General features: G+C 33.5%; 2 protein-coding genes across 2 annotated transcripts; one reads left to right on the top strand and one right to left on the bottom strand.

Moving 5' to 3' along the window:
- Positions 1-32,729: 32,729 nt before the first annotated feature.
- Positions 32,730-33,272, top strand: LOC124366818 (putative gustatory receptor 28b). The gene has a single exon (XM_046823419.1). The coding sequence runs from the start codon at positions 32,730-32,732 to the stop codon at positions 33,270-33,272; it is 543 nt and encodes a 180-aa protein (XP_046679375.1).
- Positions 33,273-41,302: 8,030 nt separating this feature from the next.
- On the bottom strand, positions 41,303-46,143 carry LOC124366816. The gene is made up of 3 exons (XM_046823418.1): positions 45,808-46,143; positions 42,475-45,412; positions 41,303-41,439 (listed from the first exon to the last, which is right to left on the bottom strand). Exons 1-3 carry the CDS (start codon positions 46,141-46,143, stop codon positions 41,303-41,305), a joined length of 3,411 nt encoding a protein of 1,136 aa, XP_046679374.1.
- Between the last annotated feature and the right edge of the window lie 25,946 nt (positions 46,144-72,089).

Raw genomic sequence — 72,089 nt, 5'->3', positions numbered from 1 at the left:
GGGTTTTGGGCGGACAGATACACAGGTAAATATACGTACAACATACGCAAATACGTTTTTCCAGGCCTTCAGTTGATATTCTTTTACATTGTGTTCCAAGACTCTTTCCATGAGAAAACCATACTTCAGTGCGCATAAGGATATTGAAATGTAAAAAGATATATTATAATGGACTACGGACTTTTGCCATAATTTTGTGTTACAAAATCAAAACCACCATTCTTTAAAACTTATATTCACTGTTTTCCTCAGGTATAAGATCCTTTCATGTCTGATTAAATCCTTATAATTTAAGGTTAATCTCCTGAAAAAAGAGTAAATCATAGATTTAAAAACATCACGTTTGTGTTGCTATAGTTTTGAACTATAGAACATATTTGACGGTTATATTATACTTACGAACTATAAATCGCTCCTATTAAACTTTAAATTACTATCCGTATATGACACAACACAAAGGGCTACTAGATTATTGATACTTTGCATTCACTTGACAGGAATAAAGATAAATATGAAGTCATATATGTTACAATACGTGGGTGTTTCCTCTTGGGAAGAATGTGCAAGTTTTTGTGCACACCAGCGTTGACTTTAGTCTGCGTTTCTGCATAATAATGTTCTCCCGTCTGGACAAACGGCGTTTACATGAGGGAAATATATACTTAAATAGTTCCATATAACTTCCATAAACGTTCTTTTATTCATTTTTGAACGTTACAAAAATGTTACTAGTGAATTCTGTTCATATTTACCAAAACTTACTTATTGAAGTTATTGACCTGTATATCTAATTTTATTGGCAGAGCTGTAGTATTATCTTTACAGTTGCACTCTTGGAAATTATTTTTTTTACCAATATCAAGACTGGTGCAAATAACTATTGAACCCTCTATATATTGCAAATTTCACGATGATATACATTGCCTTTTTCAGTATCGTATCATCACTAGTACCATGTGCTATCACGTATATAGTGAGTTTGTCAACCTTAAATTTCCAGGCTAATTGTTTATCTCATATGCTTTGTGTTGGTGTTAGGAATATCCTTCGAAGAGAATACTTTATCAATATCATCAACCATTTTCAGTTGCACATCACAAGTAACCCTATGTTATTAAATGTAACCGTCATTATCCTAAATTGTTTTTATACTTTTCGGTATTAAAAATTTGTTTTGTACGGTTTTAAGCTTTAATATGTATTATATTTTTAAATAGTTTTTATACCTATATAAAATTATCATGTAGCTATAAAAACTCTTTGCTAGGTTTTCTTGATTGACCATGTTTTTAATCATTGGGGTACAGATATGTTTTACTTTTTGATGTAAAATCATATTTCAAAATTATTTTGAGATTTACAAAAGGCCAAGTTCTCGTTAGATGTTTTTATTTCATATTGCAATTATATACTTGTAATTTTCCAAAGTACGATTAAAATAATACATTTTTTTAATTAAAAAATGGCTTCAGTAATGTAATTTAAATTATTTGGTAAAATTATTTAACAAGTTACGTATATTCACAAAACATTTCTTCTTCTGTTGTTTTAGCTAAGTCTTCATTTGTAAAACTTATTAGAATTGTGGACCTTTAAAGGCTGACTCTTACAATTATTTTGCTGTGCAGAATTCATATGTTTACGATTTACAGGCATAACATTTTGGACCAGGATTTAAACTAGATTGTTGACTGAGTGTATTAAAACCTTTTCCAAAGTTCATAAAAAGGACTTTTAATACTCTTACCCAAACGATAACTGCAAACACATTGGGACACAGGTGTGAAGTTATAGAGACATTTACAAACAGGATAGGTTATATTACTGAATTTTATTTCTATCGCTAAACATATAATCAGATAATTATAATTATAAAATAAACATTTCAAATATTTCAACTATAAAAAAACACAGTAAAGCGGTAATCCAACCAACTCAATTCAAAGTTTTTTTATTCGTTTATTTGCTCTTCTGTTACTAGTTTTTAAATTATTAACTATTGAATATTGTTGAATTTAAACAGGGGAATACTTTCTTAAATAACCTTTACAGTAGTTTATTAAACACAATAATTTCAAGTACAAAGATCAAAATTTAAAATCTTTCCAAAAGCTTTATCAAAAAAATGTCTTAAAATAACCTAAATTATGTTCAAAACTTAATAACTCAAAATTAAAAGTGGATTTTTTTTGCGTTGGGGTATTGGGGTGGATTCACAGATCCTCACACGTCAACCTGAGCTTATCGTGTGCCCCTTTGATGCTAGAGGGGTAAGCCTATCTTTGTGCCCTTAATTAGGCTAAGAAGCTTTTCCCCGATACTAGCATCTGGTTCGTCGCCTGGTTGTTTATCACCGAAAAGAGCCCTACTCCTTGCTCCCAGTCTCTCACAATCCAGTATTATGTGTTTTGCAGTCTCTTCAGACTTATTGCAGAGTCTACACTCCGAGTCCTCATTTCGTAAACCTAGAGTGTTTAGGTGTTTCCTGAAGTGGCCGTGTCCAGTGATCAAGGCAATCACTTGCTTAACCTGATCCCTGCCCAGCCCCATCAGCCATCTGGTGAACACGGAGCTAGAATCAGCAAGCAGTCTTTTGCCGAGTGCTTGTCCTTGGTGACTCTGCCACCGCAAGCGGTGTGTCTTCCTGGACCATTTGTTTATACCTTGATAAGCAGCTGACTTGCTTATACCACAACTCGGTTCTGGACCGGTGTATGACATGCTTGCTCCGCTTTTGGCAAGCCTATCGGCGCATTCGTCGCCACCTATGCCTGTATGGCCCGGTACCCAACCAAGACGTACAAAGTTGCGTGATCCAAGCTTGCAGAGAGTGTTGAAGCACTCCCACACAATCAGGCTATCCTCAATCCTACTGACTAGTTGGTGCAGTGCTGATTCACAGGATTTGCCTTGCTGGTATGCGTGTTGGTTGCGATGAAGGGGAGTGTCTGAGAGAACTCCCTTTCTCAGGTGCCTCTCCACCAGTCTTTCTAATGTTTTCAGTAGAAACGAAGATAAACTGATGGGCCGAAAAGATTTAGGGACAGAATAGTCCGCTCTCCCTTTTTTAGGGATAAAGACCACTCTGTTGAGACGCCAGACTTGTGGAATGTACCCATAAGCTAGGCTCGCCCTGAATAGTTCACATAGAAGGGTGAGGAGATTCTCCGGCCCTTGTTGAAGCAGGGCCGGAAATATTCCATCCCCTCCTGCAGATTTGAAAGGGGCAAATTTGGAAATTGCCCATTTGGCTTTAGAGAGAGTGACAATCCAAAGTGGAATTAAAATCAAAGTTTCATAAGCAATTTAAAAACAATAATACATTTCGAAAATTAATTCAAATTAAATAATTTTATTCTCTTTTACACGTAAAACTAAATCGAATTAAATTAAAACTGCTTTAAAATTTCTTTTTTGCCATATGTAAGACAATTCCTGTTCTTCTTGTTGCAGTTGGCTCAAATACAAAGTTTAAATTGAACCTTAATTGTGTTTCAACAAAAATATTATGGTAAACCTTGAAATCTTGATGTATTACTTTTTATGACTGAAGTATTAAAATATGCTGTCTATTGCAAACAGCATAAAAATATGAATTAAACTTTTAAACTGTACTTCAAAATCTTGCTTTATCTTGTAATGTCTTGCAATCTTCCACTAAGAAATTCAGTTAGCTTTTGAATTATTTTTAGCAGAAATCTATTAAGATAATAAAAATTTCCATTTAACAAGTAAACCTAATAAGTTGGTAATAATATCCCCTACTAAAACCGTAATCCGAATATACAATTTCTACACACCGTTTTCTTGAACATGTTTGTTTTAATGCATCCGTTCTAACGGACACAATAAAATAAAACACAATCAAATAATACGCTAAAGGCTAAAAGATGTCACAAACTTCGAGCGCCGGGGTCTTATATAGCTAAAATACTGCACCTTCCCAAATCTACATGAGATCACCGACGCCCCTGAATGGCTTTCACCAATCCAATCTACTGGTTGAAAAAATTAATTGTCCCTCGTCCTACACTGTTGAAGTCAGTCCTAGTATCCTACGTTCCGAGAATGAATTAGACTGTCTGTATTTTTAACTACCTTCTTAAATGCTTCCTTGAGAAAGGACATTTGTATATACCTATTTTAACAATTATACTTATATTCTAAATTATTTGTTGAATCTATCTTCGTATAATTATTTAGTAATTAACTTCAAACAGAATTCTCGGTAAACTACTGACTTTATAAATGTTTTCAAATGGAATAAAACCTTTATAAATTTAATTCGGAACAAATCTACTTATTCTTTCTAATATCATGAGAACCTAAATTAAATAATAGTAATATATCTTCGAAGAATTATATATAAATTACAAATTCCATTATATCCCAAAGTATATTTTATATAAAGTTTCTTCAATAGTAACTTATTAATTGTTATATTTACAAAATTATATTAATACATTTTGATCAAATTATCTTATTTAACAAACGTGAATTTCTCTTATTCGATTTTCGTGATCGCAGCTCCAACCAAAGTAAACAAAAAGTACATTAAAGAAAATATTGCCTGTCTAAGTCTATCTTAGTAATAATTATGAAGATCAAGTTTAAAAAACTGAAAGCTCTTGTACACATTAATGTCATTTTATAGGTTTTAAATTAATTTATTCACTCATTCTTCACAGTATTTTAATGCTGAAGTGTACGCTTAATTTTACTTACTTTAATTTATTGATACATTCAAATTTTTATTTCCATCATGAGCCTAAACAAGAATATTAAACCATATAGACGAGGACCTGCTTTGTAAATGTTTCAATTTTACTTTTAACCAGTGTAATTTTTAATCAGTGACCCGTTTAGGACTGATTAGCGGCATTGTACAATATTAATATAAAATTTTAATTTGATGTACTAATAGAACTATGCTTTAATTTAAGATTTTCCACTGATTCCATTCAGACCATCACCCTGACATTACAAAAACAAGGTAGTTACTTCAAAAAAGCAGATATATAGGTGCACTAATGGAGTACCAAGCTTTATTGCTTGGTATATAGGCTCTATATATATATAGGCTCTGTAGTGTAATGGTAGCACACTTACCCGGCAAGTGAGAGATCCGGGTTCGAGTCCCGGCGGAGCAAGTACTTTTTGTAATTCAATATTTATTGAAATTAAATAAGGCTATTGCCATTTATACAAATTTAATATAAATAAAAATTCGTTTGACAGATATTTGGTATTCCGATCATATGTTAGTTTGCTTATTTAAACGCATATGTGACAGATACGGCGAAATACAAAATAATGTAATCGTAAAAAGTAAGGTAATTTTCTCGTTTATACAGTTATACGAGAAAATTTAAAATCTATAGAAAAAAAAAAATATATATATATATAGAATTTGTTACAACAGGGCACAAATTAGATACCTTTGACAACACTCCATGTCGAAATTTTATTGGTTTGCTGCAGAGGAATCTAATTCCATGTGAGATGTCACTTGAATTTCTTCTCTCCCTTTGTTTTGTTTCTCCGTAATATAATTTATAACCCAAACAAGATGACATCTTCGTTTTGTTAAAACTACTTATATAAAAATTTGTATGGAAATGCTTAAAATTTATATAAGATTTTCTCTTGAAATTTATGATATAATTTTTAATAGTATACGTTCTTTTTATGTTAAGAGCTTATAACCTACCTATGGGTTAGTGTTAAATGCCACGTATTATAATAATTGTAAGTTTATATTACTGAATATTTATTCTAACGGGGAGTATAAACATTTGTTATTATTTGGCCAACAAGAAAGTCTTATGACACCATATATCTTATGCCAGGAATAGAAGACCCATGATCCCCATAAAAGATCTCTATCAATGATGAAGCGAATAGTAAAAAGATCACAGAGCCATTGGGCGGAACTCCACTTCTAGTCTTGAGAAACTTCCTCAATGTAGAAATCATCTGAAAAAAATTACCGGCTTCTTTCGTTCTTTCACTCAAGTTCGTTATTGTGAAGCTAATGTATAGAGTATGATCCAATTTTATTCGATTTTTTAATTATTTTTAGTTTTCATATTGTGTTTTAGAATGTGAAATTTTCCATGCAGCATAAGAATAATATAAAACTATTGTATTAGTAACAAGTATAGTAATTAAAGAATTTTCTGAGTGTAAAAAAAGACTGTTTGGTTTGTAGTCAGAAAATAACAGTGAAAGTCTTGAGATACAAGCTTGAAATTTCGCACTAACGTCTCTCTTGGAAAAACAAAAACAAAAATAATTTCATGCAATTCAATGACTAGCTTTAAAAAAATATTTTTTACCACTAATTTATATGAAAATATAAAATTATATTAGTTATTTGTATAAATTAGCAATATATAAGTTAATAAATATATATTTATGATTCTACAAAGCAAATCGTTAAAAAGCGTTAAACAAAGGCCTTGGTGCAAAATTTCAACCTTGTAGCTCACACCGTTCCATTGCTATTGTCTGATCACAAGACAAACAACTTTTTTGATTTTACTAACAGGCTTTCATAAAGTTCTGTTTATTTTTTTGTTACCATAATTACTATTACTTGTAGTTTTATGCACGTAGAGAATCTCACATTCTAAATCAAAACATGGAAATTAAATTAGAATTCTAAGAACCTGCTTTAACCGGATCATATTTCAATTATAAGTTTAACAATAGAGGACTTAAGCGAAACAACTAAAGAAGGCGGTGGCTTTGTTAAATTAATTTTACGCTGACAAAACTTGACGATGTGTATGTTCACACTTATCTGCTATAATAATAAACGTGACGTTAATATTCTGAAGCACAGCAATATCAAATTACCTACTTTAAAAAGTGTACATAATGAACATAGGCCTATACAGTCTTTTTATATATTTATAGATTGAGCCAATGTTTAGTATGCATTTACGAGACATGAAGTACATATGAACAATCCACAAACGAGGATAAGAGGAAGTTTTGAAGTTTGGTTAATCTCCGCCAGGTGGCGATAATTCCGTAAACAGGCATATTACTGAATTAAAGTCAGGCATATTGTGATCGATTCGGTATTTAACCATAAACAAATAGAAAATTATGAGTTAATAACTATTGGAGTTAAAAAATAATATAATATCTCTGCAAGGGAAAAATATCAGGAAATTTACGTTTGTACGTAGAATAACGTACCTACTCGTATACATGAAAAAAGAATCTTTCTACGAATTATTGAAGATTACCAAGACTAGATGTGATATTCCGGATGAAGGGCGCTCTACTCTTCATATTAACCTCTTTAAAAGTGATGGAGAGGTTGTATAAGAAGGTAAAATACGGTTATTTACTTCCTTCTACAAGAGATATAACCTTGTAAAACCCTTTCTTGAACAGCTACGTCAAGGAAGTTATTTGTCTTTATTAACGCTAGCTGATCGAGAAAATATGTCACTGCTATAGTAAATTCTGTAAAACACAAGGCATACTTATCGCGTTTGGCTATCACTTAAATATTTGCCTTATAGAAGAAGGGAGACTTTAACACATTAGATCGTAGATTTAAGTTTTTAAATGTATTTGAAATTATATTTTTTTTTATATAGGTATAACTAGTGGTAAGAATATATAAGTGTAAAATATCATAAGAGAACTAAAAATAAATTGATAATTAACAGTATTATATTATTTTGTAAATTTTTTTCATATACTAAAGTCGTATACATGATAGACTACCTTTACGTCTCTTAGTGCAAGTATCAAAAGGCCCTTGCTCTTTGTAAAAAGTCCACTCACTTAAATCGTGTATCAGACTCTGTAATGTCAGCTATAGAGGCTATTCTTTGAGACGTTAGTGAAAAATAACCTTTAAGAAAATATACACGTGGTGCGACCATTATTATTTTGTTGTTTGTAATTGAATCTTGTAAAAATATTCAATTTAACATGCCCAACTCACAATTACAAGGATAAACCAAATATAGACATTTACGTTATTTGCAGTATATTTTAACTAAATTGCATACATAGTATACCACCCATGTCGTGTTACGTAATGTTTCTGATTATTTACAATAATAGAGTATTACTTTCTTAACGTATTAATCAATCATAATTAATTTAGGAAACAATTCAATTGTTACATTTTGTTTTTAAATTAATTGAGGACTAAATACAAAGAGCAGTTAACGTACACAATATATTCAGCACATTTATTACAATATCCCTTAATATAATATATTCCAGGCTACTGAGTTCACCAAGTATGGTTTTGAATCATGAAATTAAAAATAAAACATTTTAATCTAACAAATATATGAACTTGGAAAGAAATATCTATGATATGATAAAAATTTATAGTCTGTAACACAACAGTAAATGTATTATGAAATTACCAGCGATAAAACCTTAAATTTATTCCATTAACCACTGCAATTAATTATCAAATATTCTAAAAATGTATGGTCAAGTTAAGTATAGGGTCACGTTGCGTTATATCACTGTTAAGTTTAATACAATAGTAAAATAAATTTGACAGCAAGACTTTGAATGAAGTTTTGTGTGCAAATTAAATCACAAAAAAACGACTTAATAAACGAACCACAGTAGAAAGACTTATTAAAAATGGAAATATATAAAAAGTTGTATTTTTTATTATTACGACCATATTATTTATTTTCGTGTATATTTCTTTTTGAAAGATCTTATAAAGTGAATGGTAATACATACTGTATACGATGAATAATTTGAAAAATGTTTGTAAAACGGTGACCTTAAAGTCAATTCATAGTCCCTTTAAAGTATCAAATAAAAATTTTTTATTAAAAAACATGTTTACACTTCGAAGAACAATTATCTGGTAATATTCAAAAATATTTATTTTTTCATGACAGTATTATGCAATACCACGTATCGCTTAACACGGTTCGTGAAGTTGCATGAAAATTTAAAGTCCATACATCATGACATTCTCGAGACAGGCGCACAGGGAAGGATCGTACAGAAAAAAATGTACACAAAAAATACAAAACAGAAATGGTCTCATCCTATTGAATACCTGACAGACAAACAGATATAAAATTTTCCAGGTCCACGAGTGGTTAGACTTTAATGTATCTCAGGCAATAAAATATTATTAAATCTTCCCTTTTCGTTAACTTAAAATAATTTGTAACAAAGATTTCTAATATTTTTAGAACTAAAGTTATATGTCTGCATTTTATGAAAGGTATTGTATTTTATTTTGAGGATAAATTGTATTACAGAGAGAACACACAAAGAGAATTCCATAACAAATAAGTAACATATAATATTGATATTATTTTCACTCCAGCTAACAAATAATACTTGAACCATGTCAAAGTCTTTCGTTAAATTATATTGCCAAGTCCTATATAGGTATAAGTACTACGTTATTTTGGTAAAATTGATAATGACGTATTAATAACCACACTGCATTTGTTGTTATGCATACCTTGTAATCTAATATGGCTAAAAACGGAATGTTGTTACATTATTCGTCGAACTCAATTCGACAACTCCATGAATTCAGTACCTATACTAGTTCTAGACCTGACAATATTTAATTTTCAATAAATTCAAAGGGCCTGTTGAAATTATATTGTCCTTATGCAGTTGAAATGTATACATAAACAAATGATCATATGAATATCTTCCCGGCGAAGTAAAAAATAAAATTATTTACGCAAATTAATAATTTGAAATGGGTACTATAACTGTTAATTAACAATAAGACCTAAAATAAAATATACATCTTTAGAAATACAGAGGAAATATTAACAATGTCATTATCTGTTTCCCTGTGTTAAGTAAAAAAAATTATATGAATCTTACGTTTTGTGCTGTTAAACTCTATCTTTGCTCTCATATTTGTAACAATGCTGAAAAGTAAAAATGGGTTATGTTACGATTTAGATTTCAGATTAAATTATAAGTGTGTGTACGGACTATCACAGAAGAGGGCTTACAACCCTAATTTTGAATGGTGAAATAAGGTATAATGTCGGGTCTGGCAATATATAGAGGGTTCAGTAGTAAAATTAAATTAAATATGTCGATTTTTTGACACGTTTTTAAGGCTGTTTGAGTCCTATCTTCCACTCAACCTCGAGTTTTTCAACCTAAACCAAATTTTAGTGTTGAGATTGATGGGGAAGTTAATGCAGTGGTAATGATAATGCTTACGTTTTAAAACAACTAAAAGAATCTATACAGTTCAGAGGGTATAGTGGATAGCGGCTTCGAGGTGTGGTACTTTTTGGAATGGAACGCAAGCTAAATGAATGAGAGTGTCTTGTAATAGTACTGTGAATATGTACATGGTAAAATTTTTTAATGCTTGGTTTTGAAGCTAAGATTCATTATATATATATATATATATATATATATATATATATATATATATATATATATATATATATATATATATATATATATATAGGGTGTATATTATGTCTGGAAACACCCAAATATATCCTTTAATAATTTAAATATAAATTTGAAACCTCTTACAATCGTGATAGAGATTGGGCATCTACTTTTTGGAACAATGTTTTGTTATGTCACACCAACGGGGGACGTCCTGCCGAGGGTATCGTGAATATTCTTAATGGAAGCCTATACCTTGTGATACATAATTTTAAAGGTAATAGCTTACTGAATTGAATGCCACAAACCGCATCTCAAGGGAATTATTCTATCAGAAAATAGAGCATTTTTAGTATTGAAAATTTACTGATGTTCAACAATGTAATTTTAACATGGTTCTTGCCACAAAATGTGTTACACTAATTTTTTAGCATTTTTTTTAAATGTTCAATTAAATAAAACAAAAATTTCATTTTAAGCTGGTTCTATTAGCACAAATTTGCCAGTTTTTATTACAGTACAATTATGGAAATACTTATGTTATTGATTTCTTATTACAAATAAAAAATAATGTATGCTGTTAGAAAAGTCTTACAACAAACGTTTTACCTGCATTTGGTGTCAAAGCAATTGTTCGAACTGTGTTCCTTCTACGGTTTGACAATGAGCCAATCTTGTGTAAAATGATTCGACAGAGTTGCCTAACATTTCTTCAGTTATCAAAGCAATCTCCTCTATAATCCTGTTTCTTAGGTCTTCCAAATTATGAGGCTTTCTTCTATAAACATTGGATTTTAAATGACCCCATAGGAAATAATCGATTGGTGACAAATCCGGAGATCTTGGAGGCCATTCGATTTCTCCTCTTCGGCCAATCCATTTATGAGGAAACCTTAAATCCAAATACTCTCTTACCTGTCTCCCATAATGGGGTGGAGCACCATCCTGTTGAAACCATACATTATCAAAGTATTCTCCTGATGCAATTTGAATAGCTGGGATTATTTCATTTTGGAGCATATTGTAGTAAAGTTCGGCATTTAAATTTCCATTGATGAAAAAGGGTCCAACAATTTTGTTACCTAAAATTCCACACCATACGTTCAGTTTTTGTGGTTGCTGTGAATGGGACTCAGTAATCCAATGTGGGTTTTCACTATCCCAGTAACGGCAATTGTGCCTGTTAACATTGCCATTTAGGAAAAAAGTTGCCTCATCAGAAAATAGTATGTTGGTCAGAAAATCTCTATTGTCATCACATTTGCGCATCACAAGTTCACAAAACTCAACTCTTCTGTCGTAATCATCCTCACTTATCTGTTGGACTAAATGAACTTTAAATGGTTTGTATTTATTAATTTTCAAAATCTTACTCACAGACATAGGGTGCATATCATGTTGCTGTGCAGCTTTTCTGAGCGATGTATGTGGGTCTTCAATAAATGTTTGCAAAACATCTAGTGCATGTTCTTCATCTGTTGCAGATTGTATCCTACCCGACTTTGCCCGATTACGTACACTCCCTGTCATTTCAAAACGCTCAATAGTTTTTGATATTGTTGAAACACTTATGGGATTCCTTTCTGGGAAAGTGTCATTAAACAAATTACAAACTTCCCGATAAGATCTTTGACGATCGCCATATCCTCGCATCATCAACAGAGTAATTCGTTCTCTTTCAGACAATTCCATTAAAATGCCAAATAAAAACTGAACTACTGTAATTAGATAACTTGTTGACAGCAATGCTTCAGAGACACTGATTAACTCGACAGGAATGATATGACCTTTGTCCATTTGTAATTCCCAAGCTTAGACCTGTCTAGTGAAAGCTCCATGCTCAACAAACTGAAACCTGTAGACCAGATGATTAATAACACAATAATGTTTCTCATAGGCTAGTGACCTTTGTCTCTTTAAACCTTCCTGCTGACTGGAAAAACACCAAGTACAGATTCATAAGTAATCAGAGAAAGTGACTCATAAGTTTTATTCATTGTAATAAAAACTGGTAAATTTGTACTAATGAAACCAGCTTAAAAATAAATTGTTTATTTTATTTTAATTGAACATTTAAAAAATGCTAAAAAATTAGTGTAACACATTTTGTGGCAAGAACCATGTTAAAATTACATTGTTGAACATCAGTAAATTTTCAATACTAAAAATGCTCTATTTTCTGATAGAATAATTCCTTTGAGATGCGGTTTGTGGCATTCAATTCAGTAAGCTATTACCTTTAAAATTATGTATCACAAGGTATAGGCTTCCAATAAGAATATTCACGATACCCTCGGCAGGACGTCCCCCGTTGGTGTGACATAACAAAACATTGTTCCAAAAAGTAGATGCCCAATCTCTATCACGATTGTAAGAGGTTTCAAATTTATATTTAAATTATTAAAGGATATATTTGGGTGTTTCCAGACATAATATACACCCTGTATATATATATATATGAAATGAAATGAAATATAAATTTATTTCAACAATCTTCATATAGGTACAGAGATTACAAATGGCTTTGCAAATAAATTTTTGTTAACAATGAAATTGTAAAACATTGTAATTTCTAAATATATATTTGTTGGAAATTAGCCTACATGGGCAAGCAGCCTGTGCGTAGGCTAGAGACGCTATCCAAATTATTATAATTTTATATACATGTATTTATGCCAATGGATTTAGTTATAAATTTATACATGATTGTGTAAATTTTATTAGGAAAAAGTATAGGGGACTCTACAGGCATCACTTCGTTCAATTTATTATATTATAAATTTTGTTCCAAAGATTTTCTTAGTGAGAATCGAAAACAATATATAATCTCTTGAGTATATAGACATGTTCTAAGTATATTATATGTGTATGAACTCGTTTGGTTGTTGATGTATGGGCTGAGGCTGCATGTAAAATTTAAAAACTATAGTCTTAGTACAAAAACATGCCACTTGTTAATATCTTATTTTGTTGTGTTCAGTTTGATTACAATATTATTTATTCTTAAATTTTTTTGCCGCATTTGTTATCGATTAGACTATTATAAAAGTATTCACAAATGCTTAGTCAAATTACATGGAGTGACATATCATTTTCGAGAAATTTGGCAGACTGATGGAGAGAAAGGCATACAGCCATACTTACAGACAGAATAATAGAAAATTTGAAAGCTTTTCAAGTAATTAGATTTACTGACACAGAGCCGAATACTGTGTGTGTTTATTTAAGGTTGGATTGAGTCGCTAGACAATATATACAATGATAGTTCTTATGAAATACAACAGTGCTGCAATCCTGTAGTATTATTTATGAATATATACATCATAGTATTTGTGTACATGCCTATTACAAGTAAATTTATTTTTTGGCTTATGTCCAAACTTTCTAACAGAAACAAACATAAAACAACAATGTTTTCTAACATAATTCTTTACTTAATTCCCCGTAGAAACATTCGCGAACAAAAACATATGAGGATGGTATCAGTTGGTTATACTTCGTTCGGTACAATAATGATAATTTCCCGACCTATCTAATGGTCCCAAAATAGTCTAGGAGTGATTAGGAAAAATCAACCTGATGGTAAGTAAAGCGTATAGTAGTTAACACAAATTGAGTTATAATATTCAAAAGTAGGTATTTAACACTATTTAATCCTCATTAATTATGAAATATTGAGTTTGGTACTTAAAAAACAATGTTTTTACTTGTGTTTTGATTTCTACCTTTACATAATTCAATGAACGTTTAGATTTTTTATTCATATTACTGATTACAATTAATCAAGATTCAAGCCTAAGTTCAATGTATCAACATCAAATAACTTATCAAAATTAAAAAAATGCAATCAGTAGATTGCAGACAGTGTTGCCATGCATTATCATATTGCACTGCACTCTAATGGGTCTAACTAATTAAATTTCTTTGAGTACGGTATGTCACATCGGTATACTTTTCTGATCTTACAGTTAACATAGTAATGATTTATTTCATCATATTAAAAAAACATTTTTATTTAGAACACTTTAGTGGATGTTGTGATAGTATTAATAATAAGATTTCGTTTAGTGTTTAGTGTAACTCCAAATCAATTAGTTAGTAGTGGATGGAATCTTTAGGTGTCATGGTTTGAAAATACATTACTCTGTGAGCCAAACAGTTAACTAGCTAAATTAATATCAATGGATATTCTCAGGTTTAACAATAATTTATATATATATATATATATATATATATATATATATATATATATATATATATATTATAAATTATTCTTCTTGATAACTCAGTGTCATTATAATACATTTACGGTTAGGAAAAAAGACGAGGTCATGTAATAAAGTAGATTGAGAGGCTGGGAAAACATATTAAAATAAATAAGGATCGAGGTTAAAAGTTACAAAGAAAAACTAACTCGACATCACAAGTTCGACCCAACATCACAAAATTTATTAAATATGTCTTTTATTATGAATGTTAGGAGATTTTCTTTAGACAAAACATATATTCTCATATCATTTAATAATAGTTTTCAGAGTTAATCGGGGACAATTTATGCCATGTTTCGTTTTAAAATAATGATTGTGAGAGAATATGACATTTCTTTAAGATATGATTTTCCCAATATTAATTCTACTAACTAGTCTTATTTAGATCACGCTGTACTCTTGTATAGTACACAGTATTCAGAAATTATTAAAAAAATTCCACCACTTTATTCTTCGAATCAGTGTAAAGATATTAAAGTTATTCGCAAAATAGTATCTGTTTCTATCCTTACCTTGCTTAGTATGCCGAAAGTCTGTTTCCAAAAGAGTATTATATATATGAATTAAAGAAACCTACGAAATCAAATTTTACACAATTCAATAATGTTATTTTAAATAAAAAATATTGTAGTGACCGAGTACTGCAGCAATGAAAGATTTAACTGCTGTTTTATAGAAAAACTATGCAGAACTACATAAAATTATAAATTACTCAATTTCAACTCCTTATCATTTTATGAATTCCGTTAACTTAGAGCCTTGGTGTCAAAAGTGGAATAAGGATAGTTGTGTGATAAAGGCAATGGGTACTATGATTGTAAGGCTTGTAGAACTCAACGTAATGGATCTTAGACGAGAACATAAAGAGCATGACGTGGACAACTATTTCAGTTATACAGAGAGGCAAAATTATAGCGAGATGGTTAACCGTTTAGAGATTCGATTCAACCGTCATCAATTGGAACAGCTCTACCACAGGTAGTTAAAGAATCGTCTTCAGAAAAATTACGAATTCCTACAGGAATTTGAAGCGGATACAGCCTGCTTGGGAAGGAGGGCTTATGGGTCCATTATGTTCAATGACTACGAAAGTGTCGTTATTGAAAACTTTACCTTGAGCCTTAGGCACAACAGGCGCTGAAGTTCGGACGCCAAACAATCTCAATGAGACATTTATCCAGGCAATGGAATTGCAAGCTGTTACGCAACCTACAAGAAGCCACGATCTATTTCACTCAGTTGAAGTTAAGTCAGCAACTAATGGCAATACTGAGTTTGTTCTAAAGGTAATATAAGAGCTAAAGATGATAAGGAATGAATTTCGCTATTGAGGAAATTGAGAACTGGGATAACACGATCTAAGCCGTAAATGACGATCTAAGCCGTTTCTTAAAGACCCCTGAAAATTAAAGAGGCATGATGGGAAGGGGCAACTGCCTACTCCTTCTCAGGACAACTCTCTCTCTAGCATTGTTATTGAATCTCTCGCTGGGCAGACGAATAGCCTGTACTTAGACGGAGTGGTCAGTGGACGCTCCGAGAAGTGATCACCTTCCAGATCGGTAGCAGCGGCTTTAGACCATAAGTTTAGGTATCCACTATTGACGATGATGTCATCCTGGGAACCGACCATGAGTGAGCGTGGTTTAAAAATGGACCTTTAGAAGGGAGTGATGGCCGTCGGAAATATTATGTCATACTTCGGCGCGGAAAGAAACAATCGCGTACTTTGATTATAGACACAACTCCAGAGCAAAGTCAGTTGATAGCACAAGCCAAGGATCATTCTATGGGCTAGTACTCACAGTTTCTAATTATGTATATCTATTTTAAAAATTCAGGTAGTGAAATCAAATCAGTTTATGATTTATGTTAGACTGAGCAATAAACGTATCGACAAAAAACGTTACGATGTGTAATAATTGTTATCTCCAATGATTTTACAACTCAATAATAGTTCCTTAAAAGGTTTGAGGTATAAAATTATTCTTATAGGTAAAAAAATGATGGCTGACAGTTCAGTAGAGCCGGATTCTAATCCAATTAGCTTCGTTATATTGTTTAAATGTATTAATTTCTTACTTTTTATGCTAGTTTTAAAACTTTTAGTCATTAGATTTCATTTTAGATTATTACTTTTAAATACATTTATCTTTCAACTTAGTATTTTGTGTGTGTTTTTTTTTTTTTTAACAGAGCCTTGTATCTCAAACCGTTCCATTGCTATTGTCTGATTACAAGACAAACATGCAAACTGGTTATCAATAGGCAGCCTATTGATAAAGCTTTATTTATAAGCTTTACTGATATTATAAAGCCTATTGATAAAGGTTATAAAGCTCAGCCTATTTTTTAGTTGTCATACTTATTTTTTGTTGTAGTTTCATGTATGTAGAGAGTCTCTCATTCTAAATCAAAACATGGAAATTACATCAGGATTCTAAGAACCAGCTTTAACTGGATCATATTTCAATTATAATTTTGACAATAGAGGACTTAAGTGAAACAACTAAAGAAGCCGGTGGCTTTGTTTAGATTAAATCTATGCTGGCGAAGCTTAGCGATGTTTATTTTGGAGCTAATATGTCCTACAATACTATACTTGACTTAGGAAAGGGAGATAGATTTCTGAAACATTACAGTAACAATATAAACATACTTTTAAAGGTATACATGATCAATGTTAACAGTGTTATTTCGATTAATTACATTAATATTAAATTTATTAATTTAATTCATTACATTTGATGGGTCGAATGTAATTAATTTGTAATTATTAGACTTAATTTAGTTATGAAAAATCCACAAAGGAGGGTAAGAGGATGTTCAAAAGTTTGGGCACCACTACCAGGCGGCAATTATCCCGTAAACACCACTGGAATGTGCACCGTCAGTTATGAGTGAGATTTTTACAATTATACATACATTTTCTGAATTTCAGAAAACAGCCACAAGTTTAAATACATCAGGCATTTCTTCAAAAATTCGGTATTTTATCCTCAATATTTGGAAAAACATAAGCCGTTATTTTATAGCATTAAAGATAATTTATATTTCTACATAGGAAAAAGATAGGGATAATCACATCTGTAGGTGGAATAATGTATCTGTACATGTTAGAAAGCATTATTATGATGTACCGAAGATTAAAAAGACTTGAGGATAGACTAATGGCACTACGCTCTTCATACTGGTCTCTTCCTCAACGATGGACAGGTTGTATAAGACCTGGTTATTCGCTTCCTGCTATAAGAGATATCAGGCTTTAAGACTTTTTTATAAGGTTATGTTAAGGAGGACTTTGCCTTTATTATCACTACCGGACCTAGAAACTGTGTCACTGCTATAGTACATTCTGTAACACAAGACATACTTATAGACTCGGACGCTTTGCTATGGGGCACAAGGAAGACTTTAACTTATTAGAATGTAGATTGCAAAAATTAATTTCACTGAAATTACATATAATTTTTAAATAACCAAGAGTAATATGATATTTTATATTGTGATATTTGATGGTAAACTTGTAGTTGAAACACTCGTCATTTTATATTTTATTTGCTTCTAATTTTGTCGATTCTGTTGTGAATGTGTTCATATACATTACATGTATAAATGCCTTTTATGTATTTCAAAAACATATCTACGTAGTTCTTATCAAAAAACCACCCAATTCTCTACTGATAGACTACCTCTACATGAGCTATGTGTAAGGAGTAAAATTCTTGGTGCAAGTATCTAAAGGCCCTTGCTCTTTACGAAAAATATTTATTGATCGCCTATTCCAAGGCTAGTATTGTGGAAAAGTGTCCATCAATTAAGACCAAAATCAATATTACATGCACCTCAAAGATTTTCAGAACAAACTGTCATTCCCCAAATAAAAAAATTTTGAAGGAAGAGATAATTTTGCAAAAAAATTACTATTAAATGCCCTATTATATGCAAAAGTAATATGTCATTGTATCCTATTACTTCTAGTCTTATCTAACTAAAGGAATTTTTATCTTAGTAGTAGTGGTAAGTTCAGTTAGAAATTTTTAACTTTCTGCAAGCATTTCAATTTCAAGCATTATTCAATGTTGATGCCACTTCCATGGATTCAGTAAAAATGCAATCGAATGGGTGCGATCGTATCTAAAGGGTTGGCCACAGATCGCAATGCCAGGCCGTGAGACATATACTCCTCTGATAAAATAGTGGGTGTGCCTCAGGTTAGTTGTCTTGGGTCTTTGTTCTTCATCCTGTATACTACTGATTTCCCCAGTTGTGTCTAAAGTTCCACAGCTCATTTATATGCTGATGATCGTCAGTTGCACTTGTCTTATGAAACCAGGTAAAGAATAGTTAGCACTTTGTGAAAACTGCTAATTATTATAGAATATTGAAGTATTATTTTGATCACAACCTTTATTCTATCACTTTAAATCTGATTTTTGTAATGCAAAATTGTCAGGGTAATGACACTTTTCTAATCTAATTAAGGAACTACTAGTTCAAAACTAAAAGTTTTTTAGAAATTGTAGAATTTTTTGCAAGAATACCTACTTTTATTGTTGGCAATTTGAGGTAAAATATATTTTATACAAAGATAAAAATTAAATTGCAATTCCAATATTCCAATCTAGTGTAATTGTGTAATATGCCATATAATATCTGAAAAAGTGACGTAATTATAAAAACTTTTAATCCGTAAAAAATTAATAAAAATACCTTTTTATTTAGAGCGTCTCTCATTATAGTAGGCCTACACTGTTTTGTAGAGCAGCTTAATAAAATACTCAGTCTGAATAATAGGAAACTATTTTATGGTTAACATATTCTATTCGATATTTCAAATAATTTAAATCAGATTGGCAAAAAAACAAAAGTCACTTCCAACTAGATATTACACAATCCCTAGCTTTAGGTCTAAACTGAATAAAGAGATTAAGCTCCTTCATCCACCGGGTAGGTCGTTGTACATTTTAGGTCCAAAGTAGGAAAACGTCTAGCGACAATCTGGAGAGGTAGAACTGGCTAGCCTGGGGACTGCTATGTTCCAAGGCCTCCTGTCTTAAATCGTGTTTCCTCCACAATCCTTCCATCGTAAAACATATACTACAAATATATGAGATTTGTCCCTCCGTAAGATTTGGTTAAGTCTGGACCTGTAGATGTGCGGCTGGAAGTTGAGGCTGCGGAAGAGGTAATGGTTACATTATTTAACAAAAATTTGTAATGTGTATTTGTCCACGGGGTTTTTAAAATTATTTTAGGTTACTTCAAAGCCGATATACTAGAATTTGATTGGTGGCTATTTTAAAATATACAGCTACATTACGCCATCTATGGAATGTGTTTCTGTAATTCCAACAGATACAGTTTAATCCATACTGTTATTGTTGGCTGACAAAAATGAAACTCAAAGTCGAAAATTTTTTGTCTACCAGAACCATAAAAATTTCGACTATTTTCAATAATTAATCTTGTTAATTTTTCAAGGCACTATTTGTGCAATGGGACTATTTAAACTGACATTGAAAGTGACAATGCACCCTAAAATAAAATACCGTGAAATTGATGAAATTAAAATTACTTCATCTGTAAAACGATCGTCCAAATTGACAGGTATTCATGAAAATCCACTCTAAAATGAATATACAATTGTAAATATTGAATTAATATTGCAAAATAAACAAAAGTCACTTTCAACTAGATATTACACAATCCTTAGCTTTAGATCTAAACTAAATAAAGAGTTTAAGCTTCATATTTGAAAATTCATAGCAACAAGTGATAACACAGTTACGGTTGATGATTATATGAAGAAAATATCTGTTTTAAAAAATAAGTGTTAAATAACTCTATAGCTGTTACAGCCTTTGGCTAGTGAGTTTTGAGGTAACCCAGTATAACATCATTCGTACAATTCTACAGCATGGAAGTTCTTTCAAAAGAAGCAATTTTAGCCAGCCTGGTTTTTTGGAGGGTTTTGTTTGACCTACTCTTCTATGCCGGATGAAAGCCAAGAGTTGAGGTTTTCATCATTATGGTTCATGTGGGGTTTAATTACTACAGCAGGCCAAGCAACACTCTCATATTATTGGTTATTTCAGGGATACATGAGTTCACTACCAAACTCGCCCTCTTATTGGACTACCAATACCACCTTAACTGTGATTATTCTGGAGTTTACCTATTCGTCATTGACATCAGTGGTTGTCTTTGTCAGCAATATCAGAAAATATCAGTGCCTTGTCAACTTTCACAAAATTGTGGAGAGTGTCGAGGACACTTGGAGTGATATTAGTCATCAGCCACCAGAATTCAAAATAAAAATCAGGATCGTGGTGATCTTCGTTGTCGCTGAAGTAATGATCATGTACTATGTAACCAACTGGGGAATAAGTACAATAAACAATTTGGAAAATCAAGTAATTATTTCAATATCTAATATTTTTTACTTTGCAAGTGCATTCCGAATGAATTCTACATATGTTAATTTCACCGAAGTCACTCAGTACTTGTCTCAAAGTTTTAAATACATCAGTATCAGGATCGAGCAGGAATTAGCCCGAATGTGTTTTGGACGACTAATAGAAAATCAGTATATGCCATTTATTGAAATATCACAACAAAGTCCTAACTCGCAAAAGTATGAGGTGAGAACTCTGTTGAACATCTACTGGTTACTGGTTCTTGCTGTACACCAGGCGAATGCCTTCTATTGCGATTAGCTTATGGCCACTACCTCATATTTGTTCTTAAGTATAGTATTCAACCTATATTATGCTCTCTTCACTTATGAGTCAGGTGACTACATAGAGTTTATATGTGCGTTCATATGGGTTTTGGCTAGCATTAGTTGCATGGTGGTGATGGTTCGATCTGCTGGTAACGTCACTAAGTCAGCTGACAAGACAACGATGACGATCTGCAAGACGATCCATAAGGATATTGAACCTGCTATGAGGACACAGTTGGAGAGTTTCCTTCTACAAGTATCTATCGACACAGCTAATATTTGTGCACTTCACCTCTTCAAAATTAAAAGCGATATCCTAACTAAGATGGCAGGAGCAGTGACCACATATTTGATAATTCTACTTCAGTTCCAGAATCAGAACGAGGACAATTAAAGTTTGAATGACATGTGATTTTCTATACAATGTATTGGTGATATGCAACGCTACACTGTTATATCTACTACTAATATCTATCATACTATCATAGGGGCCGAAACAGGTATTCGTGTTACAGCACCTAAAATTCAACTTTTAATAAAGTAGTATATTCAAATATTAAATTATTTCATAGTACCTAATAATACAGCACCTAAAGAAATGACTGAGAGCAGCATGGAACTTACAGAATTGTGCGAGGTTTATATATCCCCTACAGTCACAGCACCTAAAAGCAAGTGGTGGGTTTTCTGAAGGAGCAGTCGGCTAGCACTATTAGACAAGTTTCTCAGGATGTACTGACCAGAGCTGATCAGCGAAATCGTAGCAAGAGTGAGTGGGGGGGGGGGGGGCAGTTCCAAACAATTCCGACTATGACCGACAAACCCCGAAGATCTGCGTGTCCGTATGGGAAATCAGAACCCTTTTGATTTATTTAAAATGGTTACCGAGAGTAATGTTGTAGTCTTTCTAGAGGCTATGAGAATAGTGGTAAGGTGATCATGTAATAAGATACAAATCCATTTCCCATTAAAGTTAGTTCATTTAACAATCGGCTAAGGTAAAATAATTTTTATGTTACTATTCTGTAAAAAAACTACTATCTACTACTCATACTGTAATATGTAGGCGTACCCTCCTATACAATTTTACAGTGTGCAAATTACAACTTCTTATTTATTCAATTTTATTATTATAACTCCAAAGAAACCTGAAAAATAACGTTGATAAAGGATTATTCAATTCACTAACGGCAAAGTATTTAATTTATATTACAGGAAATGCATTATTTTCACACCATAATTTAAATTTTCTTAATATACGTACGCAGCTGCTTAAAAATTAAAGATTCTTCTTAACAAATATTAAAATAAATTTTCACAATTTAACCACCTTCAATAATAATATAGATATATTTGTTCATAGAAGTACATTTCTATGTCGAGATAGTATAATAACAATCTAACTTTTAGTTAGAAGATCGATACAGCATAAATATTGTATATGTTTGGTTTGAACACCATCTTCATGCTCATTAGCTAAAAAGTAAAGTAGATTACCAGGTTACATTTGAGCTAAGTAGCCCTCTCTAACACTTAAACTTAGGACCAACGGCTTAAAGGTAAGTCCCAAATCACCCCCAATGGCCATGCAGGCGGGCTGATTACAAGGACAGGATAGCTTAGCCATCACACATCCAAGCAGCAGCTACGCTCGACGTGCTTCATCTGGTTATCTTGCGATAAATGTTATACCCGCTACACTACGCTATTAGCAAAGGTTTAGGTAAACTATTATCCTGTTATACGTTACAATACTTGACCTACTACCACGTTATAAAATGTTTAATTTGTTTTCAACATTAAATACACCGGTTTAATAGCAGATTTTGGTGATTTACCGTAGCTCACACAACATCACGGTTAGGAACAAAATTCACAACTGAAAATTAACCATTTTTTAATAATAATTCCTTTATAATTCTACACACAAAAAGAAACAAGATAAATGTTAATGTGACTTTTAGTGAAATTCCACTGGTTCGTTTGTGGTTAACGTAAAATTACGGATGTCTATACATTTCCTTCGAGAGTAACATAAGCATGTTGAAAGAAACTTTCCATACGGTTTGTCGGGTGCTTGATCAGTACTCGATACAGCTAATTTTGAGCTTAGCAAAAGTCATGAACGTGACCAACTTCCGGCAGCACAGATCATAACTGCATTACTATAAAAATTAGCTGCCATATAAAATCTGTGTGCCAAACATTTAAATCTTAGGTAATGGTGACAAAAAACCTAATATCAGGGTGATTATTGGAGGATTGTAAAATTCGTAAAATTCACCAGGTACAGACAGCGGAGGGAAGTGTACTCGAACTAAAAAAATCTCAAAAAAGGGAACAAGAATAACAATACGGGAGGACCTCAATGCTGCTAGGATGGAGACGCTCAAGAGATCCACTGAAAAATTTGGGCCTAGGAGTGTCTGGAAAGCTGTGTGAAGCTGGCGGCACCCATTAACCAAAATACGCCCAAAACTAGTGGAATCGTTTGTTTAGCATTTGTTTAGGTTTGTTTAGCAATTTGTAGCGTTTGTTTGGCATTAATGTGCGAAATATGCAAAAAACAAAGTGGGTGCCGCTAGCTTCACACCAGCGGCACCCATTAACGAAAATACGCCAAAAACTAGTGGAATCGTTTGTTTAGCGTTTGTTTAGGTTTGTTTAGCTATTTTCAGCGTTTGTTTGGCATTAATGTGCGAAATATGCAAAAAACAGTGGGTGCCGCTAGCTTCACACCAGCGGCACCCATTAACGAAAATACGCCAAAAACTAATGGAATCGTTTGTTTGACGTTTGTTTAGGTTTGTTTAGCTATTTTCAGCGTTTGTTTGGCATTAATGTGCGAAATATGCAAAAAACAGTGGGTGCCTCTAGCTTCACACCAGCGGCACCCATTAACCAAAATACGCCAACAACTAGTGGAATCGTTTGTTTAGCGTTTGTTTAGGTTTGTTTAGCTATTTGCAGCGTTTGTTTGGCATTAATGTGTGAAATATTCAAAAAAACTAATGGATACGTTCCTTGGCTGCCGTCGCCGTGTCAGACCGTGCCGCCCCTATATGGCGCGAAATATGCAAAATACAAAGTAGGCTCTGCTTGATCGCTAGTGGCATCCATTAACGAAATACGCCCATTACGCCAAAAACTAGTGTTATCGTTTGTTTAGAGTTTGTTCAGGCTTGTTTAGATATTTTTAGCTTTTGTTGGACAATAATTTCCGAAATTGTGTAGTTGCCGCGTAGCTTCGCACCAGTTACAGTTACGTGGTCTACAACATTACTTGCGGTACCTATTCTAAAAATCTGTAAAAAAACTAATCGTCACCTTTTGTTTAGCCTCGCATTTCGTTTGTGTATAGTGTTGGTTGACAACAATAACTTTAACGCCATTACCTTAGATATAAGGAATAATTAATTTAACGTTTTTTTTAATCCAACATAATTTTATTGAATATTATTAACATTACTATACACTATAAGATTTGAAATATATATATATATATATATATTATATATATATATATATATATATATATATATATAAAATACAACAATGAAAAATAACTAAATAATGAATCATATCATACAACGAGAACGATCATAAAGTACCATGTGTTTTTGCATCCAACACAAAATTTTAATGAATATTTTATAATATTACTAAACACAGTATGATTTTCATTATAAAGAATACAACTAAGGGACAAATTAATGAATCGTATCGTACTGTACTATAATAAATTATACAAATGAATCCATACATGATTGGAATTTGATGATATACAGTTTAAACATATAATTGTAGGAATATGATCCCACTATATTATGTTATCAATCATACTTGTTTTAATATCCAATTTTAGTAAAAAGGACAATAATGATATGTTATGTGTTAAAATATTTAAATTTCTTTTTAAAAGTTTATGTTTTATAGGACGAAGTGTACAAAATGTATTTTATATTTTATCCGCATTGTGGATTACTCTTATTGCAAACTAATTTTAAAGATTTTTGTAGGAAAACTCGTGTTTTTACCCAATTTGCGGTTCGGCAACGGCAGGGGACGGCTCTGAATTGTTTCACAGATTCAGCATAAACGAAAAATTAATCTTTAGTCATTAAAAAAGATTCAGTAATTCCCTTAATGAACTGGGCTGACAACCTACAATTGAAATAAGGTCAACGTCACGCGTTCTCTATTTCCGTGTGCTAGGAAATGTCCAAGTGCCTTTAAATTAATTATCGATAAAGTTTTCATATTATAGCAAAAATATCACCAAAACTTGCGAACTATATGATACTTGGCTTAAGCTTGAATTTGTGATGGTTATATTACACAACTGGGTAAAATTATGCGAGTTGTAAAAATGCTGAATATATTAAAAAATTGTTTTTATGATTACTCTGGTTATTTTAATATATAAATATATTTTAATTTTAAATATCGATATTCAAGTCGGTATAATTAATCAGTTCTTTAACTAATATTTAATGTTGCTTAACCCTTTCATTAATATTAAGGGTGGTAGAGATGTTGCATTGACCCATTACCCTTTCTTGGAAACAAGCGTGTAATCTGTCGCCTTTCATGTGTTGTCAAAATACTTAGTCCTTCCGGGTAACCCTGTCATGCACTTTACATTCTGATGAATATCATTCTGATATTTACGACTGAAAAACTTTGCATTTTAATTTTTTCATTGACTATATATATTTATATATTATATATATTTGTATATGAATATACAAATATATTAACACTGTATCTAAGATTTAAACTACATTTACATTATAAAACAACTTTCGTTAGTGGGCGCCGCTGGTGCTAAACAAACGATTCCATTAGTTTTTGGCGTATTTTCGTTTGGAGTGAAGCTAGCGGCACCCACTGTTTTTTGCATATTTCGCACACTAATGCCAAACAAACGCTGAAAATAGCTAAACAAACGTCAAACAAACGATTCCATTAGTTTTTGGCGTATTTTCGTTAATGGGTGCCGCTGGTGTGAAGCTAGCGGCACCCACTGCATTTAGCATATTTCACACACTAATGCCAAACAAACGCTGAAAATAGCTAAACAAACGTCAAACAAACGATTCCATTAGTTTTTGGCGTATTTTCGTTAATGGGTGCCGCTGATGTGAAGCTAGCGGCACCCACTGCATTTAGCATATTTCACACACTAATGCCAAACAAACGCTGAAAATAGCTAAACAAACCTAAACAAACGTCAAACAAACGATTCCATTAGTTTTTGGCGTATTTTCGTTAATGGGTGCCGCTGGTGTGAAGCTAGCGGCACCCACTGTTTTTTGCATATTTCGCACACTAATGCCAAACAAACGCTGAAAATAGCTAAACAAACCTAAACAAACGCTAAACAAACGATTCCACTAGTTTTGGGTGTATTTTGGTTAATGGGTGCCGCCAGCTTCACATAGCTTGTCTGGAATCTTGATGGCAGGGTTTTCTGGGTCGACAGGGATGGACAAAATAGAGTTGCCACGTCTGTAGATGACATTACTTCTGCTTAGAAACTCAATACATAACACTCACATATATTTCATATTTGATTTAAATGTTATTGCTTGTTTCATCTATTTTTTTATGACTGATAAGTTTCCATTATATACTATCTTGTTTTGGATGTATAAACGATTAATTACTGACATATAAACTTGAATTGCTATTTATATGAGTGGATTTAAATTTTTAACAATGTGTTTGTAATTTAATGTATTATTTATTTTAGTGTAATATGGTGTTGATGTAATAACGTTATAAATTTATATTTTTCTTAATCTTATCTTTTATTTATATAATTGTTTTATTATATAACAAGATATAACTAGTACTAATTTTACTGTTTATTTACACTTAATTATATTTCTAAAATTATTTTTAACACTTACTGTATATTACATTGATTTAAATTGCAATTACTTACTGGCCTAATTAATCTAGTTTACATAATATTCTGGACCCCTGGAAATTTTAAATATAATTTTCTTTTTTCTATACTAATGAGCTTGGAGCTTAAAAGTGCTACATATCATCATTGTTATGATCGTTAGTTATCCTAAAGTTGTCTGTTTTTTCTTATGTATATATCGATTTATAGAATCTTTTTTTATTATATTTTGTATGAATGGAAGTGTGAGTGTGTACAGGCGCTCCTGCCGGTTCAGCTTGTGTGCGGTTGCCTGGTCGGCCGTGTCCCGTCGCTGCTACCAGCGGATTCATTTTAGCGGGTTCGCGCGGTGACGACCACGGTCCTGGGCCGGCCCTCTCTTCCCTTCCTTTAAACGTGATCTCCACATCTCAACTCCTGTCCTCAACATTGTCTCCTTATCACAAACTCTTTAAAATAACTCATATTAACGCTCAATCACTGCCTGGACATATAGACGAAATCAGAGAAATCTTTCGGCCTCAAACATTTGACATTATTGGCGTATCAGAATCATGGCTTAAGCCGAGTGTTTTGCCAGGTGAGGTGGTCCTCTCTGGCTATGTACCGCTAAGAAATGACAGAATATTCTAAAGATTGGTGGCGGTGTTGCAGTTTATGTCAGAGAGGGTCTGAGGTGTAGGCTTTTGCACGCATCTCCCTCTAAATACTCGGCCAGGCCTAAGTTCATGTTTATTGAAATTGGTTTATCTGTATCGGATGTCCTATTTATCAGTGTGTACTATCGGTCTCCCAGAATAGGTCATCTGGTAGACTTTGAAAATGCCACCATTCTGGGGCTATACGATAAACATGCAACAGTTGTTACCAAACGCACAACAAAGCGGCGCCCAGTGCCTTGGATCACGTGTGAAATTCATAGCTTGATGGCTCAACGTAATTCCCTGTATAGGTGAGCTCGTCGAACTAGTGACCCCGTTTTAATGGTTTAATATCAAGAAATTAGAAATGGAGTTAAACAACTTCTACGAAATTCCAGATTGAGATACACGCGTAAACTGTTTGAAAAGAAACAGTCATCTAGCGATTTGTGGCGCAATGTTAGGAAACATGGTTTGGGCCAAAACCGCGCTTCTCCTCCGATCCAATTGCCCTTAAATGATCTTAATGACTATTTTGTTTCATGTTGTCAGACTGTCAATACATTTGGTTACGGATTATGCGAAAGAACTTCTGAATATGCCTATCAATCGGCACGAATATAAAAAATTTACTTTCAAACCTGTAATACAATCAGACGTTTTGAAAACCATTTGCCGTATTTGCAGTAATGCTGAAGGGTCTGACGGCATAAACATTCAATAAATAAAAAACATTCCTTTTGCAACCCTCCCAATAATCACATACACTTTCAACATGTCACTGAGACAGGGTATTTTCCCTTCACTCTGGGAGTCTGCTATTGTCCGCCCATTGAACAAGACCTCAGTTCCAACATCTTGCCAAGACTTCAGTCCAATTAGTATTCTGCCTGCTCTATTCAAAGGCCTTGAAGAAATTGTGCATTGCCAGATTACTGATTATTTAACACGAAATAACGTTCTAAATCATTTACAATCCGGATTTTGAACAGGACATACAACTGAACCTGCTTTACTGAAAGTCACTGACGATATACGTTTCGCAATAGACCAAACACTAAGCACAATACTGTCACTCTTTGATTTCTCAAAGGGTTTTGATTGTGTAAACTACAGACTATTGGCTAAATTGAGAAAAATTGGTTTTTCTAAAAATGTCCTGCAATGGCTGAGATCTTATCTGTCTGGCAGAAGGCAGTGTGTACAAGTAGGTGACGTAACATCCGACTGGCTGAGTGTTGAGTGTGGTGTTCCTGAGGGATTCATACTTGGTCTTCTCTTGTTTGTGTTGCATGTAAATGACTTGAACACGGTACTGGTACACAGCAAGTCCCACATGTATGCTGAAGACCTCCAGATATATCTCCATGTTAACATACACCGAATCGATGATGGAATTACCATGATCAACTCTGACATAAAACATGTACTGGACTGGACTAGTAAACATGGACTTAAACTAAACCACGACAAAACTAAACCAATTATGATATCTCATTATCGCTCTCCATATTTGATCGATTTTACATCTATACTTCACGTCACTGTGAATGGAACTGTACTACCTTATTACGATAATAAAGAGTTTTGAACTTGAACATTTATGGGCACAAATCATCAAAAATGGAAATTCATCAAGAGTTGACATAAACGATACATAAATCAGCTATATGTTTTAAGATACAATAATTAATTGCAATTATTATGATAGACGAATTATTTGACGTCTGTCATTTGATATTAGGTAGCTCAGTGTTCTCCAGATATGTCCAAATCAGCCTATATTTACTCGTCATCCAAGGTATTATTGCACTGGGGAGAATGACACAAAATGTAGTTTTCCACATACCTGGAGGTTGGGTTTTAAGTAGGGACGTGTTTTAACAAATGCAGAACTCTAAACCATAAATTATCGTTAGATAAAAACAGGATTAAATTTTAAGTTGGCAATTTGTCAAATAAAAAAAATACTTATAAACTGTTTACATTATTTCTAGTGCTGTAGAACGGTCTTTATTCTACAAAGTCACTTATCTCTTGTTATTTACAAAATGATACACAACGTAGCTATTAGATAGTACTAAACGTTAAAATTGAATATATAAATATAAATTTATTTTAATTTGTAATTCCCGGTCAGTAAAAATGAAGTAATGCCGTAGAAATTAATCACTCGACAGGCAAATAACGACTTATGTCGGAGGTTAAAGGACCCTCTTGTAAAAGTAACATTTATTAGTGATTAACAATATACTGTACTGCTTTCTGATTTTTCTGAATAAGCTATAAATATTTTTTTAATAAATTAAAATCTTTAGGATTTTTATCCACTATTAGTATAAATTAAATATGAGGTCTTCAAAGAGTTTAGGATTTAATATTATGAAACTTAAAATAGTATGGCTGCCCATACGGACAATTCAAAAACGATTTCGCTATGTCGGATCATAAAATATAGGCTAAAATTTAGTATTAGGGTTTCACGTTAGTTTGGAAATTATAAATAACTCTATATAATTATTAAGGATTCAATTCAGTTTCATATACCATTATTTCTTTAAAGCCGCAGTCATTAAGTTCTATCAACGTGTTTTATTTTAAGGGTTTTGTTCCTTTCTCTGTCTACGAGAGAATATTTCTAGTATCTTAAATAGTTCCAACGTTATCGTTTTATCACGAGACAAACAGACAAAATGTCTCACTGTGTGTAAAGGCTTTGTTTACGCTCCGCAAATTGTTTAGTTACAGTAATGACTGTGAAAGTTATAAGTTAGATACAGAATATCATATTATAAAACAAAATATGAAAATTTCAGCAGAAGTCAAAGAACCGGCTTTATCTCGATTTTATTCCAATTATAAGTTTGACAAAAGAGGACTTAAGTGAAACAACTCAAGAAGCCGGATTATAAATTTAAACGTAACGTATGAAAAGGGCGTGAAAACAATATATCACAGTTATATCAAAATTAACGTGCGTAGATAAGTGTAGATAATAAATAAAAACAGTGTTTATTATAGATAAAAAGTTGGATCCAATGTAATTAATCTGTATTTATGAGACATAAATTAAATCATAGGAACAATCCAAAATTTCTACAGTTTAATTTACCACCAAGCGTGTGCTCAAACGGTGATATTTGTGGATACTGCCACTGAGATATCGACTGGCAATTATGGGTTTACAAATGTTTACAATTCGGCATTCTAGTAAAAGTTGTAAGTTACAATTTAACAGGGATTTTTCACCGATTCGGCATTTTACCACTAAAACTTGGTAAAGCGTAAGCTGATATTTTATACAATACAAAATGGAACGTCTACGTTGCAATTACATCGGGCTAAGTGCATGTGTAAGTAGAATAATGTACTTAGGAGAGATTTTTACCCGATTTGCTAAGGAAAAACAGGACTTGGGAATGGAGCTCCACCCATGAGTATATATATATATATATATATATATATATATATATATCATTGTTTGTATACAATTTACATATGCATTATAACTTTTAAATTGTTCAGTGTCATTCTATATACTTATTCTTTACACTTACAACAACCTTTATTATGCCACTGCAAATTACAGGAAACTTAGTGTTTCAAGAGACGTTTTAAGTAATCACATTTCAAAATGGTTCTTAATTTGTTTTGTTTAAAGGACAAAAAACGCGCAAAGGTTTACGGTTTAAGCATTTAAACTAACGTTTCGAGTGGTAGTATCACAGCAGGACATTATATTAAAAGCTTAAATAATTATAAATTGTTTATCAATTCTGATTGAAATTCTTCATTTGAAAAACTTCATTTACAAAGGTGTAGTCTGTATTCACAGCTTTTTAAGAAAATCCACACTAAAATGTTACTATAGGTTAGTAATAAATCAATACTTATAGTAAAATTACAGTGGTATACAGCGCGATGTGGTACATTTTTACACAAAGTCGGAATCACTTAGAGTGATTGAATTATTGTAATTATATTTAAAAATGCATGAAACGAGTGCCAAATCACTTACGAAAATGTCTATAAGAACGAAATATCGAGCGCTCCAAAATAAACTCTACAGGTTACCAACTTTGACCGATGAATAGTGAAGTAACACCCCACAATTCTACAGAATGCAGGTTTTTTCAAAAGAAGCAATTTTAACCAGCCTGGTTTTTGGGGGATTTTTTATGATCAACATTTCTGTGCCAAACGAAGGTCAAAAATTGAGATTTTCCCCGTCATGGTTCACATGGAGTTTGGTCTCAACAGCAGCTCAAGCGACACTCCCGTATTATTGGGTATATCTCCAATACTTAAATGGTCTGGCAATCTTGCCCTATTATTGGAACACTAATACTACCACAACTGTAATGGTTCTGGATTTTACCTGTATATCATTGACATCAGTCGTTGTCTTTGTCAGCAATATCAGAAAATATCAGTGCTTTGTCGAATTCCACAAAATTGTAGATAGTGTCGAGGACACTTGGAGGTATATTAGGCATCACCCACCAGAATCCAATATAAACATCAGGATCTTAGTAGCCTACGTTGTCACTGCGGTACTTGTTACGAACGATATAGCTACTTGGGGAATAACTACAGTAAACAAGTATGAAAATCGACTAATGATTTCCATATGTTACGTGTCTTACTTAACTACTATATTTCGATTGACTTCTACATTCGTTACTTTTACCGAAGTTACTCAATATTTGTCAAAAAGTTTTGAATACATCAGCATCAGGATCGAGCAGGAACTAGCCCGCCAGTGTTTCGGACGACTAATGGAAAATCAGTACATGCCATATATTGAAATATCACAACAAAGTTCAAACTCACAAAAGTGTGAGGTGGAATCTCTGTTGAAAATCTACTGGTTGCTGGTTGATGCTGTACACCAGGCAAATGGCTTCTATTGCGATCAGCTGGTGACTACTACCTCTTATTTGTTCTTCAGTATCGTAGTCGACCTATACTATGCTGTCTTGTCCTATGAGTCTGGAGACTATATAGAGTTGATATTTTCGTTCATCTGGGCTTTGGCTAGCGTTAGTTACATGGTGGCGATGATTCGATCTGCAGCTGACGTCACAAAGTCAGCTGACAAGACGACGATGGCAATCTCCAAGACGATCCATAAGGATATTGATCCTGCTATGAGGACACAGTTGAAGAGGTTCCTTCTACAAGTATCTATCGACATACCTAAATTTTGTCCACTGCACCTCTTCAAAATTAAAAGCGATATCTTAACTAAGGTGGCAGGAGCAGTGACCACATATTTGATAATTCTGCTTCAGTTCCAGAATCAGAACGAGGAAAATTAAAGTTTGAATGACATGTGATTTTATAGACAACGTATTGGTGATATGCAACGCTACACAACTGTTATATCTACTACTATTATCTATCAAACTATCATAGCGCCTAAACGGGGATTCGTATCACAGCACCTAAAATTCAACCTTTAATAAAGTAGTATATTCAAATATTAAATTATTTCACAGTACCTAATAATACAGCACCTAAATAAATGACCGAGAGCAGAATTGTGCGAGGTTTATATAACCCCTACAGTCACAGCACCTAAAAGCAAGTGGTGGGGTTTTCTGAAGGAGCAGTCGGCTATCACTATTAGACAAGTTTCTCCGGTTGCACTGTCCAGAGATAATCGGCGAAATCGTAGCAAATGAGAGGGGTGGGGGGTATTGTGTAGTTCCAAACAATTCCGACTTTGACCGACAAACCCCGTAAATCTGCGTGTCCGTATGGGAAATCAGAACCCTTTTGATTTATTTAAAATGGTTACCGAGAGTAATGTTGTAGTCTTTCTAGAGACTATGAGATTAGTGTTAAGGTGATCATGTAATAAGATATATCCATTTACCATTAAAGTTAGTTCATTTAACAAAATTGTCTAACGTAAAATAATTGTTATGTTACTTTTCTGTAAAAAACTACAATCTACTACTCATACTGTAATATGTAGGAGTACCCTCACAATACACTTATACAGTGTGCTAATTATACATTCTTATTTATTCAAATTTATTGTGATAACTCCAAACACATCTGAACAATAACGTTCATATTTTACACAACGTATACTAGAAAAAGTATTATTCAATTCACTATGTACTTCAAAGTATTTTTTTTTTCAATTACGGGAAATACATTATTTTTACACAATTAGTTACATTTTCCTAATATACGTACACAGCTGCTTAAAAATTAGAGATTCTACTCAACAAATATTAAAATAAATTGTCACAATTCAACCACCTTCAATTATGGTATAGATATTTTTTTCATACAAGCACATTTTTATTACAAGATTGTATAATAATGAACTAACTTTCAGTTAGAAGTTTGATACAGATACATACTGTATATGTTTGGTTTGAACACCAACTTCATGCTCCTTAGATAAAAAGTAAAGTAAATGTCTTATTTTACCAGGCGAAAAAACAGATAAGTAACCCTCTCTAACACAACCTTAGAAACAATGGCTTAAAGGTGAGTCCCAAATCACCACCAATGGCCAGGCAGGCGGGCTGCTTACAAGGACAGGATAGCTCAGCGGTTACCCATCGAAGCAGCAGATCCGGTTATCATGCGATAACTGTTATACCCGCCACACTACGCTATTAGCAAAGGTTGTGGAAAACTATTATCCTTTAAGTTATACGTTAAAATACTTTCCTGCTACCACTTTATAAAATTTTTAATTTGTTTTCAACATTAAAAACACCGGTTTAATAGCAGGTTTGGTTGATTTAACGTAGCTCTTACAACACCAATAAAATTCACAATTGAAACTTAAGGGGAGACGCCCTCCTATACTTCTCAATGTTAACTTAGGTAAACTTTACACAAAACCCTGCAGAGAAACAAGGCTAAAATTTTGTATACTTATTTTACGGTATATAGTACACCTGTGTATGAGCTTGTTTTGTTCTAGTTACTTGGCAACCTTTTTATGATTTTGTTTAAAAAATCTTTCATAACTTTTAAAAGTTTCAGTTTTTTTTAAATAGGATTTTAATAGTACTTTATTAATAATCTCTCATCTAAATACTCAATGTATATGTGATGATAGTTGGTTTTATACTTTCATTTTATTACATTATAATTACTTGTTATGCATTATTTATTTGTTATATAGTATTTATTTTTTAAATATTACTGATATTAGTTTTTATTTTATGATATGTATTATGTGTTATTAATAAATTTACATTATTTTAGATTATTGATTGAGTATAATGGACAAATTCGTCTGTAAAGTCATTATTATAAAAGGTAGATTAATAATTTTGTCTCCAGGCGCTATGGACGCAGTTTGCATTACAAACATGTGCTGAAGATATTGCTTCTCCCTTAATAAGGTTATATTGTATGTATATAAAACTGAATGCAATTAATATTTACCATGTCACCAAATATGGCTATAACTGATGGGAAATAGTCCTCGTTGTAGTGTTATATTTTTATTTCATTTTTTAATTTAATAATTATTATTTGTTACGTTTCTACAGTTACATTATTTTAATGTTAGACCTTCATAGTTCTTTCCTTGGTTTAGGCTCTTTTTCATACTTTGTAGAATTAATAAATGTGTTATTATTTTTTAAAGTTTTTCGATTTTTTTACCTTGTATTTCATTTTATACTATTAGCGATACCAGAGAAATAGTTTTTTTTATAATCAAGTGCCACTTTTGAAATTGCAAATTTGTTTATAATGGGAGTAGTATTACGTCTTTGAAGTTTAATTATATTTTTAAATAAATTGAATTCTTGCAATTGAATCTCAAATATTTATCTCATATCGTTTTCATTACAAAAGAAGGAAAATATTTTTTTTTACACTTCTTCCAAACTTTATTTTACATTCTAGGTCTATTTTACTTTTATAGATGAGAACCTGGCGCAGAAAATATATATACAAATAATTTTTGAATGCAACATGAAATTTTTTATCCTAGGCCAATAGTTTATTGAGCCATTTGGCCGATGCAGTTGGGATTTAAATGTTGCTTTCCTTCCACCTGATGCATGTAACAGAAGGTTAAGTATAAGTAGGTTATTAGGTCTCTCCAATAACTTAAAAACTATATCTTATTGCATTTTATTTGTTCCAATCTAGGAACAAAATATTTCCCAACTACATCCCAATTTAAGAGCTTTTAAAGCTACAACAATCTAATATGTAAAAAGTCCGAGTGTTTTGCAGTTTAATTAAATAACTTTAATACAATAAAATTACTTCATATCTAAATGGTTTGTCGACATCGACAGGTATTCAAGAAAATCCACACTCAAGGTAATAGACTAAATATAAGAAGTAAATGATTTATAATAAAAGTATAGTGGTATTAGAGCCCACTGTGACACATTTTTACACAAGGTAGGAATTATTTAGAGTAATTGAATCATTGTACTTATATTTAAAAATGCATGACAACGAGTGGCAAATCAATTACAAATAATGTCTATAAAAGGAAAATATCAAACGTTTCAAAATTTCTAGAGAACTCTAAAGCTATTATCAACGTTGGCTTATGAGTAGTGAATAACCACCGCAAAACACCATTCGCACAATTTTACATAATGCAGGTTTTTTCAAAAGGAGCAATTTTAACCAGCCAACTTTTTGGGGGCTTTTTTCTGACCAACTGTTCTATGCCAAACGAAGGGCAAGAATTGAGATATTATACGCCATCATGGTTCACATGGGGTTTGATTTCTACAGCAGCTCAGGCGACACTACCGTATATATTGGGTATATCTACAATACTTTAATACACTGGCCACCTTGCCCTCTTATTGTACCACTAATACTATCACAGCCTTAATGATTCTGGAGTATACCTGTTTGCCATTGACATCAGTCGTTGTCTGTCAGCAATATCAGAAAATATCATTGTTTTGTCAACTTCCATAAAATAGTGGAGAGTGTCGAGGACACTTGGAGTGATATAAGGCATCAGCCACCAGAATCCAATATAAACATCATGTTCTCAGTAGCCTAATTTGTCCCTGCAGCGCTTGTTACGTATGATGTAGCTAAATGGGAAAAACTACAATAATTGAGGTGGAAAATCAATTAATGATTTCCATATGTTATGTGTCTTACTTAACTAATATATTTCGATTGATTTTTACATTTCTTATTTTTACCGAAGTCAATAAATATTTGTCTAAAAGCTTCAAATACATCAGCACAAGGTGCTCGGATGTAGCCCGTCAGTGTTTAGGACGACTAATAGAAAATCAGTGTATTCCATATATTGAAATATCACAACAAAGTTCAAACTCACTAAAGTGTAAGGTGAGAACTCTGTTGAATATCTACTGGTTACTGGTTGGTGCTGTACATCATGCGAATGCCTTTTATTGCGATCAGCTCATGATCACTACCTCATATTTGTTCCTCAGTATCGTATTCAACCTCTTCTATGCTGTATTGAATTATACGTCAGGTGATTACATAGAGTTTATAGGTGCGTTTCTCTGGGCTTTAGCCGGCGTTAGTTACATGGTGATGATGGTTCGATCTGCAGATGACGTCACCAAGTCAGCTGACAAGACGACGATGATGATCTGCAAGATGATCCATAACCATATTAATCCTGCTATGAGGATACAGTTAGAGAGGTTCCTTCTACAAGTAACTAAAGATATAACAACATTTTGAGCACTGCACATCTTCAAAATTAAAAACGATATCCTAACTAATGTGGCAGGAGCAGCGACCACGAATTTGATAATTCTGCTTCAGTTCCAGAATCACAACGCGGAAATTTAAACTGTAATCTCATCTGAGTTTATAGAAAATAGAAATTTCTTTTTTTTAATTCAACATGACTGTTATAGCTACTTGTCTTGTGTACACACGAATCAATAATGAGACAAAGTATTATTCTTGAAAATAAATGAATGTATTATCGAATAAGCAATTTTATAATATGTTACAATTTTACAAACATGAAAAGAATTAAGCTTGAAAGCATGCTACGTTCTTATTTTCAACTTAGAAAAAAGTAGCTTACTTAGATGATACCTAGAGCATTTTCTATATCCTTTCTAAGTTTTCCAAGCAGTGCTCACTTAAAATCTTTGCAAGTTAAAGAAAGTTTACATCGGCGGAATAACCTCGGTTGACAATAGTGTTTTCTTTTTTTTTATAGTAATCACATAGTTCGTGGTCAAATATCAAAATAACTAAGGCATTGTAACAAAGTATGTAAAAACAATTAATTCACGTTTTATATTATGCAGTTTTCCATTTCCTACAAGTAAAAATGTTTATTGAAAAAAATCTACTTTTACTTCTGAAAGAAGTTTATTTTAATTTAGAGATGTTTGTGTAATTATTATACATTATAGATATTTTTTACATATTCCTTCTTCAAATCGGTGTTATACATTTTTATTGCATGGCATGAATCTCGTATAAAGACAATCCTCTGATTGGCTTCGTTCTGTGGTTACAGCGTCATGAAATACGAGAACAAGACTTTTCGTACAAGAAAAATGAACTTGACTAATAAAAAGTGGTAAATACCATTAAACTTTCTATACCCTTTTCAGTATCTGTAACAGAGATAGAATTGCATTAAACTAATTTTTCTATATTTTTTAAAATTACATAAAATGATGTTACACATCTGTACGTTATAATACCATCGAAATAATGTTTATTTTACTTAATAATGGATAAAATAAATCTTCAGTTTGTAAACATTCTTTATACGTTAAGCATAAACTCTAAAAAATTATGTGGAAAAACATTCAGATTGCATTTTATTTATAGAACTATTTAAATATATATATTTTTATGTATATCTATCTTCGTTATGGAATCGTTTTTTGAAGAGGTGCAGTGCACAAAATGTAGGTCTGTCGTTAGATACTTGTAGAAGGAATCTCTCCAACTGTGTCCTCATAGAAGGATCAATATCTTTTTGGATCATCTTGCAGATCGTCATCATAGTCCTGTCAGCTGACTTAGTGACGGCAGCGGTAGATTGAGCCATCACCACCTTGCAACTAATGCTAGCCAAATCCCAGATGAACGCACATATAAACTCTATGTAGTCACCTGACTCATAAGTGAAGACAGCATAGTATAGGTTGAATACGATACTGAAGAACAAATATGAGTTAGTGGCCATCAGCTGATCGCAATAGAAGGCATTCGCCTGGTGTACACCATCGACCAGTAACCAGTAGATGTTCAACAGAGTTCTCACCTCACACTTTTGCGAGTTAGGACTTTGTTGAGATATTTCAATATATGGCATGTACTGATTTTCCATTAGTCGTCCGAAACACTGTCGGGCTGATTCCTGCTCGATTCTGATGATGATGTATTTAAAACTTTTAGACAAGTACTTAGTGGTGCCACCCCTCCTCGCGGGTTAGCAATATTGTCGGCCTCGCTCAGTGGAGAAGGGCGTGAGTATTGGTAGAGCGCCAATACAACCAAGTTCTTGCGCAGTGACAGAGGACTACTAAGATTGACGGATACCCAGATGGTTACGGTTTGCTCGGTAATAAGGGCACCACCTTGTTGATGGGGTGTGATAGTCGCAGGTCTCCAACAAGGAACAGTTTCCTGCCCTCAGGTATGCTCAATCGAGACCACTACCATGCACGCAAGAACTATTAGGTTTACGACACTAAGCCTTAGGTACTTAAATTAGCCACAGATTTCGGTTGATTATTTTCTAATAGTAAGTTGCAAGGTCTCTAATTAAATATCAGGCAATTAGAAATTAAAACCAATATTTCACATATTTCATTCTGTATTGCCTATTTCTCTCACAGTGCTAAGGTCTTGAACTAAATAAACAAATATATATTTAACTTAACTTAAACTTAACTCGTTGGCCAATTGAAATAAAAATACGAAAAATTATTACGGTGGGAGCGCTCCGATTACTAATACAAAATTACAGTGGCCAAAATCATGATGACCATATTCCTGAACTACAAAATTACAAAACAATAATTCCCATGAATACATAATGGCTAGACATTAAATTAAAGTTGAGTCCCATTTGTCAAAGTTCGAAACTGGATCCACCCTGATGCAGTTATTCAGGCCTAGTCCGATAGGTAGAGGCTCCACAATGACATTGACGGAGTTAGTCCGACCTCCCAGGGGAGCACGATGGAATAAGTAGTGTAAAGTCTACTCACCAACTGGGCGGACCCAAAACACACACACGAGCCGTCGATTGTATCGTCCGTGCAATCCAATATTGAAACTTTAATTTCATAAAGTCAGTTTTATTCATTTTCTGCGGCTCATTGAAATCAGTAAACACTACTTATAATCAATCATGAAAACTATGTCAAACTTAAAAGAAACCAGCTGACTAAAACAGCAACATCTGTCACTATTGTTGGTGTGTCTAACATACTCGTATTTAGCTTACAGCGGCCAGTAAAATGTAAAGAAACATTTAATGTATAAACATAAGTACATTAAAAAGCGCAGAATCTGCCAATTACAATGATATACAATATTGGTCTTAAACACAAAGCATAATTATTCTTACACGGAGAAAATTAATTACGTTTCTTCTTACTTAAACTAATTAATTACAATAATTATAGTAAAGTGTATTGAAGTATTAACATAATGCATTAATGTATGCACTTTCACGGCAATGGTAGGTATAAATTTCATGACAACTGCCTTTACATTATTCTGAGTAAAACTAAATAATATACAAACATTAGGACATAAAGTTACCGATTCAATTATTTATAGAACAGTTAACAAGTTTAGTAAGGAAATTTATGAGAGACGATGCAATTGTTACGAGATAATATCTCGGCCTAATTATGTACAATTTACAGAAACAATTTGTGGTTACAGTATTTGACACTATGAACACGTATTTACAACTATTTATCTCCGTGAACTATTAAAAGACTAGATTAGTATTAATTTATTACAGATAACGTATTAATTTCCTACGTTTATCGACAGGACTTGACAATCTTACTACGAGGCCCAAGGCTTAGTTTACCGTAGATATTTAATTCTGTAAAGACAAAATTATTATACTGAAATTTTACTAACTGACATACGCAAGCGACAAAATATCAATGGCATGGTAATGGCTCACCTTAGCCTAACTCCTTTATTTGAACAGCTGATTGGCGTCTAATCAGTGACCGTTCTGTTATTGCAGCAACAATGAATGCGCGCTTCTTCATTTGGATGTAAAATTTCGTTATGTAGAGTGATCAGTTCTACATAACAATTGCTCAGGTAAAACAGAAAAGTACACGTCACAAACACCCCCCCATCCGGCAGAAAATTTCCCAAATTTTCTTCACTGCCGAAATTTCTTAAAGTCCGACACATGCCACTGGCCTATCTTCTTGCCGTCCATGTCCGCCAGCTTATAGATCAGAGGAGATACCTGTTCAACTATTACGTAGGGTCCAACATAGCGTGGTGCTAGTTTGGCTGCAAAGTATTTAGTAGCATCAGACTGTACAAAGTTTCTTTTCAAGACGACGTCTCCCACTCTATAAGTCACAGGTCGTCTGCGCAGGTTATAGCGTTTAGCATTTTTTTCATGGGCTGTTTTCAGTCTCTCTGAAACCTCTTGGAATATGTCCTTAAGCTCTCGTAGTTTCTCACTAAAGGGACCACAATCCTCAGTAGAGTGTACACCCGAACCATCGTTAAGAACTTCATATCCGTCTCCCGACGTAGCGAGTTCTCGCCCAAAGTTCAAAAACGCGGGCGAATGCTGTGTCACCTCATGATGCGCGGTGCGGAGTGCAAAACCTATTTTTGGAATGAATTTGTCCCATTCCCGGTGGTTGTCTGTTACATAAGCTCGCAACATAGCAACGATATCCCGATTAACCCTCTCTGCCGGGTTCGCCTGTGGGTGTCGACTTGCGTTCAGTAGTATCTTGACATTGTACTGTTTGGCAAGGTCCTTCACTGGTTTCCCGATGAACTCAGACCCGTTATCACATATGAAGTACCGTGGTACTCCGTAAACCATAAAGATGTCCTCTTCCAGGTGTTGAGACACGAGCCTTGCCGTAGCAGCTCGGAGAGGTCGTAGGACTGAGTACTTAGTAAACGTGTCAGTAATAACCATCAGGTACTTAAAGCCTCTTACTGATCGTGGCAGAGGGCCAATCAGGTCTGCAGCGATCATCTGCCATGGAGAATCAACTGCACGTCTGCTGCCCATAACGCCCGCAGGGAGTTGTTGGTCGTACTTAGTCCGTTGACATACAGCACATTTTGAAACATAAGTGGCTACAGCCTTCCGCATTTTTGGCCAATAGTACAGCTGTTGGATACGTTTATAGGTCTTTGACACACCTAGATGTCCAGCAGTTGGAGTATCGTGGCATTCGAACAAGGCCTGGGATCTGAGATCTTTTGGAAGTACCAATCTCCAGTTATCCTGGTGAAGCGAGGGTTCCAGGGTGCTCACATTCTTCCACAGTTTCTCCTCCTGAGTTCGCCACTGACAATATTTTTGAGGGCCCATTTTAACCTTTTCCAACATTCCTTTGTACCACTGGTCCTGTATTGTAGCTGGTATCTCAATCAAGTCACAATGAATCACGTCTGGATGAGAGGGATCAGTCGATATCGGTGGAGTGGTCCGAGAGAGAAGATCTGGCACAACGTTCTCTTGCCCCTTACGGTGTACTAGGTGAAAATCATAGGGCTGCAATCGCAAAGCCCAACGAGCCAGACGTCCTGTCGGGTCCTTCAAGTTACTTAGCCAAAGCAAACTATAGTGGTCTGTCACGACCGTGAACCTGGTTCCTTCCACGTAAGGCCGGAATTTCTCCACAGCAAAGATCACCGCAAGGCACTCCCTTTCAGTGGCCGAGAAGTTCTGCTCTTGCCGAGTTAATGTGCGGCTGGCATAGGCAACAACACTTTCTCCTTGCTCACTGTCTTGGCTAAGAACAGCGCCGATCCCCACGCCTGAGGCGTCACAGGAGATTGTGAAAGGCTTCGAAAAGTCTGGACAGGATAATATTGGAGCGCTAATAAGGCAGTATTTTACGTCCTGGAAGGCCATCTCGGCTTCTGGAGTCCATTCGAACTGATTTCTCCGTTTCAGTAAGGAAGTCAAAGGAGTCATACGTGACGCGAAGTTGGGAATGAAGCGTCTGTACCACGAGGCCATTCCAGTAAATTGACGAACCTCCTTTTGGTTCCGGGGGATTGGGATATCCACAATCGCCTTTACCTTTTCAGGGTCGACTCGCAAACCCTCCCCACTGACAATGTAGCCCAGGTACTTCAGTTCTCTCCTGCAAAACTTGCACTTTTCTCTATTGAGGGTGAGCTTTGCTTCACGAACTCTTCTAAATATCTCTTTCAAGGTTTTCAGATGGGACTCAAATGTAGATGTCACAACTATAATGTCGTCTAGATAGACGAAGACATTCGGCTCCAGCTCTGGTCCCAAGACTGTGTCAACGAAGCGCTGCCATGTTGCGGGAGCTCCGCACAGACCAAAGGGCATCGTGACGAACTGGTATAAGCCACGACCCGGTATTGCAAACGCGGTCTTCTCCTTACTTGCCTCGTCTAGTTCAATTTGCCAATAGGCGCTCTTAATGTCCAGGCTAGATAAGAATCGAGCATCTCTCAATCTATCCAGGATAGCGGTCACCTGTGGTAGAGGGTAGGCGTCCTTTCGGCTCACTGCATTCACCGCCCTGAAGTCCACAACAAACCTTTTACTGCCATCAGGTTTATCCAGTAACATAATTGGCGAGGACCAGGCGCTTTGTGAAGGCTCTACAACCCCTAACTGCAACATGCGGTCTAGCTCCTCATTGATGAGTTTTTGACGAGCAGGGGATACATTGTAGTACCGCTGTTTGATTGGTGGCACACCCCCAGTGTCAATGACGTGCTTCACACGGTATGTTCTACCCAATGTTGATGGCTCATCCTCGAAATGCTCCTCGAGAAGATCTTGTAGCCGTTTTCTCTCTGCTAGAGTTAGATTGTCTTCCGATGTGATTCCCTCAACATAACCACAAAATAAATCCACACTCTTCGTTGCAAAGTCCCACTTCCGATTGCGCACATCCGCAACAATGTGCATTATTTCCCAGAAGTCGATGCCTAGGATTAAGGTATGCTGCAGTGATGGTACAATGCAAACCTTTAGACTTTTAGTACGGCCCTGTAAAGTTATGGGTAGATTGACAAAGCCCTGGACCTCATGGCGTGTTGAGTCGGCTGTTTCTACAAAACGTCCACTGGCACTCTGAAAGCGAGCGGGAAACTGATTCAAAATCCACATTCCATGTCCACCAAAAAACGTTTGGGAAGCTCCCGAGTCTAAGAGGGCGGTAACTTCACGGCCAAACACCCTCACTTTCAAATAAGGCCTATGGTCTTCTTGTTGGCTATGAATGACATAGTTTATGGCCGGGATGGTCTCAGTATCCAAGGAGCCAGAACCACCTACTTCCTTTCTGACCCCTTGCCTTGCCCGTTTTTTTGAGCTGCATTTTACACAGTCTCGTTTAAATACGTCCTCCTTTCCACAACCAAAACAAAACCTTCGTTTTGGTTTACTACAAAACCTGAAGCGGTGGCCCTTATCTCCACAATTCCAGCAGACAGGGTCCTGGCGGTCTGAATTTGCAGACTGTACGCTGGCCACACGTCCGGATAAAGGTTTTCGTGGGTGGTTCTGATCGTGATAAGCAAGGTCCGGTTCAAGGGTATTTTCCCTTGTAGTTGCGGGCCTTATTCTAACCATACTTAGTCGGCCCGCTTCGGCTCTACGTCCCATGGATCTCAACTGTTCAAGAGTTTGAATGCTGCAAAGTGCCAATCGATCTTGCAGCTGAGGGTGCAGGTTATTATAGATCTGTGCTAAGCGAGAAGGTTCAGGAACAGCTACTGCTAATCTTCCATATAAACCCTCCATAGCGGCTATATACAGATCTATCGGCTCATTATCTCCCTGCAGCCGGTTAAAGATTTCCTGATGAAGTCTTATGTCATAATCCGCAGGCTGAAAGACTTCTTTGAGCTCCCTCGTCAACTGATGCCATGACTGAATCCGAATAGACGCAGCACGGTACCAGACAAGCGCTGATCCGGCAAATAAATCAACCGCAGACTCATATAGCTCTTGATGTGTGACTCCTCTTGCCCGACGAAGTTCTTCTACTCTCTCAAGAAATGCAGCGATACTTGGTCCGGAGTTGTCAAACTTTAGCCCCCACTTGTAGACTGGGACATATCTGGGCCGGGAACTAGCGCCTGTGTCGTTTAGAGTTAGTGAAAATCTGGGAAGGTAGTCGTCCTCTGGAGGTCCTCTTCTTTCTTGACCTCTCAATTCCTCGTGCGGGATTCTTTCTTCTGTTCTCTGCTGAGGTCCTCGAAGTCGCAGTTCTTCTAACTTCCATTTCTCTTCTTGCTGTCTGCAGGCTTCTTGCAGTCGTCCTTCTTCTTGTTTCCATCTTGCCTCCTGTTTTCTTCTTTCTTCTTGTAGTTTTCTCTCTTCCTTTTGGAGCCATTCCTCTTGGTGACGCCTTTCCTGTTGTAGTTTTCTTTCTTCCCTATTCCGCCATTCCTCTAGAAGTTTCCTTTCTGTCGCCAGGTTCTCGTCGTCTTCAGTGGTTTTATTTGGTTTAAATGTCAACTCTAAAGTTTTGGGCAGTTCAAAATTAGTTTCTTGCGCTCCATCCTCTGGTAGATGAAGCTGTTGAAAACCACCTGCCGATGTTCTGGGATCCGGTTGGTTCTTCGAATCAGAAGTCCCTCTAAAAGAATCCAATAGCTCCTTACTTCTACTCAGCAACTTTTCCTTACTTTCCGATTGCTCACTATCGGAAGATGCCCCAATCGGAATTCTCTCCACTCGTAGATACAGATGAAAAGGCGAGCCACAATACGAGAAAACTCGTTGTCATTATTCGTGCCTTCGTAATCACTCACTAGCGAAGATAAGTCCTGGTACTTCCCTTCGCATTCCTCCAATTCCGCATCGGCATCCAAAGAGTTTACAACGGTTTCATCAACCTGGGTATCAGCCGAAAAACATTGAGTCAGACGCTTCCTCAGTTCATTAGCGTTGCCATCGGTATCAACATTCCTAATTTTAAGTTCGTAGATAACCTCAGTCTTACGAAGATGATACGCATTCATCGTGAGGTAGGATACTAAAAATTCACCAGATAACCAGAATAATTCATACAGCCCACATGGAAATATCACCTCGCACTAATTTTAGCCAATCCTAAAAATGCAGTTCTCTCCACCAAACAACAACACTAGAATGCAACCAACGATTAACAAGACATTACCAGTGTTTCCCAATATTAACAAACAACAAAATACTAAATACTATCTGTCAAAATATTCACACCACAAGTTTAATAAAATTTTATATTCTGTGGAAGTCAGGTGCTAACACAAGGGGCCCCGCGTTGGGCGCCAGTTTGCCACCCCTCCTCGCGGGTTAGCAATATTGTCGGCCTCGCTCAGTGGAGAAGGGCGTGAGTATTGGTAGAGCGCCAATACAACCAAGTTCTTGCGCAGTGACAGAGGACTACTAAGATTGACGGATACCCAGATGGTTACGGTTTGCTCGGTAATAAGGGCACCACCTTGTTGATGGGGTGTGATAGTCGCAGGTCTCCAACAAGGAACAGTTTCCTGCCCTCAGGTATGCTCAATCGAGACCACTACCATGCACGCAAGAACTATTAGGTTTACGACAATAAGCCTTAGGTACTTAAATTAGCCACAGATTTCGGTTGATTATTTTCTAATAGTAAGTTGCAAGGTCTCTAATTAAATATCAGGCAATTAGAAATTAAAACCAATATTTCACATATTTCATTCTGTATTGCCTATTTCTCTCACAGTGCTAAGGTCTTGAACTAAATAAACAAATATATATTTAACTTAACTTAAACTTAACTCGTTGGCCAATTGAAATAAAAATACGAAAAATTATTACGGTGGGAGCGCTCCGATTACTAATACAAAATTACAGTGGCCAAAATCATGATGACCATATTCCTGAACTACAAAATTACAAAACAATAATTCCCATGAATACATAATGGCTAGACATTAAATTAAAGTTGAGTCCCATTTGTCAAAGTTCGAAACTGGATCCACCCTGATGCAGTTATTCAGGCCTAGTCCGATAGGTAGAGGCTCCACAATGACATTGACGGAGTTAGTCCGACCTCCCAGGGGAGCACGATGGAATAAGTAGTGTAAAGTCTACTCACCAACTGGGCGGACCCAAAACACACACACGAGCCGTCGATTGTATCGTCCGTGCAATCCAATATTGAAACTTTAATTTCATAAAGTCAGTTTTATTCATTTTCTGCGGCTCATTGAAATCAGTAAACACTACTTATAATCAATCATGAAAACTATGTCAAACTTAAAAGAAACCAGCTGACTAAAACAGCAACATCTGTCACTATTGTTGGTGTGTCTAACATACTCGTATTTAGCTTACAGCGGCCAGTAAAATGTAAAGAAACATTTAATGTATAAACATAAGTACATTAAAAAGCGCAGAATCTGCCAATTACAATGATATACAATATTGGTCTTAAACACAAAGCATAATTATTCTTACACGGAGAAAATTAATTACGTTTCTTCTTACTTAAACTAATTAATTACAATAATTATAGTAAAGTGTATTGAAGTATTAACATAATGCATTAATGTATGCACTTTCACGGCAATGGTAGGTATAAATTTCATGACAACTGCCTTTACATTATTCTGAGTAAAACTAAATAATATACAAACATTAGGACATAAAGTTACCGATTCAATTATTTATAGAACAGTTAACAAGTTTAGTAAGGAAATTTATGAGAGACGATGCAATTGTTACGAGATAATATCTCGGCCTAATTATGTACAATTTACAGAAACAATTTGTGGTTACAGTATTTGACACTATGAACACGTATTTACAACTATTTATCTCCGTGAACTATTAAAAGACTAGATTAGTATTAATTTATTACAGATAACGTATTAATTTCCTACGTTTATCGACAGGACTTGACAATCTTACTACGAGGCCCAAGGCTTAGTTTACCGTAGATATTTAATTCTGTAAAGACAAAATTATTATACTGAAATTTTACTAACTGACATACGCAAGCGACAAAATATCAATGGCATGGTAATGGCTCACCTTAGCCTAACTCCTTTATTTGAACAGCTGATTGGCGTCTAATCAGTGACCGTTCTGTTATTGCAGCAACAATGAATGCGCGCTTCTTCATTTGGATGTAAAATTTCGTTATGTAGAGTGATCAGTTCTACATAACAATTGCTCAGGTAAAACAGAAAAGTACACGTCACAGTGGCTTCGATGAAATTAACAAATGAAGAATTCATTCGAAATGTAGTTGTTAAGTAAAAGATTTTACATATTGAAATCATTACTTGATTTTCCAAATTGTTTATTTGAATTATTACCCAGCTGGTTACATAGTACGTAATAATTACTTCAACGGCAACGAAGGTGACTAAGATGCTGATGTTTATTTTGAATTCTGGTGGCTGATGACTAATATCACTCCAAATGTCCTCGATAGTCTCCACAGTTTTGTGAAAGTTGACGTAGCACTGATATTTTCTAATATTGCTGACAAACACAACGACTGATGTCAATGACGAACAGGTAAACTCCAGAATCATCACTGTTAAAGTGGTATTGGTAGTCCAATAAGAGGGCGAGTTTGATAGTGAACTCATGTATCCCTGAATTAACTAACAATATGGATAATATGGGAGTGTTGCTTGGCCTGCTGTAGTAATTAAACCCCACATGAACCATAATGATGAAAACCTCAACTTTTGGCTTTCATCCGGTATAGAAGAGTAGGTCAAACAAAACCCCCCAAAAACCAGGCTGGTTAAAATTGCTTCTTTTGAAAGAACCTCCATGCTGTAGAATTGTTCCAATGATGTTATACTGTGCTGCCTTAACACTCACTAGCCAAAGGCTGTAACAGCTATAGAGTTACTTAACACTTATTTTGTAAACGGATATTTTCTTCATATAAACATTAACCGTAACTGTGTTATTACTTGTTGCTATGCATTTTCAAATATGAGTACACATATTTAATTAATCTAAGTGATTCCTACTTTATGTAAAAATGTCACAGTGGACTCCACATAATGTTCTATAAATATTAATTTAATATTTACAATTGTATATTCATTTTAGAGTGGATTTTCATGAATACCTGTCAATTTGAACGATCGTTTTAGAGATGAAGTAATTTTACTTTCATCAATTTCACGGCCTTTTATTACAGGAAGCATTGGCACTTTCAGTGTTAGTTTAAATAGTCCCTTTGGACAGATAGTGCCTTGAAAAATTATAACAAGCATAATTATTGAAAATAGTCCACATTTTTAGAGTTTTGGTAGACAAAACATTGGGGTCTTTTTCGTTTAAGCGCCAGAAACTTACAAACATACTATACCTTACTGACAGTGCATTTAATCGTTTTTTTGGTGTTATTACTTCGTAGGGCAGTAGTCCAGTTACTAATTCTAGTATAAAGTCGCCTTATCTTATCAGTGATAAACGCGAGCCGCTTATCTTTTGCCTGTAATGAAACCAGTGTTAGTTCTGTCTGGGTTTTGAGTGTGTAGAGTTGATCTGAGATTGGACTTTGCAAGCTAGAGTTAATTTTTTTTTCTCAAGGAGCAAGCAGCGCAAAGTGCTGCGCATCGGGCAAGCATCGCGTGATCTGAGTTTTGAATAGGCAAGCTAGGGTCTTTTGTGCTGGCCCTTAAACGAAAAAGACCCAAAATTTGTCGACTTTGAGTTTAATTTTTGTCAGCCAACATTACCAGTATGTATCAAACTATATCTACTATAACTATAACTATATGGAATTACAGAAACAAATTCCACAGATGGCGTAATGTAACTGTATATTTTTAAAAAGCAGCTAATCTAATTCAAGTATATCGGCTTTGAAGTAAACTAAAACAATATTAAAAACCCCCTAGACAAATACGCAATACAAATTTTTGTTAAATAATGCAACAATCAACTATTTGGCAGTCTCAAACTCCAACCGCACATCTACAGGTCCAGACTTAACCGAATCTTACGGCGCGAAAAATCACATATAGAGATTGGTAGTCTGTGTTTTACGATGGAAGGATTGTGAAGGAAACACGATTTAAGACAGGAGGTCTCGAAACATAGCAGCCCCCAGGATAGCCAGCTTTACTCCTCCCGATTAAGACCGGAAGTCGATAGGAGACGTTTTCCTACTTCGGCCCTAAAATGTACAACGACCTATCCAGTGGCTTAAGGAGCTTAAACTCTTTATTTAGTTTAGATCTAAAGCTAAGGATTGTGTAATATCTATTTGGAAGTGAATTTTGCTTTTTTGCCAATCTGATTTAAATTATTTAAATATAGAATAGCATATGTTAACCATAAAATAGTTTCCTATTATTCGGATTGACTATTCTTATTAAGTTGCTCTGCAAAACAGTGTTGGCCTACTATAGTGAGAGACGCTCTAAATTAAAATGTATTTTTCTTGATTTATTATGGATTAAATATATTTATTATTACGTAAAGTTTTTAAATTATTAGATGTCATATGACGCAATTACACTAGATTGGAATATTGGAATTGAAATTTAATATTTATCTTTGTTTAAAATATATTTTACCTCAAATTGACAACAATAGAAGTAGGTATTCTTGCAAAAAAATTAACAACTTCCAAAAATATTTTAGTTTTCAACTAGTATTTCCTTAAGTAGATTAGAAAAGTGTCCTACCCTGACAATAACACCACTTTTGCATTACAAAAATCAGATTTAAAGTGATAGAAATAAAGGTTGTGATCAAAATAATGCTTCAATATTCTATAATAATTAGCAGTTTCTCACAAAGTACTAACTATTCTTTAGCCGTTTCATGAGACAAGTGCAACTGACGATCACCAGCATATAAATAAGCTGTGGAACTTTACACACAACTGGGGAAATCAGAAGTATATAGGATGAAGAGCAAAGACCCAAGACAACTAACCTGAGGGACACCCACTATTTTATCAGAGGAGTATATGTCTCACGGCCTGGCCTTGCGATCTGTGGCCTATCCTTTAGATACTATTTCACCCATTCGATTGCATTTTTACTAAATTCATGAAAGTGGCATCACCTTTGAATAATGCTTGAAAGTGAAATGCTTCCAGAAAGTTTCAAATTTCTAACTGAACTTACCACTACTACTAAGATAAAAAGTACTTAATAGGATACAATGACATGTTACTTTAGTATATAATATGGCATTGAATAGTAAGTTTTTTGGAAAATTATCTCTTCCTTCAAAATTTGTTTATTTGGCGAATGACAGTTTGTTCTGAAAATCTTTGAGGTGCATGTAATATTGGTTTTGGTCTTAATTGAGGGACACTTTTCCAGAATAATAGCCTTGGAATAGGTGATCAATAAATATTTTTCGCAAAGAGCATGGGCATTTAGATACTTACACCAAGAATTTTACTCCTTACACATAGCTCATGTAGAGGTAGTCTATCAGTAGAGAATTTGGGTGGTGTTTTTGATAAGAACGACGTAGATATGTTTTTGCAATACATAAAAGGCATTTATACAAGTAATGTATATGTACACATTCACAACAGAATCGACAAAATTAGTAGCAAATAAAATATAAAATGACGAATATTTGTATGTTTCAACTACAAGTATACCATCAAATATCACAATATAAAAGATCATATTACTGTTGGTTATTTCATTATATTTTACAATTAAAAATTATATGTAATTTCGGTGAAATTAATTTTTACAAACTACATTATAATAAGTTAAAGTCTTCCTTGTGCCCTATAGCAAAGCGTCGGAGTCTATGTATGTCTTGGGTTACAGAATGTACTATAGCAGAGACACGGTTTCTAGTCCGGTAGTGTTAATAAAGGCAAAGTCCTCCTTATCATAACCCTACAAAAACGTCTTAAAGCGTGATATCTCTTATAGCAGAAAGCTAAGTCTTTACACAACCTCTCCATCGTTGAGGAAGAGACCAGTATGAAGAGCGCAGTGCCATTAGTCTATCCTCAAGTCTTTTTAATCTTCGGTACATCATCAAAATGCTTTCTAACATGACGTATAGGTACATTATTCCACTTACAGATGCAATTATCCCATTCTTTATGCTATGTAGAAATATAAATTATTTTTAAAGCCATAAATTAACGGCTTATGGTTTTCCAAATATTGAGGATAAAATACCAAATTTTTAAAGAAACGCCTGATGTATTTAAACTTGCGGCTGTTTACTGAAATTCAGAAAATGTATGTATAAATGTTAAAATCTTACCAACAAACTGACGGTGAATATCCCAGTGGTGTTTACGGAATTATTGCCACCTGGTGGTGGTGGTTTCACCCATCAAATGTAATTAATAATATATCGATGTAATTAACGTAATATTAATGTAATTAATAAAAAAACACTATTTACATTTATTTTTTTAAGTATGTCTATGTTGATACTGCAATGTTTAAGAAATCTATCTCCTTTTCCTAAGTCAAGTATAATATTGCAGGACATATTAGCTCCAAAATACACATCGTCAAGTTTTTCCAGCGTAGAATTAATCCAAACAAAGCCACCGGCTTCTTTAGTTGTTTACTTAAGTCCTCTATTGTCAAACTTATAATTGAAATATGATCCGTTTAAAGCTGGTTCTTAGAATTCTGATGTAATTTACATGTTTTGATTAAGAATGTGAGACTCTCTACATACGTGAAACTACAACTAAAAATAAGTATGATAACTAAAAAATAGGCTGAGCTTTATAAAAGCCTATTGATAACCAGTTTGCATGTTTGTCTAGTGATCAGACAATAACAATGGAACGGTTTGAGATACAAGGTTGAAATATTGCACCAAGGCCTCTGTTAAAAAAAACAGACATAATACTTCGTTGAAAGATAAATGTATCTAAAAGTAATAATCTTTTTAGAACACAGTTGGAAAAAGTAAATCTAATGACTAAAAGTTTTTAAACTAGCATAAAAAGTAAGAAATTAATACATAAATTTGAACAATATAAAAACCTTTGTAATTGGTTTGTCTTCACCCTGGGGGATTTGATCGTCATTTTTAATGTCCAGTAAAGATGAAACATTTTTTAATCCACTCAAATAATCTTTTTCGAAATTTGATTGATATTTTGTCACATTTCAACGAAATCTTTAAAGTCAAAAATTATATTAAAATAAGTTATAATAGCCTGAATATTTTATTGTTGTAAATATCTTTCAAAATAAGTAGGCCTATATCAGAAGACGAAACTTATTCCTTTCGCATGGAGTTGAAATATAAGTAGAGATTTCATAACTTTTTTTGTTTTAATAATAAAATACAAACGATTTAATAATATTTTAATTTATTCATAGTCCAAGATCAGACAGCTTATTTTAATTGTTTAACATTCTGGACTTTTTAGAAATTGGTAGGGACAATTCTCTAATTAATTAATCGATTGTCACCCAAGCTTGTTTTGGTGGAAGTCCAAAGAGTTATAAGTATGACATGGTTTTCTATAAAGATGAATTATATTTAGTTATACACAACTAAAACTATCCACCTGACAAGTAACTAAATTTGTAATTGGTTAACAAATATTAAGGAAAAATATCGAACTTAAATCTAAATATATTTTTTTGAATGAGGTGTATCAACTATTTATGTATCATGTGTCCAATGAATTTAAGTGTGACAAGCAAAGAAAATATACGATATAAGCAACATATTTTCGTTTGATATTTTTAACCTTATTGATACTTTTTTTATTGAAGTCTTCACTAATAAGAGTGCAGCTGATGATCAATCTATTTATAAGGAGACATTCCTTATCAATTTTTATATACCAGGTCGTTTGTTTATACAATTGAAATTGGTTCTTATAGACTGCCAGTTTAGGTACAAATGTGTGTATTCCAAAATTGTCTCGTTTTCATGTTCGTTAAGGATTAGACCAGCTTGTTTACATAATAAATTTTTATATACCTTTAATTTAGACCATTTGAATCGAAAATAAAGAGAGTTCTCAGTTATACCAAGAGTAACGTACGTAGCGTAGCAAGTTTCATGTATCTAGAGTTTCCCTATCAAGAAGTATCGTACGGACTAACAGACAATGGCACGATTTTAAGAAGGTACTCTCGTATCCGGTTTCTTAATATGAATATCTGACAAACCACCATTTTTTCGTTTTAACTATGATTTGTTGAGGGATTCACTTGAGCTTGGAGGAACGTATGCTTTGGTGTGGTCATGCTTTGTGACCTTATTAAAGCCATAGATGATGTAACGCACGATTCACCATTACATTAATTTAAGTTGCATTATTAGTGATAAGGAATAGATTTATTTAACTTATAATCTTCAGTTTTTATTTTATAGCTCTTCAGCTAGATTGTGTCATGTATTTTCATGTCATTATCCGTTTGTGTTAAATTCAACCATTTACACCTATATTTTACTAAACGTATTTTAATGTCCAAGAATGCATATTGTTAAGTACCCATATACGTATATTATCTCTTTGTCTGTTTGCCTTGTTATTATAAATGTTTTTGTAATATACAAAGCTTCGGTGGCGAGATACACCAATTCGATATCAAAATTACTACAAGAGGATTAAAGATGAAGTTCTAGTTCCAGACGGAGCAATAAAACTTATCTACTCCGTGATGAGAAGAAAGAAGAAACTAAGACTTTTTGCAAGTTAAGTAACAAGATGAAGTTCCATATTCCGTTTCGACAAGTACTAACGGGGCAGTCTTATCTCTTTTATTGTAAAGAAGTTGGTACAAGTGGAGATCACAATAAGAGGAATCGTTCCCCAGAGTTTGGCTACTACTGGTCACGGTGAATGATTTTCCATCACATAGCAGTTGGATGATTATCACTACAGGTTCAATTGGCATTAGAATAAATTAACATAAAATAAATGTTTGAAACCTCACTTCTGTGTACAATTTCCAGGCTCCAATCTCATAGACTTCACCATAATTCAAAAATATTCTTTTATGACCCACACATAACTTACATCCAGTAAATGGTTGTTGCTAGGTTTATCCTGGAGAATCTGCAGATGGCGCAGAGGAAGAGTGAAGCTTGAACGCCAAAGAAAAAGGTGTGTTGAATCTGTCATGTGCTTTTTACCCCCTTCTGGAGAATCTACAGTTCTGACTCGTGAATAGAATGTCCAAAAAATAGTAATATTTTAATCCAACATAATATGAAAACCGATAGATTTTTTTAAAGACAGAAAATGGTAGTATATTTTAGGATTATTTCTTATGTGATCTGAAAACAGTGATGGAAAAGGACCAGTGTTATTTTATCTACAAAATTATTTTAAAAGTTTATTTGAACTTACATGGTTCAAAATGTATCCTGGTTCAATATGGAAAGGCAACGAATAGTTTATATTTTACATTAAAACAAGCAAACAAATATGACGGATACGTCACCAGTTGTCAGTCTGCGGTTGTGGCTGTACGCAGAAACGTCAGAATTATTACACGCCTGAGTGAAAACTGTCACATTTGATAAATATGTAATGAGCATAAAGATGCTTTTTTTTAACAAACGTTTGTTACAAAAATATCCTACTGAATACCAGCTTTTACAGACTTAAAACAATATACACCGCTGATTTTCTTGCTAAATTTTTAATCAATAAAATATTTTATATAACTAATCAATAAAATAAAAAGTTTCTTGACCTTAATTAAAAAGCTTTGTTACAGTAAGGCATTATTTTTTCAAAATTCTCCTGTCTTTATGTTTACACAAAAATCATTACAGCAAAGAAAATAATCTATATCTTATTCATTGAGGGATCGCCTAAATTGTTTTTTTTTACGGAGTGTTGATATGTACCTAATAGAAGAATAACAGCAACATTGATAAGAGTTTCGCCATGTCATAAATAAACTTGATACCTTAGTTGCCTTTCTACAGTATTGAGTGCAGTAGCTAGCTGTAACTCAGAATTTTGCCTAATTACTGTTTTTGTCACTGTATTACTAAGTGTCTTATACAATGTATATGTTCTCCTAAACAAATATTTTATGCTATATCTTTCTACTATCCTTCTAAAAGGTTTGCCTACATTAACAGTTAATCAAGAAAATTTACATTAAAAGGTAATATACTATAAGTTATTAATAAATCAATATTTATAGTAAAGTGCATTGGTATTAGAGCCCACTGTGACACAATTTTACACAAAATAGAAATCACTTACAGTGATTGAACTACTGTACTCATATTTAAAACATGACAGCTAGTGGCAAATCAATTACGAAAAAGTTTTATAAAAAGAAAATATCGAGCGTTTCATAATAAGTGATAGAGAACTCTATAGTTGTTAGCAATTTTGACTGATATGTAGTGAAGTAACAGAGCTAAACATCATTCGCACACTTCTACACAATGCCGGTTTTTTCAAAAACAGCCATTTTAACCAGCCAAGTATTTGGGGGATTTTTTCTGACCTACTCTTCGGTGCCAAACGAAGGGCAAGAACTGAGATTTTCCCTATCATGGTTCACATGGAGTTTGATCTCTACAGTAGCTCAAGCGACACTTCCATATTATTGGATGTATCTCTTTTATTTCAATACACTGGCCACCTTGCCCTCTTATTGGACCACTAATACTACCACAGCCGTAATGATTCTAGAGTTTTCCGGTTTGTCATTGACATCAGTCGTTGTCTTTGTCAGCAATATCAGAAAATATCAGTGCTTTGTCAATTTCCACAAAACTGTGGAGAGTGTTGAGGACACTTGGAGTGATATTAGCCATCAGCCACCTGAATCCAGAATAAACATCAGGTTCTCAGTAGCATACTTTGTCCCTACAGCCCTTGTTACGTATGATGTAGTTAAATGGGGAATAACTACAATAATTGCGCTAGAAAATCAAGTAATGATTTCAATATGTTATGTGTCTTACTTAGCTACTATATTTCGATTGACTTCTTTATTTGTTAATTTCACCGATGTCACTCAATATTTGTCTAAAAGTTTTAAATACATCAGCATCAGGGTCGAGCAGGAACTAGCCCGCCAGTGTTTCGGACGACTAATGGAAAATCAGCATATGCTATATATTGAAATATCACAAGAAAGTTCTAACTCGCAAAAGTGTGAGGTGAGAACTCTGTTGAACATCTACTGGTTGCTGGTTGATGCTGTACACCAGGCGAATGCCTTCTATTGCGATCAGCTGATGGCTACTATCTCATATTTGATATTCAGTATCGTATTCAACCTATACTATGCTGTCTTGACTTATGAGTCAGGTGACTACATAAAGTTTATATTCCCATTTATCTGGGCTTTGGCTAGCATTAGTTACATGATGGTGATGGTTCGATCTGCCGATGACGTCACTAAATAAATTGACAAGATTATGATAACGATCTGCAAGAAGATCCGAGAGGATATTGATCCTGCTATGAGGACACAGTTGGAGAGGTTTCTTCTCCAAGTAACTACCGACACACCTACATTTTCTGGACTTCACCTCTTCAAAATTAAAAACGATACCCTAACTAAGATAGCAGGAGCAGTGACCACCTACTTGGTAATTCTGCTTCAGTTCCAGAATCAGAACGAGGAAATTTAAAGTCGAATGTCATCTGTGTTGTATAGACAGTATATTGCTGTGTTCATTCAAAAATTACAGGTAAAGCTAATTTTTTGTGTCTACACGAATCACTGATGACACAAAATTATGATTTTTGAAAAGAAATGAAGTATTCAAGAATAAGAATATTTACAGGTTATTCAATTTAATTTCGTGTATTATCAGAAAAATGTGACTTTCAATCCCTTTATTATGACTCTCTTTGCTTTTTTGAGTTGTATAAAAACTGTTGAAAACCTATTCTTTCAGAAATTAATATCAATTTTACGAAAATGAAAAGAAGTAGGCTTGAAAGCATGCTACGTTTTTACTTTCAACGTAGGAAACATTAGCTAACTTAGAAGTCTCTTAGATCCCGCTATCTATCCGTTCTACGATTAGAAATAAGTGCTTACTTAAATTCTTAAACATTAGCTAACTCAGGAGACACTTACAACCTTCTGTATATTTGTTCTAAGAGTTCAAAGCAGTAAGTCAAGTTAAGTTTGCAATCGGTGGAATACCCTCGGTTGGCATTTGTGTTTTATGTTTTATAATTATTACGCAGTTCATTGTCAAAACTGATCTAAGCCATTTAAACAAAGAATGTAAAAAAAAAAATAATTCCCGTTATCTATTATGCACAGTTTTTCATTTACTATTAGTATAAGTTTCTATGTAAGAAAATTCAAATTTTCTTTCTAAAAGAAGTTTTTTTTTAAATTCGTGATATTTGTATGATTATTGTACATGAATGATATGCTTTCTTTATTTACCTACTTCAAATCTAAATTAAAAAAATTTATATTGCATAATATATATATGGTACAGACAATCCTCTGATTGCCTTATTTCTGTAGTTACGACATCTTGAAATACATGACAAAACAAAATTTCTTATTAAAAGTGGTAAATAACATTGAAATTTCTATAATCTTTTCAGTTTGAGCTGTAAAAGAGATAAAAATGCACTAAACTTTTTTTTCTATGTTTTATGAGAAGTAAACATAAAATGGATGTAAAACTGTAAAACACAATTTAAAGCAGATGTACGTTAAGATAGTATTGAAGTAATTTTTATTTTAGTTAAATATTAGATGCAATGGTCCTTCTGTTTGTATTCAAATGAAAATTATTTTTACATTAGTATAAACTCGAAGAAATGAAAGGTTTACAAAAGTATTAAGATTGCAGGTTAGTTGATGCTTATTGAGTTCCTAGATAATCTTTAGTGTATAAGAATTTCCAGAGCACATTCATGTTTAAATAATAACAAGTTTGCTAAATATATATAAATATAAATATGGTTATAATACACGGTAAAAAATGTGTGTACTTCTTTTAGAAATAAATTAATGATTTTCCTCAACTGAAAGGTGTAATAACTCAAAATACATATACCTAATAAAAATTAGAAAAAAGTTTGCCAAGAAAAGTTTGTTTGAAAGAGCTGGTACTTTATAGCAAGAACACTCTTTACAAAACATTCTGCTGTTTGTAAATTGACTCTGCGCAACACATTTAGGTCCTATACTTTTACGTATTACTAGTATTCTAGTTTTTTACACCCAATTCATCTAATTATGTCTTTGAAATATAGATGATACTGTTAATATGACTTTATGCCTTTTTCAGATATCACTAATTATCGTTATGGAAACCTCTGCAAATTGTTAAGTTAACTAGCGTGTATGGTTAAAGATTTTAATAAAAACGTATGTAACAATATAAATCTGAGTTTTATTATGTTATTAAATGAAACATGACACGTAATTCGGCGTTATTTTATCTTAAAATATTTTTCAAAAAGAAGGCATAAGAAACGAATAAATAACTATTCCCACATTTTAAATTTATTTTAAAACATTTAATACTGTATGTTTGATCTTTTCAGTTTTAGCTTTCATACATTTGTTAGATATATTGCTATTATTTTTATCAAAAATGTTGTAATTTGGTTTTTAATATAGAATTGATATTTTAAGCACTGTTTCATAAAATAAAGAATTATTTTAAAAAATACTTTTGTAATTATGGTAGCTTTCAAGAATAATAAGTTTTGTAACATTGACAATGTCAAGAACATCCCCATTATCTCTTCGAAATTTACATTGTTCTTACTGAATTTTAAACTAAGGAATGCAAGATAAACCGTTATTGTACGTATTGACATCCTGTCTTTTGCTTTCCTTAAGTAAAAGGAACATTACTGTCTGTGTATGACACTACACAGGAGGCCACTAGAGTATTGATATTTGGCGTTCAGAAGACAGCAAGAAAGATAAATATTAAGTCAGATATCACAAATTACGTAGCTGTTTCCTCTTGGAGAGGTAGCGTCAAGTTTTGTGTACATCAGCGTTCACTTAAGTCTACGTTACTGCATAAAGATTTTCTCTCGTATACATAAACGCAGCTCACTTTAGGGAAATATGTAGTTCCGTATAACGTGCATGAAATTTCTTCTATTTATTATTAAATTCAACAAAATATTCCTAGTGTTTCCTGAACATATAAAAAAAAACCATCTAATTGAAATTGTTTACCTGTATAGCTCATTTTATTGTATCAATTCAAACCTTGAAATTTAGCATAAATAATTGCAATGATAAAAGATAAATAGATGAACAGTTTTATTTTTAATGTATATAAGTTTTATGTGTTTATAACATATTAGACAATTAGTTTTACTTAAAGTATATGAAAGGATTGTTCTTTAGCTTTCTTTTATATTATGCATGATCCTTAAAATAAATACTAACTTGCCTTAGACTATATAAATGAATGAACGTTCAATATTTTCCGTTCAATTTGATATTGTATGGCAGTTAAACTGCACACACTCCGAGTCCTTATACAGGGTTGTCCAAAAATATGTTACCACTTATATGGGTTTCACTTTTATTTTATTAACATAATAACACACACTATTTTACAAGTCCAAATGAAGTTAATGTACTCATTCCACCTGTATTCCTTCGTTCTCAATGCATTTATGAAGTCTTCACCATACTGACCATAGCTCGTTCACACATTTCCTTAGGTATGGAGCGGACAACCGTGGTTATGCGTTCTTTAAGGTCATTAATGTCAATAGGTCTTGTAGCATACACACGTTCTTTCACCATTCCCCATAGCCAGAAATCACATGGAGTCAGGTCTGGTGACCGTGCTGGCCACGCCAATGGTCCAGCTCTTCCAATCCAGCGTCTACCAAATGTATCATCCAGGTAATTTCGAACCGCTAAGGAATAATGCGGTGGTGCACCATCTTGCTGAAAGTAACCAGATGTTAGGATACGTAGGGGAAGATTGTCTACAACAAAATTTTGCAACATGTCTAGGTAAGAATCTCCCGTTACAGTCTGTGCATTAAAGAAATATGGACCAAGTACTCCAAACTTCGAAATGCCACACCATACGTTAACTTTCGGAGAGGATCGTGTGTGCTCTCTTCGATCATGGGGATTGTATGTACCCCAAATGACGCAATTGTGCTTATTCACATTGCCGCTGACATGAAATGTGGCTTCATCCGACATAAAGAACACAACATTAGGGTCTATGTTCGTCATTTCTAAGAACACTTCTGCAGCTCGTACACGAGCAATTTTATCAGCATCAGAAAGCGCCTGTACCATTTGAATGTGGTACGGCTTCATTCCCAGGTCTAAGTGAAGAATTCTTAAAACACTAGTCCGCGCGATTCCGGTTTCCATTGCTACTCTCGTACTTGACTTCTTTGGGCTATTAATAATTGTGCCTTGAACATTTATGATGTTATCTTCTGTTCGAATACTTCTGGGACGTCCACTGTTCCCTTTACAATCATTGGTCACAGCCCCTGTGCGCTCAAATTTCTCATGAATTCGACGGATAGTTAAACGACTTGGAGGATCCTTCTGAAACCATTGTTGAAATTTGTTTCTTACAACTGAGGGAGATCCGAATACTTCCATCCAATCTGCTACCTTTCTTCTCTCTTCCAAAGTAAGTCGGGTGGCCATATTTAATCTGCAACAACAAAAACTTAATGATTATATAATACCATTTAAGTGGTAACATATTTTTGGACAACCCTGTATATTAGCCTGCCGTAGTTTTGAAGCCTCTTAAATTGGGATATAATCAGGAAATCTTTTTTTCCTGGATTGGAACAAATAAAAAACAATGGTATAGTTTTAAAAGTTATTGGAAAGTCCTAATAATCCAATTGTTAAGTACCTTACGTTAGATGCATCAGGTGCAAGGAAAGCAACATTTAAATTACAACTGTATCGGCAAGATGGCTCAATATACTATTAGTCTAGGATTATAAATTATATGTTGCATTAAAAAAAATTTATTTATCTATGCTTGTGCTAGGATCTCATCTAAATAATCAGTTATTATGTTACAACAAGTGTTGTATTTGTGTTCCGTAGTAGGGTTTCAGTTAGCATATAACTAATACGCACAAAGCCACCGGCTTCTTCAGTGGTTTCAGTTGTCCTCATTTACAAAACGTATAATTGTATTGTCAACCAGCAAAGGTTACCTCCTACGGTTATTCTGCAGTCCTTGTATATCGCCTTATTTATTTAAAATAAACACTAGGTATAAAAGGTTACGCTTAAATTGTAAAATAATGTTTTTAATGAGTGTAAAAATACCTTTGTCTGCGTTTGTCAGAACAACGATAAGTGATAAAGGTTTGAAATTCTTTTTCAATAATTTAATTTACTAAAGAAACATGCTATTCGATTTCAGTAGTTTTAGTGAAAATGAGTGTGACAACAATTACATATTTGAACAATTTGAATACCTAAATATACCTAAAAGATGGCTTAAAAAACTAAATCCTATATATAGACGTAAGTCATTTGATAGCTTCCCTTTTGTATTATTCAATTAATGTATTAGATAATCTTTGAAATCTTTTAATACTACAGTGTGGGCTTTGTTTAATTTACTTTCATTTATTCAGATAAATATTTCATTGTTTTATTTTATTTACACTCCCGTTTACTCACTGCTATAAAATAATTGTGTGAATTAAAAAAGTAAATTCTTTGAACTAATCGAAATTATTTAATTCCAGTGGAAATGGATCGAACAATGTTAATAAAAAACAGATTTCCATCTTATGTATTAATTAAATAATACACTGCTAATTCAATCTGATTGATCTAAATTGTACTTTTTTCTAATTATTGTCCTTGCCCGATTTAACGTTTTCTGGTACAACATGATCTGTCTGTATTATGATCTATGATACATATTATTGTTACTAATATGTATGTAATCGTAAATACTTATTTTTAACTTCTGTTTGATCACGTATAAACCTTAAAATGGTAGTAACTATTTTTTAAATTATTGATTGGCTTGTATTATGCTACGTTTTATTCAACCATAACTTAAACTAGTAGTCGAACAGTAGAAAGAAAATTATATTAAAACATTCCCTCTGTATTTATTTAAAAATAATTATTGATACGGGTCCATTAAATGTTGGTCAATTCATGATGGTATTCTCATAATGACGCAATATACATATAATATTTCTAGATAAAGTGTAGAGAACAAAGAAAACCTTCGACCACTGTCTACATCAAAATTATATTTACCTGCTGATAAGAAATCGAATTTCCATGAGATGTCATTACCTTTTGTTTTCTGCGTAATACGATTTATAATCTAAATAAGATACAATCTTTGTTTTATAAAATCGTATACACAATTTGTTTTTGCAAAATGTATTTGCTGTTCTTTTAAACTTCGTGAATAATTGAAAATCTTTTTGTGTTTTCATTAATAGTACCTTGTAAATAAAGTATAGTTGACTTATAATAAATAATATTTGGTATTTATTCATCCGCGATATTTATTGTATAAACGCTTGTAAGTGATAGATACTTATAAGGAAAATTAAGATGTACTGAAAATGATAGGCTTTGCTAGTTCGCAGCCAACAAATGAACCATAGAGTTACCGCTGTATCCACTTGATTCGAAATATGTATTATATAAATAAATCCATGTTCTTTAGGAACATTTAAAACAATCTGCAGTACTTTTAAATTAATTAGTTAGTGCAATTGCAGTACAGTGAGTGCAAAACTCTCACAGCCCCGTATCATCGTAGCGACTTTAAGTCAAGAACAAATAAATAATTTAATAACAATCTATACATTCATGCCATCTAATTAACGCGTCCGGCGAAACCTATCCCCTTGGGCATAGTAAAATGATACATGCTAACAAAAACATGGATTTTTCTGTATTTACTCCTTCTTTAACAAGTCTGTGTATAACGCAACGGCGTATTACATTTGGTTATTACTGTCATTGTTTGTGGAGATTAACAAAATTTAGATAAGGAGATTACAAATTTATCAATTTTTAAGCTTGTACAATATAATTTACTACTGTCATACAATCACCAGTAACGTATATTTTAAAGTTTAAAATGTCAATATTTTTTGGTTTATTTTTATTTAGATTAAAATAAAATTGAGAACCATTTAAAAAAATGGTTACTTAAAACGTCTCTTAAAAGACTGAGCCTGTCATTTGTAGCATAATAAAAATAATTGTAATAAGTGTAAGGAACGAGTATATAAAACTTTTCTATATATTTTAAACATTGTAAAATAAGGAAATGTTGTGTAAACAATGATATACATTTATATATATTCATTTGAAAATTAACAATCTACTTTACTATAAATCCCTGTCCATAAAATTGTAAAATCAGATTTATTTCTTCTAATGAAAAGAAAAAGGTTTTTGTCAGGATAAATATGTGAAATATGTATTAAAACACAGGTTGTATGGCAAACATCTAAGCGGGGGCCAAACACGTCCGAGTCATGATCGATAAGTATGTCTTGTGTTACAGAATGCACCACAACAGCGACACGGTTTCCCCGGTAAAGGTGGGACATACAATAACTCCTTAAGAAAGGCCGACTATAAAAAGTCTTTCCCTCTATATCTATTTATGACCGGAAGTTAAGACCCAATTCTTAATTTTTTTTAGAAGCTTTCTATCACTGACCAAGAGACTAGTCACTGTTCCATTGGGTACGAGCTCCATCCTCAAGCCCAGTGAATCCCTAAAAAATCGGAAAACATCTATTCTAACATGTACACGTAAATTGTTCTACTTAAACATGCATTTAGCCCTAATTTTCTTTATACGTAGATGGTTCATTTTATATTCCTAAATATATCGATATGCTTTACTAAGTATTGGTGGTAAAATGCCCAATCGGTAACAAAATCCCTGATGCATTGGAACTTACAACTTTTTACTAAAATGTGAAAACCCATAAGTGACAGTGTATATCCCAGCGGCAGTATCCAGAAATATCACTGTATAAGCACACCCGAGGAGGTAAACTAAATTTTGTTACTTATGGATTGTCATATGATGTAATGTATGTCTCCTATATACAGATTAATTACATTGAATCCCACTATAAATCCAATACAAGCACTGTATATATTTATTATGCACACTTATAAAAGCAATTCACCTTTGAAAAAACTACGATTCAGAATTTTAACGACCCTTTGCTAGGTCATGTTCAATGTTATAATATCTAAGCGTGAAAATGCAAAACGCCAAGTTCCATCAGCGTTGAATTAATGCAAACAAAGCAACTGGCTTCTTTAGTTGTTTGACTTAAGTCCTCTTTTTTCAAACTTATAATTGAAATTTGATCGAGTTAAAGCCGGTTCTTAGGCTCCTGCAAAATTTTCCACAATTTATTTTAGAATGTGAGATCTTGTTTCTAACTTATAACATTTAAAGCCATTACTGTAAGTACATAATAAAATAACAAGAAAGCGAGCACATTATTTTTAAGATAATAGAAACGTGTGGGATTTGCGTTGCAACACCGAAAGTCATGCAAGATTTAAACCATGTTAATAATATCGTATGTAGTGAGATCATTTTTTACTGTGGGACATTATAATAAACGTAAGTCCAAGGGTTTTTAAGGTAATCCAAAGCTAGATATATTTGAATTTGTTTGGTTGCTAATTTTAAAATATACAATCCTTCTTACATTACCCATTGTACGAATATGTTTCTTAAGTTACAACACAAATACTTTAATCTATATTTGTACTTGGTAGTCAAAGGATGATCTGAAAGAAAACACTTTGATCTCACCTAAAATCTATACAAATTTCAAAATGCTGTTTTCACGACAAAGTGAGTTATAAATGTTCCCCTGAAGGACTATTTGGTATATCAGTAGGTACGAACACAATTTTTATATTAAAAAGGCCGTTAAATTAATGAAATCAAAATTATTTCATATCTAAGAGGTTTTTCGATATTGACAGTAATTTATATTTACAGTAGAAATCCACTTTGATTAGATTCCACTGTGACACATTTTTACACAATGTAGGAATCACTTAGAGTGATGGAGTTATTGTACTCATATGTACAATAAATTGCAGGGCAACGATTGGGAAATCAATTACGAAAAATTCTATAAGAATAAAATGTCGATCGTTTCAAAACAAGTTACAGAGAACTCAATAGTTGTTACCAACTTTTACTGAAGAGTAGTGCAATTAAACAGCAAAGCATCATTCGTACAATTCTACAGAATGCAGGTTTTTTTCTAAAGAAGTACTTTTAACCAGCCAAGTTTTTGGGGGATTTTTTCTCAGCAACTGTTCTGAGCCAAACGAAGGGCAAGGACTAAGATTTTCCCTATATTGGTTCACATGGGGTTTGATATCTACAGCAGCTCAATCGACACTACCGTATTATTGGATGTATCTACAACACCTAAATGCTCTGGCCACCTTGCCCTCTTATTGGACCACTAATACTAGTACAGTCGTAATGATTCTGGAATTTTCCTATTTATCATTGACATCAGTCGTTGTCTTTGTCAGCAATATCAGAAAATACCAGTGTTTTATTACCTTCCACAAAATAGTGGAGAGTGTCGAGAACACTTGGAGTGATATTAGGAATCGGCCTTCGGAATCCAGAATAAACATCAGGTTCTCAGTAGCCTACTTTGTCCCTGCAGCCCTTGTTACGTACGATGTAGCTAAATGGGGAATAACTACAATAATTGAGGTGGAAAATCAAGTAATGATTTCAATATGTTATGTGTCTTACTTAGCTACTATATTTCGGCTAACTTCTTTATTTGTTAATTTCACCGATGTCACTCAATATCTGTCTAAAAGTTTTAAATACATCAGCATCAGGATCGAGCAGGAACTAGCCCGACCGTGTTTCGGACGACTAATGGAAAATCAGTATATGCCATATATTGAAATATCACAACAAAGTTCTAACTCACAAACGTGTGAGGTGGAATCTCTGATGGACATCTACTGGTTACTGGTTGATGCTGTACACCAGGCGAATGCCTTCTATTGCGACCAGCTGATGGCCACTATATCATTTTTGTTCTTCAGTATCGTATTCGATCTATTCTATGTTCTCTTGACTTATGAGTCAGGAGACATAGAGTTTATATGTTCATTCACCTGGGCTTTACTTAGTGTTAGTTACATGGTGGTGATGGTTCGATCTGCCTCTGACGTCACTAAGTCAGCTGACTGCACTATGATGACGATATGCAAGACTATCCATAAGGATATTGATCCTGCTATGAGGACACTGTTGGAGAGGTTCCTTCTACAAGTAACTAAAGATAGACCGATATTTTCTGCACTGAATCTCTTTAAAATTGAAAAACAATATCCTAACTAAGATGGCAGGAGCAGTGACCACCTATTTAGTAATTTTGATTCAGTTCCAGAATCAGAACAAGAAGAATTAAACTTCGAATGACATCTGAGTTTATAGACAATATAGTGTTGTTCAATCTAACATAACTGCCATAGCTACTTGTTTTCTGTTCAAAGGTACCACTGGTGACACAAAATTATTATTTTTGAAAAGAAATTCAAGTATTATTGAATAAGAATGTTTCCAGGATATTTAATTACAATTCCTGTATTCTGAGAAAAATGTAATTTAAGTCGTTTGGTATTACCTCTACTGATCGTTTTATGTCTTTTTTACTAGTTTTGTACCTTATAAGAAAAACTTGCAAACACATTTATATTAGAGATTAACACAATTTTAAAAGAATTAACCTTGGAAGCATGCTACTTTTCTACTTTCAACTTAGAAAACATTAGCTTACTTAGAAGACACTTAGAGCCTTCTCTCTATCCTTACTAAGATTTCCAAGCCGTGCTTACCCAAAGTCTTTAACAGTTTAAGTTTATACTCTTGTTGGCGGATTACTCTTGTTTGATTTTAGTTTTATTATTTCAAATAGGTATCGCATAGTTCGTTTACAATGGCAAGAGAACTAAGGCATTTAAACAAAAGGAGTACAAAAATGATTTCACGTTTTTTATTATGCACATTTTTCAATTCTTTCAGTGAAACTCGCTTATAGTAATGAGTATTATTTTATTTTAATTTTTTAAAGTAATGATTGTGTTAGTATTAATAAGATTTGTATATAATGTTTCCTTACGTTTGTTTAAATTTTTTTTTTCTGTAAGAGGAATAAATATTATTTTTCTTATATTCTTATTCTTTACTATGAGTAAAAGTTTGTACATAAAAAATTCTTTTTTTTACGTTTGAAAGAGGTAATGTTTTGAAAATGTAGACATGTTTATGATAATTGTACATTTAAAAATTTTTTTGCGTTTACATTTTTCAAATCTGTTTTAAATGTTTTTATTGCACAATATATATATATATATATATATATATATATATATATATATATATATATATATATATATATAGTATAAAGCAATCTGATTTTTTTCTATAGTTATGACGTCGTGAAATGCATGACAAAGGAACATTTCTAATAAGAGTTGGTAGATACCATTGAACCTCCTATGTCCTTTTCAGTTTGATCTGTAAGTGACAGAAAAATACACTAAAATTATTTTTCTATGCTGTGTGAAAATTAAACATGGCTTAAAAATGGATAGAAAACTATACACAATTAATTATCCAGCTGTAAATTATAAAACATTGAAATATGTATATTTTTCTTAATTATTACGTAAAACAATTCTTGTGTTTTTATTTCAATAAACGTTCTGTTTAAATTAATATGAACTAGAACAATTAAATAAAAAAACATATTGCAGTGTAGTTGATGGTATTGAGTTCCTAGTTATTCTTTAATGTACAATATTTTACAGAAAAAGTTCTAGTTTAAATAATAAAAAATAATATAAAGACTGGCCTTTGATTAAACAGGTTCCTTAACCTGTTTGATTCCTTATGAATAGATTACACTTCAATATTGTCTATCAAGGTTTATATATACCAGGATAACTGCAATAATGAGAATCCATCAGGTGCACTATTCACAGGCGGAGAATAGTTGTAGTTTTAACTAACGTTCTCCATGGAGTTTTGATGCATGTACAGCTGTTTGTACATCCACAATGGTCATATTTACACAAGCTGATATGGCAACATCACTGGTACAGCAGGGTGTTCTTACATACCTGACAGCAACGGCACGAGAAAGGCACAGCATTAGTTCTTAGTCTCCGTCATGCGTAACAAAATACTAAGCGGAGTTACAGAGGCCTCGAATGAACTTGTCTTCACCGAAACAGCCACGTGCGGGTGACATTGTCACACTTCCTCACACGTCACTAGAACGTTGCATGTGTGAATGCTCTTATAAAAGAACATTTGCTCATCATGCTGGAGTTTTCTTTCAGTGTTGTGTAGTGTGACACCTTATTAATGCGTTTATATATAAGATAGCCCTATAAGGACATAATAATATTGGATAAAACTCGTTGAAACTACTCAGTAGGGATACGTTGTAACATCCACTCTGGTACGACCTCAACTCAATTTAAACAATAAAACTATCAAAACTTGTCTGTCATACACCATTTGAGCGCCAACCATGGAAATATCAGGAAAAGGCGACAAAGATACCTATTATAGCAGAGTAATTATTGTTGTTTTACGTAATAAAGCCCATTGAAAGTGAGGTGATATATATGCAGTTGCTTTTAGTTCCTGAGTTTTTACTTATATACCTTTATACTTATATTGTATAACGCCAAACATTTCCCATTTTGTGCAACAAATAAAGTATACAGCATTTCTGAATGCACAAGAGAGACCACAATAAAACGCTGATAGAAAATCAACGCATTACACATAAGTGAAACTTGGAATTATATTATATTATTTAAGACATATATTTTGTGTAAATTTGTTCCTTTTTGTTAATACGGGCATATTATTTTATTGAATTAAGTTATAGTTACTTGTTATATATTAGTTATTTATTAAATATTCTTTTTAAATGTGTAACGTAATTTACTTGTAATTTGGAATGATATAGAAAATTAGAAATTAGACAGCAACATAGAATCACCTATGTAAATTCTTTATATACAAAATTTCATGCAGTACGCATATATCAGTAATCACTAATAAATGTTAGTTTTTTGAAGAGGAACCTTTAATCTCCGATATAAGCGGTTGTTAGTAAATCAAGTACAATATTTAGGTTCAGGACATTACTTTAATTTTACTGCCCAGGATATGTAAGTATTAGAAATAAAAAAAGATGGGCATACAGAATGTTAAATTTTGGAACAATATAAACAACGTTCATGCTTCACTAAATAACAACAGCTAAGTGACTTAAAAGTGATAATTAAAAGAGGGACAATATAATAATATTTGCTTTATATGTATTGTTAAATTGGTAAAATCCAATGTATGTCATAAAGAGCCTTCCTGTTTAAATAAACGGTAACTTATGGCATGGGGTTCTGTGTCAGTTAATATATTACAAAAGTTGGCAAGTAGTACATTTGATTGTAGTATATGCTAACGTAAAACCTAACTTAAAGGTATCTTGAAGACTATACTTTGCCATTCTCCCCAGTATAATAATAACTCGGATAACGAGTCAATATAGGCTGATTTAGACATATCTGACAACCACCCTAGTAACAAATTCCAAATAATTGGTCCATCATAATAAGTACAATTATTGTATTTTCTAACTTAAAGCTAATTTACGTATCGTTTTTGTGAACTATTAATGAATATCCATTATTGAGGACTTGTGCCCAAGAATGTTCAAGTTCTAAACTCTTTATTCAAGCAAACATATCGATACCTAAAAGCCACAGATCACAATGCGGCTCACATGGCGCGTGCGAGAAAACTAGTAGACAGAAATATCACTACAAGGTTTAAAGCATTTGCAGTCCAACAGCAAACTTCCACCACAACAATTTTTTAATACTATTTAATATTCTAAATAGAATTCAATTTTATAGACTAATAGTATTTACAGCGTCATGATTATATACCAATTTCCAAATACAAAACTGACACTAGGTAATAATAACTAATTGTTTGGCATTGCTAATAGTATAAAATCATGTACTTGGTAACAATAGTGACAAAATTCAGATAATAATAACAATTATATTTGTATAAACTATGAAGAAGATAATACACCTAATGTAAGTGTAAAGTAATAAACTGTAATGAACTAACATTAGCGAGGCAATATCTGCAATACATTCTTGTAATCCTCGTCAATAGCGCCTGGAGACAAAATTATTTATTAATCACCGGTGAGTGACTTTTAAAACTCAGAACATAAGGAGTTAACAGAAGAATTTGTAAGTTTTATCCAATAAATTACCTAACATGATGATTAAAGTTTTTAAACAAAAATAAGAACTACCATAAAATAAAAACAATAGCATAAAATTAATATTGAATAAAGAAATACTATATAACAAATCAAAAATATATCAAACTAATTATAAAAAAATTAAATTAAATTTTACCTTAGATTTGTAAGTTGGGGTGTATTGCACCCCAGCAGTGTTTGTTTGTTTCAGCACTTAGAGTAGGAATGAGTGGGGGGAATATCGTGGCCTTGTAAATTCAGTTGGGCTGTTGACCTAGACGTGGGCAGACGAGCAGAGTTGTCATCGCTACCTGCAGGTAGTTATTATGTGTTTTCTAAAGGCTTGCATGCAGTGGGGTGTATGACACCCCACCTTACCATTTATTTGTACTGTCAGCAATCTTACTTGTACTGTATTACTTTTGATTCTCAGTTAGGTGTTTATGAATTAAGCTATATTGTAATCATCTTACTATCGCAAACTAACCTAAAACACTTCCTTTTCTATTCTAAGTGTCTAACTTTCAGAGCCTAACCTAAAAAACCTTGCTTTACAATCTCTTTTGCGTTCCAGGTTAGACGATGGAAAGTCTAAATGAAGATGAGATTGCTCGGCTACTCTGGGTGGATAACGAAGACGAACACGGAGAAAGACATGATGCTAAC

Source organism: Homalodisca vitripennis, chromosome 7, assembly GCF_021130785.1.
Source record: "Homalodisca vitripennis isolate AUS2020 chromosome 7, UT_GWSS_2.1, whole genome shotgun sequence".
Classification (NCBI taxonomy): domain Eukaryota; kingdom Metazoa; phylum Arthropoda; class Insecta; order Hemiptera; family Cicadellidae; genus Homalodisca; species Homalodisca vitripennis.
Note: the sequence above shows the minus strand (reverse complement) of the source record. Positions and strands in the feature narration are given on the sequence as shown.

What these genes read in the sequence shown, in the direction of transcription:
- LOC124366816 (XM_046823418.1), bottom strand. Translation starts at nt 46,143, where the DNA reads ATGAATGCGTATCATCTTCGTAAGACTGAGGTTATCTACGAACTTAAA. An exon ending in CGATAGTGAGCAATCGGAAA is followed by an intron (nt 45,413 to 45,807) that starts GTAAGGAAAAGT and finishes GCCTGCAGACAG; the next exon opens with CAAGAAGAGAAATGGAAGTT. An exon ending in AATGGGCCCTCAAAAATATT is followed by an intron (nt 41,440 to 42,474) that starts GTCAGTGGCGAA and finishes AATACTTTGCAG; the next exon opens with CCAAACTAGCACCACGCTAT.
- LOC124366818 (XM_046823419.1), top strand. Translation starts at nt 32,730, where the DNA reads ATGGAAAATCAGTACATGCCATATATTGAAATATCACAACAAAGTTCA.